A 72,089-nucleotide genomic window follows, 5' to 3' on the forward strand; every position below is an offset into this window, starting at 1 on the left:
TTTCAATTTGTCAGGAATCTTTTTTATTCTAATCACATCCACCGATGCACTTCATGCCTCAGCTGATCTATAGTTTCCTTAAACATCCTCTCAAGACCATTGCCCAATTCTCTAGTGACAATCTCAAACCAGGACAGATCTCTGTCAGGTCTCATTCACCGCACATTCCATTTTGAGAATTCACCACTAATAGCTATAAACTGGGTATGGTTTCCCATCAGTTTCTGTGCTAGTAACAATTTAACATAAACCACATTTATCAAGCTTTCTTAAAAGACCACAGTGCAAAATGCCTTATCAAATGACGTATACTGTCAATTATTTCACCTATCATGCAACTGTTTTTGATATGATTTGCCCCTCACAACTCCCCATTGGGTGTTTATTTCTCTCTGTTACCACTCAGGTGTTTACAAATTCTTTCATTATTAGGTGCAATTTTTTTCTAGGAATGGAAGTTTCTGTAACTACCTTATATTTCCTACTTCTTCCTCCTTTTCTTGTTCATATCTAAAGACCTTCTTTGCCATTTTCTCATTTGTGGAACATCCACAAAGTCTCAGAGAAAATGGCTTCTGGTCTACAACTGCTTCAGCCAGATCTGTATCACAGAGTGAATTTCACCTGGCTCAAATGATTTACATCACCTACAGCACAGATTTCTCACTTTTTCCCTACTGTAGACTGCTTTTTTTTTTTTTTTTTTTTTTTCAGTCTGACACTGGTCAGTGTTAACTGTGTGATCACAGTCAATCCTTTTAGCAAAGGTTGTAACACACTGCCTTGTGGTATGTTGCCATACTTTCCAGTAGCCTTCATGTTACAGCATATCTGTAAATAATGAAAACATAGAAGAGCAGAAGAGTGAGCTGTTACCAAACTAGTGGAATATGTTTATCTTCTCTAATTGACAAGTATATTGGTTTACGTTATTGTTTCCTAGCTTTAACCTGATATATTTCTTACTGATAAAGGAAAGCTCTTTCCTTCTCTATCTCTTTCCATATGTCTGCCTTCTTCCTTTATTTCTTGTTCTCTGTCTATTATTGGAAGTTACAGATCTTGCATGATCTAATGAGATGAATGTTATAAAGTGAGAATGGGAAGCTCTGTGCTTTCACTGAACTAATCTCTACTCTGGTCTAAGGGTCCTATTTGAGGCTGAAAGTCCTGGCAGTCTAGAAATAAATGCCTCATAAAGAATTACTTAATTTAGTTAATAATGTTTGAATCAAGTCATTCTTCATTTTCCATAAAACTAGAATAGGCTAGAAGTAATTCAATTATTTTTTACAAGTACTAATGAATAAAGTAAATGTGTAATTTCCAATAAATTACATAGTTACTTGTGGTGTGAAAAATTGTGCACTCAAAACAAGTAAAAAATGTGTCACTTTTATTTTTATAGTATGTCCTTTAGAAGAGATATTAAAGCACTGTTTACTTTATCCCATGGTACTCTATAGAAAACTGTAGATTAATTTTCCCTCAGAGAAGCCATATAGTATTTCAAACCTGGAAGAAAAAAGTGCCTTAGAGAGAATCATTCAGGTACCTTGTATAAATTCTTCAGTAATAAGAAATAGGTATTTATGCACTTCACACATAGCCTGTATCTGTTGAGGAAATATATTCTTGCCCTGTTAAAGGAAAGATTTGGGTTTTTTCTTCCTGAGTCTTTTTGCCCCTCTTTTAATTAAAATGCAAACTTGGGCACAATCCTGCCCTCTCAAACAGTGTTTTTCTGTTCTGAAGCATGTGGTTAGACTTTATTTTCTCTGGGCAATGGGTAGAACAGAAAAGTCATGAATGGAAAACAGGATTAAATACCCCTCATGCCATGCACTTCCTTTCCCTCCTGTTTTACTTCCAAAGATCAAGAAAACTTCTGTGTGTTCATGGAAATGACAAAGGAATTTATTTCATATTTCTGAATATAAAAAGAGGCAACTTATAAGAGCACGGCATTTATAAAAATGTACTTACTGCAAGCTGGGATCCCTCTTGGCATACCTTCATGCAAGCACCATCCGTGAGTAACACATCCACCGATTGTGCTCGTGCACTGTGGGGGGAAGGGGAAAATACAGAGATTTGCAAAATACATATCTCAGTAACCATAAATGAAGCAAATCCACTTTAGCTTTGCTGTGACCTCCAGGAAGCAGAGCATGAACTGCTTTGATTTATCACAAAATTGGAGCTTGCGTCTAGAAATGTAAGTGTGAGATCATTTACTTAAAAGCTGTAGTCATCACCATAATCTTTAAGGAGCCAGATCCTGAAGCAAATTGCTGATGTGCTGATGTGCTAAGGCCTAGAAAGCAAGTCAGACTTCCAGGATACTTTACAAATATGGCAATACTGACAGGCTGTAAATTGCTTTCTTTGTGCATGCTGCCTAGCCAAATAACCCTTAAGGAAAGCATGATAATAGCATAAGTCACCAAATACATTTCACCAGGCCTCTGTGCAAATGTAACGCTTCATAATAAAATAAACCAGCTATGCTAGTTTTGAAGACAAGGTACTCTTACTTAGTTGTGAAATAAACCATCACCCAGCACAGTACAATCTCCTCCTCCGTGGTAGGCTTTGTCTATAAGACATGAAACCAGTACCTTTACAGATGGCACTGGCTCCAGAGCAGGAGTGGGACAGACATGGATTTAGTGAAGAAACATACTGGCCACTAAGACAATCCAGGTAAAGCAGTGGCATGCATTCAGAAATGCATAGAGGAACAATGATTTGTGAGACCTCCATGATTTATACGTTTCTGGGCCACGGAGGTGAACACAGTCTTTGCCAGAATTTCTTTAGATGGTGATGTCCCTTTGGTTCGAGCATTTGCACTCCTGGTAGACAGAAGTTAGAGAGTGACCCTTGTTTCAGCTCTGCAGATCAATGACCCATCACCTTGTTCCAAGTATATCTCATTATTATATTCTGTGCTTTACAGCAAATCTACCCAAATAAATAACTGTTACTAAAACATTAAATAAATGTTGAATAAGTGTTGACTTCTTACAATGACTGCCTAGTATTATCTTTTCAGTAATCTGAAGACCAACAAACAAAGCATGCAGTGAACCATATTTTACAAAGGAAGCAGAATAACAGAATGATAAAATATATTTTTTAATTTTTTTTTTTCCTTTGGTAAGCTGATTCAGAACAGAATCGTCAGAACTAAACAACGTATGACCAGTGTGTACAGTTATGTACTAAGAGTCCATTTAAGTGTTAGAAATGCCTGGAGTACTTTATCTTCTGTAATATGTTAATGACATATGCTGATTTCCAAAACAGTATCCAGTGTAGGCTAACTACTGGCAGATATAAAATTATTTGCATAGATTAACAAAACTGTGTGTGGTAATATAGTTGCAAAGTTATTTTATAGATGTCATTTCCAGACATGAAGTCATGATAATAGTTTTCTACCTAGCTCTAATTAATTAGCACCCTAAAAAGCTATAACAAATTACCGTCAACATATTTGAAAGCATTTTTTAGAAAGATATTCCTGTATTTTTCAATCAATGTAGAAATGTGGTGATAATTCTACTATTCATATTCCTTCTGAGATTTGTTTCCTCAGCATAAACTAAGAAATTATTTTTTTCTTCTTAGAAATATCAGTTCTTTCCAAGTTTCCAGTAAATATTTTCTTTAGAATTTATTTTCCTATGGGGAGAGAAAGGGAACTTCACAGACATTTTAAAATTATTTTTTTTGCAAAAACATACAGCAGAGTAAATCAAAATTGAACCACACCACTCCCCAGAATTAAGAGCGGCTTGTATATCCTCTGTATATAGCAAAATATTATAACAAACACTTTAAAAAAATTCACAAATTCCAGAAACTGGACAAGAAAGAATCTGAACTAGCCAGTAAGAAACAGTGAGAACTGTGATGCACCCAGTCCTGGGCAGAGGCAGATGAGCCCTGAGTACCCAACAAGAGGATCCCAGAAATTCCTCTCTGCCCATACAGCTCTCTGGTCCCACACTAGCAAGTCATACACCCTCTTGTGTTCACTTTCCCCGACCCCAAGGATTTTGCATTCATGACAGCTCTGTTGCCCAGCTTCAACAAGAAAATGGAGAGTCAGTCCTTTCCAGCCAGTGTCATGAAGCCTGGTGGTTATGCTGTATCTCTACGTGACATGAAAGCTGTGAACTTGAACCCATTCAGGCTGAGCCACTTTGTGATCCAGCTCAGACACTTTTTGTTAAAGCTCAATCAAGACAATTAAAACAGCCCTTGTCAATGTAGAAGAAACTCAGGCACATAAATCAACATACTGAAATCTATTCCTGAGAGGTATTACTTAATTTCTAAGTGTTGTAGTGTTAAGTAATCTTTTAGGTTTTTTTTTTTTTTTCATAATGACTGTATCCATGCAAAACATCTGCTTTCCAGTGGCTACATTTTCAGAAAATGTCCCATAAATGTTGTTCCTCACATTATGTTCATAGAGCATAATATTTTTAGTATGTTATTATTTTCATTGACCTTAAGTTACAAAGACATAAGTAGCATTTACATTAAGTTTTGGGCAGATAAAAAATTCGGTAGGGGAAAGCATGGCCAATATCAATGGAACTGTTTTAAACATTAGTCTGAATTCTTAACACACAGTTAAGCTTAATTTATGAGGGCTTATGAAATCTGACAGCTCTGAATTGGGAAACTGAGCAAAATTTCTTTTAGAAAAGGGCCATTTTCTTGTGGAAATTGGCTTTTTATATTCCTGAGTTATTTCTTTTTAACTTGGCTTTCTTTTTCTTTATGTGAAAGTTTTTGAAAAAAAGTCTTTTTTTATTATTATGGAGTTTAAGGACTTTTCAAATATTCCAATTTAAAAACTATAATGAATAATGCCAGGAAAAATGACATGACCACAATATCAATACACTTCTCTCTTCAAAAGAAGCACATACGACTTTGGCTACTCAGGAACATAGGCTGGGGATATTTTATCCAATGCAGTGGTACCATACTTTCTCAGAATATTTGGAAGACAACATTATGCAAGAAGTCAGAAAACTATGATGCCCTATTAAAAACTAACTCAGGATTCCAGCCCATATATGTGCTGTATGGAAATGGTGTGTGGAAGCAGTTTTCGTGTTGAAACCCTCTGTCTAGGATTCACCCTCCTGTCGTCTGTATGGGCTCTGAGCACCTCTGAATATGAGAAAGTTACATTTATGGCCCTTGTAGTGCTCAGAGCCATTAGCTGCACAAGAGTAGGAAAAAGATGCTTCTGAATGCCTCGCCTGAACAAGGAACCATAGCTCACTCACACTGCTCAGTGCCCACCTCTGTCAATTTGGTGATGCAAATTGTCTGGTGATGGTGATCAAGGAGTGGTACCAGCACTTCTGAAGAAGCCACATCTAAAGTGGTGTGTCCAGGTCTGTCCCAAATACAAGAGAGATGGAGCCAATGGAAAGAGTCCAGCAAAGGTCCAAGAAAATGATGGGGTGACCTCCTGTAAAGAGGGGCTGAAAGAGCTGGAACTGTTCAGCCTGGAGAAGAGAAGCTCAGAGGGGATCTCACCAGTGTATATAAATACCTGAGGGAAGTGTACAAAAAGAGAGATCCAGTGGTGTTTGGTGACAGGACCAGAGGCAATGGATACAAACTAAAACACAGGAGGCTCTGTCTCTGAGGGTGATCAAGCACTGGTACAGGTTGCCAAGAGAGGTTAGAGTCTCCACCCTTCGAGATATTCAAAAGCTTTCTGGACATGTTTCTGGGAAACCTGGTCTAGGTGGCCCTACTTGAGCCAAGGGGTTGGACTGAATGACCTCCAGAGGTCCCATCCAACCTCAACTAAATACTGTGAAATATGTCCCAAGTCAGAAGTATGGATATGTAACAAAAGCCAAACACTGTATGCACCTCTTCTGGACTCACCCAGACAGCTCTCAAGGCCATGACGGGAGGCAGAGGCAGCATGTCCTTGCTTCCCCCTTCCCTGAAGATTTTTCCTCACAAGGTTATGTTCTCACTCAGTGTTCCATGAAGTTTATATTTTTAATCCTTTAAAAAATGACTATGCTCCCCGAGGATTTCTCTCCATTTCAGAAGGAAGTTCCTTGTGAGTTCTCCATCTCATGAATGTCCCCCATGAATAATTTCTCTTCCTGAAGCCAGCATTCTCCCTGAAGGCTGATTCATGGTGAGAGAGTCTTCCTCAAGTTCTGCTCTTTAGTGATTGAGGTCCCCTGTTTATGGAAAGAAAAAAAAATATATATCTTTTGAGAGTCTCAGGGCATTGATATCTTGCATCTCAGCAAATTGCCATGGGATAGAGCATTCTGGTGTTATCTGTTAATACCAGAAGGTGCAGTCTTATAGATTTTTATGTTAAGATGCAAAACAGTGGCACCTGGTGACTCCAGCTCCTTGAAGAGAAACAGTATTTTTGTATTGAGTCTGTTCCATTGCTGTATTCATCAAGTCACTTTGCTGAGCAAGAACAGATCAGTTAATTTTTTGGCCCAGCTTGCTGCATAGCCATATTAATTGGAATTTTCCATGAAGGATTTATAGGGCACAGTTAAAATGAAATATACTTGCTAACACCTCTGCAGAGGAGTTTATATTAGAAAATAGATGAGGACTAACTGGGTTCCCTTTAGAAAACAAATGTACATGTATACACTGCACATTGCAAACCAGATAACATGCATTGTTCAGGGTATAAATTAGACACAGGGGAAAAAAAAAAAAAAAAGGAGAAGAGAAGATCAAGAACTTAAATCTGAAAAGCTTCCAGAAAAATAATAATGCAAAATATTTTCTACTAGTTTTTTTTTTTTTTTCCCCCACAAACCAGCTACCTCTCAGCCACCGGGTGGTAAAGTTTCACTCTAAATAAAGCATTGATGGTATGAAAAAACAGCTGCAGAAAAACAAATGACAGTCAGTTCTGACTGTCAATCTACACATTTAATGAGAAACTCTGCTCAATTTAATGAATCCTGGTGCTTCAGTCTACCATCACTTTAAGTAGAACCTGCATACACAACTATGTAGTGTCAATTTGGGGCGTATATTACAGCAGTACAGTACACCTCTGAAGGGAGAACTTCATTTTCTGAACTATTAGCCATGTAAGCAATTGTTACTAATTTACTGTGAGAAATGAGTGTGAAAATGTATGTGCACATGATTGGCTTGGTGAGACAGCTTGAAAATATTTAATCAAGGCTGAATAATTCTCTGTCTACAGTGGCAGTTAGAATAAAAGCAATCAAAAGAGAAAAATAATACTATCACTTCACCAGCGTGTCAGGGGTGAAAGTCTAATTGGTTTGTAGTTGAAGATAAACTAACTTCACTGTGAACTGACTAGTTGAAATTTGGGGGAGGATTAGTTATGTGGGGCTTGACCTTTGATTCCTGAGTCTGATAAAACCTGGAGTACCCTTCTTCGGAAAGTGTGTTTCATATAGAGGGAAAAAAAAAAAAAAAAAAAAAAAAAACATCAGAACCAGGTGGCTGATTACAATGCCTAGGTCAGGACCGTTCAACTCATTATAAGCATACGTATATAATGTTACCTCTGACAAATGCTTACATCTATGCATGTGTTCATCAGCCAGAAGTGCCAGCACAAACAAAACACTTTGATTATATTAGGAATCCCTCTAAAAGACTGCCCTTGAAATTCTGCACAGAGTTACTGATTTTCACAACGATACTTGAATGCTGGCTCTGAACATCAAACTCACGCTCATTGCAGACAGCCATGAACAAGCCCAAACCTCATCCCCTCCACCCCATGCTCCCTCGCATAAACCCATCCTCGCACAGCTCTAATGGACTGCAGCCCAGCTCCTCTCTGCGTGAGGCTGAGAACGGGCTCATGTAAATACAAGCTGGAGAATTTAGGTTGTGTCACGTAGCAAAAACAATGAGTGGAACAAATGAGTCGAGCAGCTCGGAGAGTTGGAAATCTCTAATTGCCAGACCCAGTCACAGACAAACACTGAAGGAGGGGCGGACTGTTTGCACCTAGTGCCACTCAGCTGGGGTGACAATAAATTCATGAAAGGTCAAAGAACTTTCCATATGCAAAACTTGCAGTGGGAACGAGGCGGGGCTGCCCCCGGCCAGGGCTGCCAGGCCTGGGGCGATGCTGCCACCTGCCGATGTCTCACCCTGCTCCGAGCTCCATCGCCAGGCTGTGCTCCCCTTTCTCCAGCCCTGCGGCTCCTGCTGGGTTTGTTCTCATCACCTGACAGAATTTCCATCTCACTGACATTAGGACCTCGCTTGCTTAGGAGCTACTTAGGTCAATTTGGCGTTTTCTTCTCTGCTGGGAACCCACTATCTTGTGTGCAACTACAATTATCACTTGCTAAAAAGGCAAACATAAATATTAGACAGCTACTACTTGCTTTTGTTAAATACAGCCTCCTTTTCTAAACAGAGCTTTCACTCCTAACAGTTATATTGCTGTGGACTACACTATACTCCTTGCCTGCATGCCCCTTATTGATTAGTTATCAGACTGTGAAAAACAGTTTTCTCATAAAAATGTCTCTCCGATAAATGTACAAAAACTTCCACATCAAGGTGTCTTAATGAAAACCCCTGTAACAGTAGTAAGTCTTATTTATAAAATTTACACAGATTCATATAAATGCACACATAAACATACACACAGAGGGAAATAGGATTAAAAAAAAGAGAAATATAATCTAACCATATTCAAGAAATATTGTGTCTGTGAATTCCTTCTGCTGGGTTTTTTATTTTTGGACAATTCATCTAGCCCAAGCTAAAAGGTGAAGGAAAAAAACACTGCAACAGCATTCTCATTGAAGACTATGGATTTTTCTATATGTCTGTGTATCAGACAGGACTTAAACATCAAGAAGAGCTGAATTACAGGATGAGCACTTTGGCAACTACTCCTGCTGCCCAACTGTACAGCAGTGCAAAAAGCAGCCTGGCATGTGCTACTGCACCATCCACCTCTCAGATTCATTCAGGAGCTGTGCCTGGGCAGCAAGAGGGGCTGCAAGAGCCACACAATCAGCAAGAAGCAGGAGCACACCACAAGGACAGACCTCGATGATATAGAAGCAAGGGGACACATCTCAATGTCTCTGGGGCTTTTGGGATGGTCTGTGCCCTGCCAAGCTCCCCCTCCCCTACTTTGTGCAGGGAATTCTGCAATGTCTCGCTCATGCCATTTCTGTGCTTGTACTGTCCCATTGCACAGGTTTCTCCACCTCACCTGGGAGACTTTGTGAAGAAGGATCTGAAGCTCCTTCCAAAGAACTGTTTGAGTAGGACAATCTCTAGCTGAACTCTCAAAATTAACTCACCAGCTAAGTGTGTCCTGCGTGTGCTGCTGCTCCCCAGGGCATGCGCGCGCGCACACACACACACACACACTTGAAAAATGTCATAAAGTGCTTTGGAAGGACTACCATGACCCTTCTCCCTTACAGTCTTGATTTTGTGTAATTATGTGTGCAAGACTGCTTAGGGCAATAGCATCCCACCTTTTCATCTAGGTCTGTTCTCTGCACTTTGCTGCAAATGTATCTAAATTTTCATGTTCCAAGGCTGCACGTACCATCATCACATTTACTTGTGCTGCAATTACAACTAGGCCAACACTAAGCAACAGCTTACATGACCAAGCCCCTTCTAGCTATGCAAATACTTGCATTGACCGATAGTGACCACTGTGGTCAAACCCTAGAGGAAGCATGTGGTAGTGGCAACAGTACCTGTCCTCAGAGCAAAACCATCAGCTCTCCCACGCAGTCAGTCCAGCATGAGCGTCATTCTTGTTTCTGTGTGCCTGATTAAGGACTCTGCACCTGAATTTTAATCATGAGAAAATCGTGTCAAATGCAGAGCAAGAGACAGAGAGAGGGTGCCCTTGGAGGACCTTCTGTAGCAATTATTTAGCCTAAACCCCTAAATTTCTTACATTATGTTTAATCATTATAAGACAGATAGACTAAGGGTAACAATTTCAGCAGTGCACAAGCCCTGATGGTTAGCTAAGGTACCTAAGGGCGTGCATTTAAAAAGAAAAAAACATTTGCCTAATGATGTGGCTGTTTAAAAATTACATAACAGTACAATTAAAATGCCAGAGAATGGCACAGTTAAGCTGTTGCTTAGGTTAGCTGATGTGATCCCGAATCTCTCTGCCAGCTGCTTTCTGCTCTGAAACTGCTTGCCCACTTCAAATGTAAAGACATGTTTTTCTAGTGCCTCTCAGAGTTTTCACTTAAAGTCTGGTGGGATGCATGGCACTTCCTCAAATAAATAGCTCATACCTATAACATAAAATAGCATTTGAATATTTGCTGCCAAAATAATACCAACATTCAAAGGTCACCTTTATCTGCTGTTATGAAGTTGTGGACTAAATATTATTTACAAATGTATATGATGATAATAGATGTATACATAGACCAGCTTTCTTTTTTTTTTTAAAAAAAAAGGAAAACACCAATACTCCCAACCCTCTGCTAAGCTTCCAATATATCCTAATAGCTTAATTGAACTATCGATCTGACTATTAAAAATCTGTTAACACTAATGTAGGTTTCTGCACTTCAGCACCACTATATATCTTTAAAATCTGCATTTAAATGGCATTTAACTTTGACATCCACAAGTGTTGAAGAGAATATTCATATTTTTTTCTTGCTGAGAAATTTCTTCTTGGCAAATGTATTCAAGCCACTAACAGCTGCCATGAGTCGTATCTGCTTTGACAATCGCGATACCAAATGGAAAGTCACGACTTCCCTTGCCTCTGAGTTTCAAGATCACAAAGGACTCAGACCAAAAGCCCAGAACTGAATATTTCCTTGTTCAGATAAGACTGATTTGTGAGATCAACTGAGTTTAAGTTTTGTGTCTGGTTCTCATCCCAGTTCAAGACATGAAGTGGTGCTGGGAGGAACATGACAGGCTGAATTTTAATGCCATTTCCCATTTCTAAAAATGAAAATGTAAGACTGAAACTTGCAATTCTTAACTGCAAATGACTGCAAGGCGCTTATTTTTGATCACTGATATTTGCTAGAAATAAATTAAAAATTAGAGGAAGGTCAAATATAATCTCCTGTCTGTGCTTCAGAGAATTAAAGATAATGACCGCTGAGAAGCCTGCCTAACTTTAAACACTAGTCTTCCTGCTGTCTATTAAAAGTTATGCAAGACCAATAACAAATGGTAGTGAACAATAATCTTCCACGACACTGCCAACCAATGGAATATTTAACAAAAACCTGCAACAACTTAACCAATTTTATGTAAATAAACAATTGTTTTCCGATGTGCTTGATTTCATCCCAATTTTGTTTTGCCAAGAACTTTGCTACCATGAATTCTGAGCTGCTGTCAGGATTATTGTTATGTGAAAGACCTCAGTTAGTATTGAAATTCATGTTTTTTCTAAAGAAGTTGCAAATTGAATCAGAAACATGATTTTACTTCACCTATCAAACAAATGCAGCTTCTATGATGTGCAAGAAACATCTTACAATGAGCACATGACTGTCTCCAAGGGGACTTTCTTCAAGGTAAAAACACAAAGTGGTTTTCACTTGCCAAAAATGTATTGTTGTTTTAAAGAAGCAAATTAATTAAATATATATGTATGATTTACATTTACGAACCATTTAGGAAAGGGCAATTCTTCCTGATTGACAAGAAAATAAATTAAAAGTTCAAAAGCAACCTTACCACTCCAAAACAAACCCCAGTATGTGTTGACTGACATGCCTTTAGCTTATTACTGGTGTTACAATATTTATTTGCTACTTGCAAAAGTTACAAAGGGAAGAAGGTATATGGAAGTAATCCTCTTTCGCAGTACAATGGATTTGAACTGTCCAAAGAACATCATTTTCAGTAGAACAAATATGAAATAAATAGGCCCAAGGACTCCATTAGCAGGAAAGTAGACATTTCACAAGGAATACATGGCTGCAGAAACACGGGGGGAAAAAAAAAAAAAAAAAAAAAGCAAGCATTTTTTTTAAATCCTGAAAAATATAAATATTTTATAGCTATGTCATCACCACCATAATATCACTTTCACACAATAGTTTATAAAAACAGGCTGTTATTCAGTGAGTTGTGTACTTCTTTCACAAGGTCAATATGACTCTTTCTTGAAGAAATGTACACTGGTACATCCATCAGGAATGGTTGACAACTTCAGAGTCAGGTACAGTGCCTCTTCTTCAGAAACAATGTTACTCTGAAGCCACACCTGCAGCAGAAGTCAGTGAGAGGTGTATATTGACCAATTGTAGCATCTATTGTACATAAATGCCACACATTTGTCAGCTGTTTGAGGTTTGTAATTGCTTGGCTACAGCATTACATAGGTAAAGAGGAAGACCAGCTCAACAAGTGGTTTTAACATAAAAGCGTTTCATACTACAGTTTAATTTGCTTGAGCTGAAAGCCAAGAGAATGGTCTCTTTTTCTTAAAACCAAATCAAAATTCCTTTAATTTTATCCCAAACATTAATACATGAGATTGAAAGCCAAAGTAGCAGGACAGTTACAGGGAAGAGCAGCATGTCATTGTGCCATAGCTCTATTGATGATAAACACAAGAAAACTATTCTGTTTTCTGGAAATTCACCTTACAGGACATGGACATAAAATGCACAAGATATAGTCCTCTAACACACATGTATACTACATGTACACAAGAAAAAGTTTGCATGCACATTTATCACTCTGAACAAGAGGAAACATTTTATGAACTGTGTTTGAATGCTATTAATTCAAACAACCTTTCCATTCCTATTCAGAAGACAGACTGGAGATACATCTATTAAAAAAACCATATTTGAACCAGTTGAAAGTGCAGTGCTTAATTGCTCATCTCCAATACATGTAAGATAATACCTTATGGGTAATCTATGTACTGATCAAAATGGGGTTTATATACTTATTACTGGAAACCAGATACAAATACGTCAAGTAACTGGATTAATTTCATTGTTTTGCAGGAACTGAATGAGGGGAGAATCAGCTATGATCAAAAATGCTCTTGTTCTGCAAAATAAACTATGATTCTATACAGTGTTTTAAAGTTTGTTCATTACTATGTAATATAATGAAATGTTATGTTGCTATACATATCTTGCTTCTACTCAAGGTATTATAAATCACTATTGATTTCAGTGGAGGCAGGATCAGGTTCTCAGCAATGATAAGTCAGTTCTAAATTCTCTTATACTTTACAAAAATAGTCATCATCTTTGACAGAGATGAAGAAATGGCAAGAAAATCTATTTGTGTGCTTTGGACACTGGCTTTCAGCAGGAGAAAAAGGATACAAAAGAGCACAGCTTTACAAGCATAGGCAAAGAGTGGCATTATGGATGACTTTCCTGAACAAAGGCTCGCGTGATCAGGCCAAATTGCTTGTGAGGTTTTCACCAAGCTTTCAAATTTTATGGAAAAAAAGGAGGGGAAATGGTGTTAAAAAAGTATTTTTATTTTTAAACCTGTTGCAGTATACTGCCTGGGTTTGAATTAAATAGCAGTCGTTCAATGTCCCTGAATTAGTACTTTTTATTAACAGACAAAGAGCACTGCATTAAACTTCATTTTCAAGTCAGACTACTTGTCATTAAACAATCAGAGCATGTTTTCTCTTTCTTTTGACCTTGGCAATTAACATATAAACTTTCAAAGCACTACACTCAGACCTCTGAAAAGAAATATGATATAGAACACAATTAGTGACATCGAGATGAAGGAGACAAATAAAGGGTATCTAAATATAAAGAAATTTCCTAAAAACTCTTCCTGAAAATGAGACACTGTTATTAGAGATTAGACAGTTTAAAGTGAAAAGACATCTGACATTTGCATTGGTGCTGTAGTAGTGTAGCTCTGACTTACAGTAGGTGTAATTAGAGCATTCGCTCTATGGAGGAAGAAAGACCTGTCACTCTGCAGCAAAGCCCCAAGCAAAGCAGAATAGCTAACAATGTCTTATCCTTAAATTACACTTCTGATTTGAAAAAATATTTAAAAAAACTAAGGTTTGAGGTGGATTGTGTAGTGTTAGTAACTGAACCTTTCCCTGCTTCTCTGTTAATATTATTACAGCAAGTTATTACATATTTTTTGAAGCCCAGAGGACAGCTCAAGATTCATCTGCTTGAGTAAATGCACTGATAGGATTATTTTGGAAAAGCATGATGTAAGCAGGCTCTTTCTAATAGAATGAAACCCCTCAAGATACTCATAATTAAATCGATTAATTTGGCTTGTGAAGGTGCACTGTGTCATCTGATTTTGGAGGTAGACAAATATCCAAGAGATAGAATATCAGTGTCTTCTTGTCCCTTCTGTATTTAAGGTTAACGTACTATCAGCTGACATGAGAAGCATCTCAGACAAAAGCTTCAGCTGAACAGAGTTGGAAATTTCAATTTTCCTCAGTCCTGGACAAGAAAGAATTTCCATGCATTGGAAATAGCTTTGAATGTTCTGAAATACATGAAATATAAACAGTTCAATCCCCGCTCAACCTTGAGGACATTCCCTGCAAACCCCACTGTTCTTAAGAAATCCCTTCTTCTACTAACAGGTGTTTAGACAAAATAGATGAGGTTCTCAGTCCTACATGACCAGGGATAGAGTGGATGATATTCTCTTTGATTTGATGATTTTCTCTTTTCTTGAAACACTATTGATCTTTTTGTCACCTGCCCCCAGAGATCCACTGGCACATTTTTGTCATTACAGTGCCTGCCATAAGACACAGAAGGGACAACTTAATGCTGCTTTCTGAAATACTGGTCGTTTTACAGACTTCAAAATGAAGATTGAGACCGAATGCTGGAAAGTTTTGTGAGGGGTAGCTGACTTCCACATAATGGCCTCACACCAGCTCCTAAAGCAAGCCATGAAGATTTTGTCTTGTAGGGATCTCTAAATCTACTCTGTTTTGAAGGAGCAATAGCTTTTCAGGGAAGTGGAAAATGGTACTAAAAATTATTGACAGTTTCAATTTGTAAGGATCCCCTTGGCTACAGCCACAATGGAAGAGAAATATTTGGGCTTCCCTTGCCAAATTAATGAAAATCCATAACTGAAATCTATTCCAGCAAACAAAATATAAGGCACATAAGTAAAAGCAATGAAATATAATAGAAAATCAGAGCAATTTGGCCAGAAATCAGTTTAGGATTACTATGAAAAAAAGCAAGCTGGCTCCTCAAAGAAGGCTTTCTCTATAGCTCTCCTACTTCTGTTGAGTAGGCATTGCATTAAACTTGATCATAATTTAAACTACTTATGAATAATTGATTTAGGAATAATTTCACTGAAAAAAAAATCTCAAAGTTCAATTTGCTACAGTTTGTGGAACATATTTATATCAATTTATAACAATGCTAATCGACAGCAATCCAGACTTTGGAACCTTAAAAAAAATAATTGAACATAACAAACTCAAATACTGTTGATCAACATAATTTAATAGAGTGTCTTCCATAGATTACCTAACAAAGATCAATCATAATCACGGGACCCTCAACCATTTCTATTCTCCTGTGGTTATTAAAATAGATGGGATTTTCCGGTATGTCTAGAAGATTAATGAATCAGATTTCTGGCAGATCAGAGTAAATTAGGAAGTAGTTCTCCAGAAGAACCCTCACCAGTAGCCTGTCCCTATATACAGTTTTTGTCAATGGATTTCCATTCGGAATATCTTTGTTGATCACAATAACAGAAGTCTGTCCCCAGGTTGCAGAATATTTAACACTTCCAAGATTCCCAGATGAAAACTGGACCTACAGGTGCACTATAAGATGAAAAAAATATCCAGTGACAATCCTGAGATGCTATATGTTGTCTTAATGAAATGTATTTTATTATTTTTCATTTTGTTGTTGGAATTGATGACTGAATGTAATAGAGTGAGACTTTTAATGTGGTATCAGTTATGGACGTGAAGATAGCTGAACAGAAAATGCATGTGCCCTGTAGTCCTAGACCGAACATCTACTTATGTCACCAGGAGAGATGAATTACATTTAACTCACTGCAATAGCAAGAGAATGATGAGCAATTATGACATCTCTGGGTTTCATACATCTCTACATGAGAGCACACTAAAACCTAAAAGATAACAGTGAATATTGTTTATCTTTTTGTTGGCTTGACTTGTGTGTCTGTCCCAAACAAATTACAGTGTTTTCATAACAAATACATTTTCTGTGTAAGAGTGCATATGCTTTGTTCAGTTGGACAGTAGCACACTGAAAATAACAGCTCAAATGCAAATCCAGAATAAGAAGACAAGTAGGAGAAGGGTCATCAGTACAAGAACTGGTAACAGCACAGTACATCCTGCACAACCAAGAGACATAGGGTACCTGAGGTGACTCAATGTAGAGTACTGAGTCTTCTTTTACCTCCTGAGTACAAGAGATGTAATGTTCAGTGATAGCAATACACTTTCCCCTCATAGACCTTCACATGATGATGAAAGTGGCAGCTGGCACAGAGGACCTCTGGCACTGATCTTAAATTTTGGCTACATAAATATGAATTTTTGCAAAATTTCTTCAATTCAAAAAGTAAATCCCCCAAAGGGACATTAATAGAAAAATCTATTTTGTTTCCACTTCTCTATTTCTAACCAGTTTGCCTTTCTAGTCAATTTTCAGGTTTCCTACATGGCTTTATCACAAAACCTGCAGTTACAAAGCATTAGAGAAACTGATCTGTGTACAAAACAGTTGTATTTATTACATGTGTTTATTCAGAAACAAGCCTGACACCACCATATTGCCAAATATGTGGAAAATTGCAATGCTCCAAAAGCCCTTATGCCCCTGTAAGACAAGGAAAATTAGAATCTTCTTGGAACAGTCCAATGAGTCCTAAAACAACAGAACCTTGGTCCTGCCTTCCCTCCACCTGTGCTCATAAAAGGGGGCTACAGAGCATGAGGGAACAGCTGCAATGAGTATGTAAATTTTGCTTTTCAGATTAGTTTGGTAACCCTTTCTCTGCCAGGAGAGAAACCTTCTGTTTCAGGAGAACTGTGGCAGCAGCTAGCAAGAGAGATAGATCTTGATGGGTCACCTTCCCCAAAGCCACACTACCACAGGTTCAGAGTGTCAAGGACACAGGGGGGGTAAAGAGGAAACCTCTGCACAGAGTGTGACTGCATCTAGTGTCTCATCCTAGAAGCAGATTTTCCTGTTCAATAGATGATTACCAGAAAAGAAGCAAATTCCAAGTGAGTCACATGGTAAGAATGTCGCCAGATTTCCTGGCTTCACTATCTCTTAAAATGACCTGAATAAAGGTGTCCTGTTATATATGAAAATTAAAGCAAGCATTTAGAGATTATGTAGAAGACATAATCTCCAGAAGGCTGGATGAGCACCTTGTAAACCACCCAAACAAAGGTCCATAACTCTTTGCCACCAATGCAAAGAGAGGACTCAAATGCAACTCAGACCATTGTGCTTCACAACAGAATTGTAATGGTCACAGTAAGTTGGCTGATCTGCACCTAAGCGATGAGGAAAGTTAAGTGCTGGTGTGGTAGCAGCTTCTCCTCTGCAATGCCAAGTGCATCAGAGGAGTGTCCTGTTCTCCACTTCCTTATGTGAGCATGCAGCAGTTGTCATCAGCTGGCAGAAGACAAGTAACCAGCCACACACTCCAAGGACTACCAAGGTTAAACCACAGTGTCAGAGCAGGGTGAGCCTTCATTTGTGATACAAAGATACCAAAGAATAACTGGAATTGTGTTCTTCAGGTCCCTTTTAAGATATTGCAAATCTTCTTGAACTGAGGCAATTAATGCTGTTTGGGCCTAGTACTGCAGCAGTCATAAGACTTAAGAGGATCATTTTGAAGATAGTAGATTCATACTGATGGCACACACCCTTCCAGTAAGGAGCTTCACCATTCCCTTTGGTGATGCTCAAAATGAACCAGAATCTAGAACCTCAACCTCCAGTAAAGAAGTGGCATGCAGCTGTGCAAGTATTTATAAGATATTTTTGTCGCATTTTCTACATACACAAAGAATGGGCACCTTGGCACTTATATATTCCCTTTTCTACTGCATCCTATCTCCATTGTCATGGTCTGGCACAAGGGTCCAGCTGGGTAGCACACACAGGAACATTGTCCCAGATGACCTTTCAGCTGTGCATGGGTGGTTATAGGGACAGCACAACAGTGGGGTTCTTGAGACCCTCCCGAGAAGAATCCTGTTGTGGGAACAAAAATCACAGCAGGTGCATGAATGTGGTCCAAATAGAGGGGAGGACAATCTCGCTGGCAGGCAACCATGTCCTTAAGCAGGCCTACAGGTACCACACAGGGGACACAAGCTCAAATTTTGCAGCCCCTCTCAACAGGTCCGTATGAGACTGAAGAAGCAAAACATAGTTGATACACACTGCTGATGACAGGAAATAAATTTTCTTCATCCATTTGCAGCTGTTCTTCAAAATACATAGAAGTATATTTTGTTTCACAGTCACTCAGAGTTTTAATGCTATGACATGATGTTCAAAGTGGTAGAAGTTTCATATTCTCTCTTGAGAATGGGGGGAAAAGTAGAAGTGAACAATTCAAGAAGTTGCAAGACTTTTGTTCAGAGAGTAATATGCGCTGGCATGGAACACCAGGAGAAGACTTAGATTATAGGTTTATCTGTCGCTTTTTATGGGTGACCTTGAAAATGCTTAGAGAAAGCTAGAGAGAAAAGCAATTAAATTTTTGAAATTACACACCACTGTTCTCATTCATCTTGATAAGCACTTTTAAGGAATCCAAAAAAGGCTAGAATATTGCTTTTATAAGAGTTATAGAGACCTTGGTTCTGCAGAGTCAGTTTTAAAATAAATTTAGATGTACAAAGATGAATTTTTATTTCCTTTGTGTTGCTAAATTGGCCACTTGAAAAAAAACCTGCAGTTCTACACTGAGGCCTTTGGCAAAAAAAGAGTATACAGGATTTTTTTTTTCCTTGTTCTGAAAAGATATACAGCAGCTCAGCTTATGTTGTGCAGTCATCCCTACTGTGTCACAAGCATCTGCATTCATCCTTTTCTGTGTGTTTATAAGTGTGATTGAAGTGTTGATAGGAAGCTACATTTATAAAAACAGGATGTTATGCAAACAATAGGCAGTAGATCTTCGTTATTCTTATTCCTGCTGGTTAAGCTCCCCTGTGTTCATTTAAGCATGATCTGTCTTCGTGTCTCTTTTACTCTCATTATTATCTTGCCTTACCAATTAGGTAAGGCACTGAACGGCCTGTTATTCCAGCCTGGGAGGGCTGAGGGTCAGGAGTCATGCTTAATGTTAAGTAGCTGTGAAACGTTAAAGCCTGTAAATTCATCAGGACAGTTGGCCTAGCCCACTGCAGGGCAAGGGGTGTAAGTACTTTTCTGCTTGAATTACGGATGGAGCAGCACTGGCTTTGAAACGCCAGGATCCATGCTGAGCCCAGCGAGTGCTCCCCAAGCGCGTAGCTCCAGCCTCAGCATTAATAGCAGGAGCAATAGGGGTTATTTTTGGAAGCTCTTGGCAGTCAGATAGAAAAAGAAACTTCAAAAATCATTCTGCCTTTTTACAGAGGACCCCCTTAGGAGTACTACTGGGAAGAAGTCTGTCGACCTGCCACAGTTAATAGTCACTCAGCAACCCTGCGTAACCACCGCTCCAGAATAAATGCGTTGCAGCTATTCAGTAGTACCACATCTGATGCTTGAAAGGATGGAAAATATGATATGTGACAGCTGCTTATGAGTGATAGTGATAGTGAACAAAAAGCCTAATGGGTACTGGAATCTCCCCACCCTGCTTACAGAAAAGATGAGGAAAGGAATGATGACTTTTCCTAGCCCTGCTGCACTCTTGAGCAGGCACCGTCCTGTGTGCCAGATTGGCATCTCCAACAGCTGAGCAGCAATTATTCACATGCCACCTCTGAAGCTGTAGTTTGTTACTCACATAATCTCTGCTGTATCACATACCAGACTGCTGACTGCACATCAAGAGGTTTTTCACTTGTTGGACAAGAGAATAAGAGACCAACAGACAGGAAACAGAAAAGGGTCAAATCTGTTAGTCTAGGTTGTACAAGGAAAGCAAGAGCTTTTGTAACCAACATCCACAAGGTTAAAATCTAAGCAAGGCTAGTTTAGCTTTGGAAAGAATGATTTTCTGATGCACCAAAAAAGATGGCCAGGCTTTGTGGTATGCTGTTTTTACCACTGGCTTTGTTGGGAACTCAGTTGTATACCCTCTTGACTGTCTTGAAATTTAGCACCCAACAATATTTAAATAACTTCTAGAATTTCAGATTATTTCCTGAAATCCCATAATCTCCATTTTGATGTACAGTAAGACATTTCTTTGGGAAAGGCAACTTTACTTCTGTCTACTATGCGGCTTAGTACCTCAAACTTTGACTCCAAATTTGAATAGATACTTATACTTCACACCCATGAGCTTCATTCTTCATGGTGTGAGCATAACTTTGATTGTTATTTAGACAAAAATATTCACTTGTTCTGAGAGAGAAGCACATCTGTTAATATGGCTGAAACTTTTAAAAATGTGTCTCAAAACAAATGTCACGAGCTATTCATTCTGGCAAGCTTCCACAGAAAAAATCTTCAGTATAAAACAATAATGTGTTTCTAGCATGCAGAATGACAGAACACTTGCCCAAATGGAAGAAAGAAGACAAGAAGAAATATCATCAGGAGACAATCTAATTATTAAAGACATTGTAAAAGCAGAGGTGACTGAATTTGAGGTAGAAAGATGAGTTTGATCAAAGAGCTAGTTCAATCATTTGTCTATACAAGAAAGTGCTTCCTAGAGTTGTCAGTAGCTCTTCTCGACATATTAAAAGTCCTGAGTAATATTTTGTAGATCTCAATTGGAAAGACTCCATTAATATTCCCATGTATGATAATAATTAATATCTATTTTTACTAGTTATTTTTCACTCAAATATTTTCTGTTATTATGTTCAATTTTTTATACTATAAGACCTTTTTTAAATCTTGATTTAAGATATATAAACATCCTTTCAAATGTTTATATACTATCAAGAATATTTTCAAGGCTACCTCTGTTTGTGATTTTATCTTCATGCTAAGGGACACAAAAGGTTAAGATTTTAATCCACTGCAATGGATTTGCTGAATAAGTATGTAAGAGTTGGATTAAGACAACACACTAAAACTACTCCATCTAACTACAACTCAGTGAATCTTGTCAAGCAAATATCCTTAGTTATGCACAGATCTATGAATAACTCTTGTAACTAGCTAGTGATCCTGCCTACATTATCTCGTATGAAAACGCGTTCTGCATGCTGAAACAGCTGAAAGGAACATACAGGATTAGGAAAAATCACAGAAGCTGAAAACATGTTTTAACACAACTATGGGAGAAAAAAAAAAGAATCCTCTGCTCCAGGTAAAAAGCTTTACAGTCTTTCTCATCTCCCCTTATCCTCCCACATTGCCCAGAATTGCCCTACTTTGTCATAGAGAAGCTGTGATGAAAAGCTCCTTAGAATGATCCAACTTGAAGGGATACCTCCCACATTAATTTCTCTAAGAACAGATAAACATGTAAAGGTATTAAAAAAAAAAAAAAAAAAAGTTACATCTGAGCAAATAAAACACAGACCCCAAATGGATCCTGAATTTGTAAACAACTGCTTAAACTCTGAGTTTCAACATTTGCTTTGTAGCCCAGGAAGTCCCAAGCATGTTACAAACTTTATCAGCTACCCTGTTCCCATTAATTCTACCAGAATTTTTGTTGCCAGCATCAGTTGGAGAAGTAGTGAGCTGCTTGTTTAAGGTGACATACTCTCCCAATGACCCAAAATAGACCTAAGACAGAATTCTACATTTTCTGTAATCTGCAACATCTCAAAACTGCAATCAGCCATCAATTCTCCTCAAAAAGATTCCATATTGGGATCTGGTGAGGCCCCATGTCACAAGACATGTCACTTCAATCCGACTTCACAAACTCTACAGGCCCCTCTGTTTATCAGATAGAATAAGCACAAAGCCCTTGATACTTACTAGGATAAGATTTGACTTACAAAATTAACAACACTTCTGGTTTTGTAGCTGAGCAAGAAGACTGTAGCTGCGGCACAAAACTGTTACAACCTGGGTTTGTTACTAAATGTGTCTGATAGAAGAAGGTAAATGCACTTCACTGAGTATTCAGTGCAGTTTGAAGCACCTCAGTCTCACCCAAGGGATGAGAGAAGGTTTGGCATAGTCATAAAACCTCACCTCAGTGATATGGTCTGCTGATGTGACATATTTAGAGACTGCAGGACCTTGAAAAATCTTATCAGAAAAAAAAAAATAGTATAAAGATTCATTTATCCTACTTATGAGTACATCATAAAAATTTCTTGAAGACCTTTATCTTTCTGGAAACTAGCTCCCCACCCCCAGTGGGCTGGGGAAGTAACAGAAAGAAGATGTTGACCTTCCTTTAGAGCTCTAACAGGGTGAAAGCAGCTAGAAAATTGCATTTCTAGGTGTTGCTGACCGCTGTCTTTGAGCAGAGAAGTCTAATAACCTGTGCTGATGTTACAGATATACAGCAGGCTCCAGGGAAGCCTTTCCCTCAGCACTGGATGCAACCATGGCCTGCAATCCTACATTTCATGTAAGAACTTATTGCCACATGCAAAGGAAGAGGTGCATCAGCTAAGGCTTAGATTCAGCAAAACCTTCTCATCAAAGATGGAGTGATTCTGTACTTTGCTATCTTGAGACTGTACTTTTGTCCCACTCAACATCTGCTGACAGAAGGGATTGTAAGATGATTCCCTGCTTCCTCAAGGGTAACAAGAACTTGCGAGCAAGATGAAAAATGCTTACTTGCAGCTCACCCAAAATTATCTGACTTGTTTGTCATTTGGTAGGGGAGGGGAGTGGTGCCAGAAAGGAAAATTTTGCTCAACAGCAGCATGTTCAGGAGATGTAGGTCAGTTTCAATACACCTCATGATCCCCATAGAAAGGTCTCTGATTTTCTGCCCGCTGGTTTCCAAGCTTCAAGCTCTTAGACATCAGGCTTTTAACTTTTCTAGGAAAAACAGCACCTACTCTTGACATTACCCTGGGAATCAATCAGTAAATCCTAACTCGTCATCGAGGGAAAAGAAGATGAGGTGTTGCCTTCATAGAAACAGGCATCAATGACAGCTCATAGGCAAGAGTGGCTATTGCCTTAGGTACATTTATGTTTCTATGAACAATATGTTTTGTTCTGGAGTACTCTACATGCAAAAAGTCAGAAAACCAGATGCATTCAGTCTGATGTCACATGTGGTTAGGTTGTTTAAGATCAGAAATATAGGCCAAGGTCTTTCACTCATATTTTGAATGCTGCTACTGGCATTTCTGATGAAAACAGTCAGCCCTACATCAAGGCTGTACCACAGGGAAGAAAGTCTGGCATAGTCTATACTTAAACACCAGTGCTACTATTTCCACTTTATGATGCAACGCAGTTAATGTAGCGTGGGACATACCACAGATCAGACTCCTGTATGTATGGGGGTTTTTTTCCCTTTGGCAATTGGCAAAGTATTGATGTTGCTGTACCACTATGTCTTCCAAAATACTATTTTTACCAAAAAGGAATACAGTGATGAAATACATCAGATTAAAATCAATGTTTGAAACCTGCACAGAACTAACAGTGAAAAGAAGTACAAATTAATATCTTAACGGCACTGTTAAACTACACGATTTAAAATCCAGTCTTCTTGCTTAACTTTCTACTATAGAAAAAGTGACAAAGGGGCAAAAAATGCCATGGTCTTGAATTTCTGAACACTAAGAAAATGATTCCTGTTTCCACCTTCATTGGAGAAACCTTTGTGTTCATGTATGCAACCTCAGAAACCAGATGCATATGCAGTGTCGGTTTAATAACTGTTACAGCTTTTGCCAACAATTAAATGCTTTTCTAATTAGAGTATTTCCCATTTAACTTCTTTAGCTAAAGTTATTGCACAGGAAATTCTCTCAGTTGTTTTCCTATTATTTCCTCCCCAAATCTTCTGCTATACACCAATACATACTGTGTGCATACACACACACATTTATATATGCTTCGTTTCAATAGTGGTTTTTGTCTCTAGTACTTGGCAGAATGTGGTCTGACTCCCCTCTTGTTATTTAGTTTTATAGTGGAGTAGTTGTACTCAGTAATTTACTGAAAATAAATTACATTTTTGTACAAACAACAGTGAGATAAGATCATAATTTAACATCAAATGAATGACTAATACCTCTAATTCCAGAAATGGTCATGAGAAAGAAAATGTATTCCATACCCAAGGTGTGTGAAATAATAGATCTAAACTGAAATTCAACCACAGAATTTGGATAGCAAGCGTACTAGTCTGGACAAAGGGAGTATGAGCCCTCCTGTGATGGCTCACTAATTTTGACCTGGAGAGTAATTTTTAGGAAGAAAAGGAAAGCCTATTATGTAGACTCACTCAGCCTGCAGTCTATCCTCTGAACCTCTGAGATTCCATAGTAAGATCTAAAATATACATTTATTTTATGTTTCTCTTCCCTAAGAGGTGAACTGAGAACATCTGATTAACAACAGAAGTGCTAAATCTCATCTTTCCTGAGTTCATTTTCTAACACATATAAGATTAAATATTTACGTTCCTAAATACAACTTTGATAGTGCACAGGAATGGTTTGCTGCTACAAATTGAACATTAATGAGACCCAGAAGAACAGTTACATGTAAAATGATTAAAAACAAGGACAGTAAGGCAAAGATCAATCACATGATCTTCAAAAACAGACAAAAGATGACAGGAGCTAGAGAGAGAGTTTAATGTTGCTATTACTCTCTGATAATTTGGTCAGGTTTTTCTTCATATACAAAGAAATATTAGGGGACCAAGAAAGTAATCCGAAAACATCATATATTTTATTTACCACACTTCTTTTGACAAAAAAAACTTCAGGCCATAGTTGAAGCACAAACTGACAGAAGTTTGGCTCTAATGAAAAAGAAAGGTTTGGAAACAGATACTTAACTGTTACACATTGCGCATAAGCACTGCACAATACCAGATGCACATGGTAAGTTTTTTGCCTCAGGCAGACCACTGCATTTTACATATTGCCAAATTTTGAATATTTAATTACTAAATCAACTACAAAACAAGATCCACAGATGTTCTTTTTTTTTTCTCATTCAATTTCATAAACAGTTCCAGTGGATATAATTTTGTAAAATTAAGCTATGTAAGATGCTGATTTGGAAAGATATAGGTTATAGAAGACATTCTTAATAGAAAAACATATAAGTTGCTGCCTGTAGAGCATGGACTTTAGAAATCTGAAAGATGAGTCTAGGGTTTTCTTCATGTTTTCTCTTCAAATTAAAAAAAGAAAAAAAAAAAGCTGAGAAGTCCATGGGAAGTTGGAATTACACCAGTGAGAAAATATTTCAGATGTGGTTCTGCACACCTTAATAATATACATGGCCAGGAGGTTCCTACCTTCCTAAATGAGTAGAGAACTATTTTCTCCGATAGCTATAGAAATGAAAAAAAAAAAAAAGTTATTTTTTTCTAATTTCACATTTGCACTTAAATTTTAAGTTTTTTGCTATGAAGAACAGAGATTACATCTCTCATCAGTTCTCCTCCATAACCAAACATATTTTGCCACTAGATTTCTTAGAACCCCATTCAAGAAAAAGTGTTTTTACAATTTTTTTTACAATTCGTAAGCAAATCAAAACAAAGCCTCACAGTTCTTCTTGCCAATAAGAGCAGTAGCCTCATCTGCCTTAAATGTTCCATAAGGCACGGCATGATACTAAATTTTTTTTAAGGGTTGCTCTTGCAGATTTGTCTGGTAAACAAGCATATTTTATTATTTACTTTATTTCTATTACACAATCAAAAATAATGTGTGACCAGCAAAATGAGCAAAAAGGACAGTAAAATGATCATCTGGTGTACAAGTTGAGACATTCCAGTCAGTTAATTTACTTTCCTACAGGAAGTGTAGCTATCTGAATTTCCATAATGTAAAACCATTTACTCTTTCACTGAGTAGGAATTTCTGAACAAAATATCTCTGTGGCATGGTTTAAGGACAATTACTGCAGTAAAACATTCATATTCATGATATATATGAAATAAAGATATAAATATAAACCACCACCATTTCTCTCATCAGCAGTAGTAAAAGCAGCAAATAGTGAGCTCAGCAAGTGGACCTCAAGGAAGTTTTTACAATTCTTCGTCAGGATTTTTCATTGTCTGGTCAGAAACATCAGTCACTTCTCTAATTATTTATGAGTAAAGATGTAAAGAAGTGAACACTGCTTAGTATTCATTGATGCTTCTATAAGTGAAATTATAGCCTAGATTTATTCATAAAATAAAGAACACATTCACTCAGGATATGTGTTCATTTTATTCCCTCAAATAGTTTCACAGGATCAGCAGTCTCTTCTCATAAAAACCTTACCACTCTTAATAAAATGGGGAAAAAAATTATACTGTGATGAAACACACACAGAATTCATAAAGATGAATCACTACGTATGCTGGTTAATAATATCTCAATTCAAAACAATGTAATTCCTGAAAGTTGTGTATCAGAAATCATTTGAGCAGTATTTATATGGAATTGTTAGTGGTACCAGAAGAAAACAAACACATTTTAATATGGTTTCCTAAAACTTACATATAAGCATACACTAGCCAAAAACTAGACTTATAGCTAACAGAGATATAAATGTTATTTTATTTCTAATCCTGTAGAGGTCTATTTTCTCTAACAGTTCCAGAAATGGAAATGAAATGATGTCTAAAATAAACATACTGTATTTTTTCTTCTTCAAAGACCAAGAATTTCAGCTGAATAGTTTTGGATAAGTTGTCCAACATATTTTAGGAAATATATATTTCAGACATAAAAAAAATAAGCATCTTAAATAGAATATAGTGATGCATTGGAGAAGACCTTATAAATGAAAATATTAGAGAGTTTTTGAGGAGTAGGATTCATTCCCTTGGACCATAAATTTGGGAATACATATGTTCTGGGCTTTCATATGTGTATATGTATGTGTTATTCTCTGGTATTCAGCATGTCTGCATTGGCAAGTAATTCATCTGGCACTGACAAAAGAGCTATGGAGAAGTCTTTTAGAGTTATATCCTGCAACCTCTGGCTTCAGGAGAAATAGGATTTTCCCTCATCTTTCCCAAGTATTGTGAAATTTATGTTTCTGTGGACAGAGATGCTACAAATGCAACTGTTGTGGTTTACACTCCCGCCTGAGACTAAGCACCACTTAGCAGCTTACTCCTTCCTTCCCCCACCCCCTGGCGGGATGGGAGAATTGGAAAAAAAAAAAGTGAAACTCATGAGTTAAGATAAGAACAGTTTAATAATTGAAATAAAGTAAAATATGATGATGATGATGATGATGATAATAGTCATGAAAAGGAAGATAACAAAAAGAGATAGAAATAAACCCCAAGAAGAACAAGTGATGCACAACATAATTGCTCACCACCTGCTGACTGATGTCCCTGAGCAGTGAGTGATCTGCCCCTCCTGGCCATCTTCCCCCAGTTTATATACTGAGCATGACATTCCAAGTTATGGAATATCCCTTTGGCTCCTTGGAGTCCGCTGTCATGGCCATGCTCTCTCCCAGATTCTTGTGCAGCTCCTGAATGGCAGAGCATGGGAAACTGAAAAATTCTTAACTTAGAATAAGCACTTAAGCCAGACCCAGTACAGCACTACTTAGCAACAACTAAAACATCAGTGCGTTATCAATATTATTCTCATACTAAATCAAAAATATAACACTGTACCAGCCAAAGCCAAGACAACAACTCAATGTATTTCACATATTAATATCTGTCTACATATGCCCATGCCTTAAATTTGGGGACTCTTTTTTCTTAAATGTATAACTGTTTCCTCAATTCTATTGCTTTTGTCTGTGTGAGTGGACCCAAGACATATTTGGTACCTAAATTGAAGGAGGTAAACTTCAGTCTAAATACTGGAGAAACGAGAATGAAATCATAGAATTAGAAACAAAACTATTAAACGAATTATAAGAATAACATTTTCTGCCTAAAGATTTATTGAAAAGATTGCTGAATGATTTATGCTCTTCTATAGGTACATATATATACTTTAAATAGTGTTCCTCATGACTATATTGAGTTATAAAATTTTCATTGTTCCAAAATTTCTATCTACCTGAAAAAAAAAAAAAACAAACAAACAAAAAAACCCCCAACATTTTACTCTTGGAACATCTTTTCTGGTATCATTGATTAAAAATATTACACAAAGGATATGTGACATTGTTAAACCACAGTAAAAAGTTTCATGTTACCATTGAGAGAAAATGGGATAAGAAACTTAGAGCAACATCTGGATCCCAGTATAATTCTTCTGTATCCTTTCACCTCATCTATCTTTGATGTTCCCCAAGAAATTAAATGCATGTAACTGAACAGCCTCCTAATTCTTGGACCAGTCAGAGGCGTCACATAGTACCATCCTCTCCCTCTGTCCTCCTGACACTTGATTCTAGTCTGTTGTTTGAAATAGTCCTGGACCAGTCTTCCACAAAGTCTGAAGATGTAATCCAGCTCCAGAGAAGCCTGAAGACCTTCCCTTGAAGATCATTCTTATCATTGGGAATGAGAGTCTTTGTCCAAAGGAAAGCTCTGGGTTAGGAAAAGAAGTCATGTATGAATAAAAAAAAAAAAAAAAAAAAATCAATCTAATTTGTGAAAAGTCCTATTATCTGAACGGGACATTTTACCTGTGACCTTCACTCAGAACATCTCCAGTGTACCTTCCATCTATGGCAGTGCTTCAACAGAGTTTTGAGTTGTCCTAATCCAGCAACTTGCACTTTCCCACGCCAGCAGTGCTGGATGGAGTCTAATATCTGTGTTCCATTTGTGTGCAAATACTTCAAAGACACAAATAAATTCCACTGCTTTTTTTATGAAACACTTTGGATCTGTGCCAATGGACAGGTATTAATGCACAACCAGCGGCTTACTAGTTTGGACTGAAGTTCCAGTGCCAACTGTAAGCCACTATTTGTAGCAAAACTGAGTTGCTCACTGAAGGCAATGACTTGAGAGCTGTCATCTCACTTTGAACTTTAAAACATACCACAATACTGTTGTTTCTGGCAATCTAAAATGCGTCTCTTACGGTTGTTTTCCTGAGCTCTCCATTTGCTTCCTAGTGTTGGAAAGTAGTGGGATGGGTAGGAGAACCAAAAATCAGGCAAGGGGGCTTTGTTAAAATATGAATATTCCCTACGTATTCCCATGCTGTTCTGTTTCAGATTTTGAAGGTATAACATGCTTCAGTAATCTGGGACAATTGCCTGCCTCAAGCCCAACTAGTTGCTTCAAAATGTGAGAACCTTTTCTGAATTTTCTCACAACTTTCACCCTTGCCTACAACCATTCTGTAACCCTCAATAACCCGCTTTCTTTGTCAAGGCAACTGCTCCTGAAAGACAACCTGAACCACCTTATGCCAGTGGATGGAGGTACATTAGTACTTCCAGGCCAGTTCAATCAATTAATTAGCAATAACTATTAGATTTAATCATCCTTGCCCATCTGGCTTCATTACGCAGGAAGAAAGCATTAACATTTTCCTGCTGTCAATCCTATTCATTTTTTCTATATATTTTGCTTAAATCTCGGATGTCATTACATCTGATTTTATTTAAAAGTAAGGTCTCAAATTACTTTTCAGTATCTGTGCTTTGCCCTATACCAGCACAGCATAAGGAAATAAGGTGGTCTACTTGATGGGCTGCATTTTTGTGAGTGGAAAGCGAGAGTGTGTATTAGGAACAGTGGAAACCTATGCAGGTTCAGTGACTCTATGGCTGCTACCCTTGCATTTGCCAGTACACTGAAAGTGTGACCATGGACTCTAACAGGTAGTTGAAGTAGGAATAAAACAAAATGGCAAAGGCCACCGTTCCTTGCCAGCCGTGTCATATTCACCACCTCAACGGCAAAGACTTTTTTTGCATAGGCCATCAGCAGCAACAGTCATGGGCATGGTAATGTTAATATAAATGCTGAGGTGAAACCTGTTTAGGAGAAGTTTAGGAGAAAATAAGATTTCTCTGCCTTATGAACAGAGACATCTGTCAGACAGTTGAAGAAGATACTGGGCCCGTATAGATTCAACTTTCCTGTTGTTGTCTACTCCTGGCTGTTTATGTAGTTCCTGTGCTGCAAGTTTTATCCCAGAATGGAAATGCAAGTACACTGTATCCACAAAAATGGACCAGTTGTTGCCATTTCAAAAATATTCTTATCCAAGAGTGTTCTCATATAAGTAAACTCTAGACATCTATGCTGAACGTAAACCTAGTATGCTCAAACTCAACCATCCAATCCTGACCTCTTCTTCATGAGTTTTAGTTATTCTTCTAGATATTACTATTTAAAGCCTTTCCATGATGCATAACATGTTACTCCACACTTTCTTTAGTTTCCAAAGTCAGGTCCTAAATAAAGACCAAAAAACACTTCAAACAATTTAATCCTTCCTAGAAAAGGCTGTTAGCATTCAAAGATGACATTACATCAAAAGCAAAGGTTAAACTCCAGAATGCATTCTTTGAATGAAGTAACAAAAGCTCCTTTGATCATTTGAGCTCACCTGTAGGAAATGTTACACCTTTTTATTAAACTGTTGAATTGTCTTTGCTGTACAAGCTGGAGACATTCTTGACAGGCTTAAAGTCGTTAACACCTCTGAGGAATGCTCAGCTGAGCCTGTAATACTCTCTCGTGTCTATGCATGTTAGCCCAGCCACTCTATAGTTTCCTAACATCCCAGGCACTCTTTCCTCTTGATATTTGTATAATAAATTTATTGAAATGAATGAAATAATAGCATATTGGCAAAATTCTCCATTACACAGATGTGCACAGTAAAATATTTGACGGTTACAAATAAAACCCCCTAGCAATAATTTAGCAAATTTATTGAATTATTATACCATGACACATTTGAAAAATAAATCACCAGTTAATTACCATAAAAAGCCCCAAACAAACAACTTTGCATTTTTTATCGGTGTCTGGCCAGTACATTTACCACTGCCCATTACCAACTACTGTATACACAGCCAAGCTGTCTTCCATTCACATAATAGACATTCATATTCTCACACAAATAGACACACACACATCATGCACTTTCACTTTCTCTCTCTCAAAATATCTACTTATATATATATGCATGCAAGTATGGCCTATTAAATAAGAATAAAGATCAACATTGTATCTTTGGTATCTCTTTTTTTTTTAAAGATTTTGTTATGCATTTGTTTTGTTTTAGAAGTATAGCCAACTATAAACATGCTTTCTCTTTAAAATAAATAAATAAATAAATAAATAAAGTTTATAAGGATTTTCTGGCAATCCAAACTGCTATTTAGTTCTAATATCTTCAGTAATGAACAGCTGAAAGCTATTTCCCCCCAGTCACTGTGGATCCTGTTTCCTTTTATTCTTTCCGTTCTTTTGCAGAGCTCATGTCTTCATGCTTAAACAATATTTTTATGAAGACTAGCACTCTTACATGGATGCACTCTCTCAGACACACAGAGAACTAGGAGCTCATTCTCCTTCTGTTCTCAAGTTGTGCTCTATGTATATTATTTTTTACATCTCATGAAGTTTTTGAATATTTCTAATCCACTTTACACTTCAGGTTCTGAGATATCTTCTGCTGCTCATATACATGAAAGCTTACTGCCAGACTGTCACTACATACTCAAAAAAATTCTTACATAGCAATGAATACTATGAGACTGCTAAAAAACACAGCACAAAAACCTGCTGAATATAAACGATAGTGGATTTTTAAAAGAACATGTACCCTTTAAAAAAGAAAATACACATGACCTTGTATTGTAGCCAAAGCCCCATACACAAGGTAATGCAATCACCAAAACCTAGGTTTACATCCTTCTTTCATACTTGACTTATGATTTTCTTTAAAGAACTTTTGACTTACTCATAGTTCTATTCTTGGCCTATTTAGAGATAACTATTCAGTGGAGACTTACAGTGAGCTTCTGGATCTTAATCCTGTTGTCTCGATTAGTCTCTCTAATGATTACACAGTCTGATTGCCTCAGAGGGAGGTGGAGAAGAATGGGGTAGAGGGAAGGGAGCAGTTTGTATAGTCCCCATTAGCTTCTGATTACAGGAAAAACAAGATAGTGTCATGTTGGCTGAGTTCAGTGGGGAGGAAGGCAACAGCCTTAGAATAATTCTGTACAATCAAGAGATTAGAAGGATTAAATGTAACCAAACCTTTCCTAAAACAGAAGGATGAGCAATATGTTTTAAAATGGTAAACACTGGCTAATTTGTTGACTCATTTGTGAGATAGTCTACTAACACAGTGAGAACACTAGTGAGAATAAAGCAGCGGCATATACCCGTTTCCCTGCTAAATGACATGGAATGGATTTGAGATTGCTGTGCCTATCTGACTTTGTTCACTAAAGATTTATCTCCCTCTCCCACCCCTGACTCAATTGGGCAGTAAAAGCTGAGTAGTTTCTAAAACTATGATTGTTTCTGTACTTGTGTGTAACCAGAATGAATGAGTAAAAGCTACCTTACTTGGAAGAATTTTTCATTGGCAGTTTCTTCTTAGGTTTTGAGTGATTTAGAATTTGTATTTTTCATAAAATTTGAAAATCATTTTCATAACAATTCATCCAGAAAAAAAACAAACCAACAAACAACCAAAACATATATTAAATTTATTTGCCAATTTCCTGTAAAAAAATTATACAATGCAAAAACGAGCCTGATAGATTTTTCATTTTTCCATTTTTCATCCCTTCCTAAAGTAACAATTAATGTTTTCCCTATTTCATTTTATGAAAATAGCTCATTATTTGCAGTGTCATCTGGAAATTCTTCTACTTCAAATGTCTTCAGTTGCTGGAGAATAATTTCATCTTTTCTGTAATCATGCTGCTGTCTGATGAAGAAAGCAAGCTTCACTCTGCCCAGAAAAGCCCTTTTCAGGCCCTACAAGGACTCTACTAATGGAAAATATATTCACACCAGTGAAAAACCAAAAACATATCCAGTACTATCCTCCCCTAAAAGCTCATAGAAGGTGATGGCTTAAACTGAGAACAGCTCCTCTGACTGAAAAAAAACATGTCCCTTCCTTATCAAACACTTTAGTCTGTGCTGCTTGCTCACTTTTTAAAGTAATTTATCCCCAGTAATGTCAGCCTGCCCCTCCATTCCAGTTGCAACCTTCAGAAGAGAGGGTTAACTGCAGTGAAGTCTGCAAAAGGATATGGAAGGCAGTAGTAAATACCTCCTATATGTGCAGTAACACTAGAAGAGGAGGCCTGTCAGTTGCTATTCTCAAAACATTAAAATAAAAATGTTAAATGAGAGTTTACATAAGTAGCTTATGCATCACCTCAACAGAAATGAAGGTAACTATAGGTAAACTGAAAGTTTACAGCTCATGTAGATACATGCTTGCAACAAACTCAGACACAGCCTGGAAAAAAATTTGGAATCGCTCTTGGCTTCAGATACCTGGCCTTCAGGCATCAGGATGAGTCTCAGATTAGCATTTCCAGATTAGTTTACTTCATAAGCACTGTGTTTATCATAGAATCATGGAATAGTTTGGGTTGGAAAGGACCTTTAAAGGTCATCTAGTCCACCTCCCCCGAAATGAACAGGGACATCTTCAACTAGATCAGGTTGCTCAAAGCCCTGTCCAACCCTGAATGTTTCCAGGGATGGTGCATCTACCAACCTGTTCCAGTGTTTCACCACCCTCATTATAAAGAATTTCATTGTTACATACGACCTAAATTTATCCTCTCTCAGTTTAAAATCATTACCCCTTGTCCTATCACAACTGATCCTTCTAAAAAGTCTGTCCCCATCTCTTTTTTAAGCTCCCTTTAGGTACTGGAAGGCTGCAATAAGGTCTCCTCGGAGCCTTCTCTTCTCCAGGCAGAAAAACTACAACTCTCTTGGCCTTTCCTTATGAAGTAAGTACAGCTTTTTATACCGGCTTTCTACCACTGCCTAAACTGGAGAGCAGTCAGTGTCACTCTTTTCCAATTAGGAGTCAGAATCTGAGGTTTACTCAACTTGTGGTAGAGCATAAAATTAGTAAGAAGAGAAACAGGGTTTGTTGACATTCATAGGACTGAGGTTTGCCTTCTTGCTGGGAGCTCAGCCTCATTTGGAAAAGTGCGTGCATAGGCACTAGCTCAATTAAGGATCTGAATGATCAGGTTAACATGGATATTTTAACAAAAGAAAAATGGTGATTTCCAAACACTCACCCCAAAGTTGGATTGTTTTCCAGATCATTTGTTCAGCATCCTTAGTAATCAGTAAAGGAGTTTAGGGATTCTTCTGACACATTATTCATCACAAGCAGAAACTAGAAAGTCATAACACTAAAAAGTTTGTTGCCCTAGGCATGTTTTAGCTTACTGTCAGCTCAGTCTGTTCTAGTGTTTCACTTGTAATAGCTCCCTTGCTGTATTTATAATAACAATAAAATATTAACAAAATAGTATTGCTTGGTGGCGACTCTAGAGATAAGGATGAAAACTCTTGTTCTGTCCTTTGTTTTGTTTCAAGTCTGACAACTATTTTTGCTCCCATTACCACTGTATCATTTTCGTGCTGAAAGCATCAGTGACAGCAGTAGCACCATAATCTTCACTGGTGTAACAATAAACAGGCCAGTATGCTCTCCTCATCTTAGAGGGAATTTCTTTTCCTTTAGTGTCTCTTGCTCCTCAACTTGAACTCCTCAACACCATCCAGCTTCCTCCAGTTTTTCCAGCTTCCTCCCTGATGTTTGCTAGAAGACACAGTGATAATTTTCCTCCTTGAGCTGCCTTGACGCCTGTGTTGAGCTTCCTTTTATCTCTTCCAGCTCCTTCTGCACTTATTCTTCCTCCAGCCACAGCCCTTACAGCTGCTATGATTCACAGAGCCTCCAGAGTGATGCCTTCTTCAAAAACTGAACCTCTCCCCCTCTGTACTGCAGCAATGGATGTGAAAGGTTTGCCAGTTCTTAAAATTGCCCCAAAATATCTGACAGATTACATAGAAAATTTTTTAAAATATGTTTTTATTTGATTGTAATTACTGCTTGCTTATAATCATGCCTACAGGTCCCATGTGATATTGGACGCCTTCTCTACCCATAGTAATAAACAGTCTTTAGTGCAGAGTTTGCAGTATAGTCTTAATCAGACCAAAGATGAATAAAATAGGTACAAGAATTCCTATTATCTCATTTCACTCCAAGGTACAGCTGAGTTTGTTCAAAATCTTTGGCAACTGCAGCAAAAGCATTCAGGCAGTGCTATGAGCTTAATGCTGTGTATAGTGAAATGAGTTTGCATCATTTGCAGAGTTTTTTGCAAAAGCTTCATGTGGTTCTAGTACTTATAGAACTACAGTCTTTGTTTCAGCACGAGTGCCTTATGAACTAATGGCATCTGTGAAGAGGTTCTCAAGCATTTCATTCAAAACAAATTCTGTGGTAAAGTTAATTTTTTTAAAATAAACTAAACTCTTATGTTTTTAATCCCTTGAGTGATGTCACAGGGATGTAAAATTTTATGGGCAAGTGAGGATGGATTCTTAGAATGAGAAAAAAGGAAGTTTAAAAGAAAAATAAAGTTTGAAAAAGTCAGGCACTAATGATTGGCTAATATTGAGGTTCACTTTTACATTTTCTGTGTAATCTGTAGCCTGTCATTCCAACTGACACCTTTAAAATCTGCTTTGCAAACAATATGATGAAATTAGACAAGATTTGTATGCTCATGCAGAGATCCCTGTTTGTCCTAATGCTGTGGCGCTCACCTCTTCGAGGTATTTCGTTTTCCATAGTTTGTCCTCTCAGACTTTTGTATTCTGTTGCTTTTTTAATGCTAACACTGGTTGACTCCAGATTGCAATATCCCTTGGCATTGTAGTGGTGATATGATTCACACTACCACTGGCAGGTTATCTCCTGATAATTGCATAATTAACTTACTGTGTAATTGCCATTGTTTCCAGCAACTTGTAATATGATTCCCACCTTGTTACCACAAAGTAGCACATGTTGGTTTTGACACAGTCAAACTGTGTGGTGTTTGAAGGCTTGTGAACTTTATGATGTCTGGAGGGCTTGCAGGCTAATTTGTCATAGCTGGGAGACTGAAGTGAGAACTGAGCCAACTTGAGGAGGACCACCATACTTAAATGGATAACAGCAATCTCTCTAACCTCCCAAACAGAATATTTCTGTGAACAAATTATAAATTCTCAAAAAATAACAGATTCTAGATACATGGAAACTCCTATCAGTTAGGAAAATTTCGCCTCATCTAGGGATGCTCAGCACTGTATATGTCACAGTATACTGTTGTTCAAATTCTTATATGTGTCTCTTTTATATACTAGTCTCCATACTTTTCCACACTGTCTGTTCTTTCCTACTGTTTTTAATCCACTATTTTTTCTTAAGCTTTCTACACCATTTCTGTAGACATGTTGTTACATTCATTCATTGAAAATAATTTTCAAACACAGGATTTTCAAGCCAATTCAAGAAGAGGCAAATGTGGTTTTCTCATCTCACACTCTTCTACAAAAAAAACAGAAGAAAAATAATGTCCCAGTGCTTCTCTAGAAACACAGCAAACCTTTTAAACATCAGTTGTTATCAGCGAGATCAATGCTTTGATTTTTCTTACACAGAGTCATGACTCAGTTTTGTTCAGTTTTGTTCAGTTTTTCTAAATACTGAAAGGAAATAGGAATTCCTTTCAGTTCAAACTGACAAATTTTCCCAACATCCCTGAATCCTACAAGCATTCAGTTGCCTATAACCAGAACAAACATTGACATAACTGTGGATTATGTCTGCAGATCAGTAGCAGAAGCAGAAGTAGGACAGATCTATTGGGTGATTTGGGAGTTAGTCAACTTTGGCTTTTATGCTGGCATGTGACACACTCTTTTCTTCAGTTTCTTAGGCTGAAGACCAGGGATACCTGTTCTAAACCAGCCTTTTGGACTTCCATGTGAATGCTGAGCAAATTACACTGGATATGACCACATTATTGTTACATATAAATAGTCAGAACCAAGTATGGATTCAGATGAGACCAAAACCACTTTTTCTATTGAAGACTTCTCCAGCAAGACAGGCCAGAAGGGTGATGTTCGTTATTGTTTAAATATCTGCCAAACTGCAGCTTTAATATTAATGGCTTATTCAGGTCATGCCATTTCTTAACTTTTTTTTGTATCATCCTCTATGATATTTATGCTAATGGCCAAATGCTTTCAGTGAACCTAATTTCCAGCTTCAGTGAAATAACTTCTACACATCTAATTTAAAAAGTAGAACACTTAATTTAAACAGAATATACATAAAAGGTTTTGTGGGTTTTTTTTTTCTCTTTTGCCTTATACTGCTATTGTTAAGCCTGAATCAGATATGAAATCTAAGCTTGTTACTGGGAAAAAAATCCATTCACATTCAAAGTTTAATGTTACTCAGCTTTCCATACAATCACTGCAATAGCACTTTATCTGCCTATTATGAGTGTCCTTGACAGAATGTTCATGGAGCTAATCATTTACAGAAAAAAATCAGAAATATGGGTAAAATGATATGTATATATTTATACACACACACACACACACACACACGTGTGCGTGTGTGTACATCCAAGAATATATACACTTAGAGTTGATTTTTTTTTTCTGCTCTGGACATTTGGAACTTCTCACTGAAGTCATAAGAAGTTAACTATAACCTAAGAAGGAAATCGGGGCTTCTGTATTCAGTTATGTTTTTAAATTCTTACAGTTACAGAAATTGTTTTGAAATTCTTAAAATAACAGCCACTCTTCCATACTGATTTGCTACCTGTACTAAAGAAAATATTGCTGTCAAATATAATCCTACTCAGTGTCTGTGGTGAAATCATATACCCAAGCAACAAAAACTTTCAGAAAGTTATGACTGCATTCAAGTATTTACAGCTGCTGGCCTAATATACATTCTGGTACAGCTTCTTTTTTAACCTCTTAATGAAACCTAATACTGCAGATCAGAGCGTAGCTCCTTAAAACTGCAGCTTACAGGATACCTTTGTGGTGCATTAATCTTTTAACCCCTTAAGGCATACTGAACATCAATTACACAGTGCTGTTGCCCAGAGGTGAGATATGTGAGCTGGAGCTGAAGACAGACTACAGCAGCGGCATCTCACACACAGATCATGAACAATCCATCTTCTTCAGGGTGTGGGGGCAGAACAACTTCAGAATGCCATCAGTGCGTAATACGGTATTTGAGTGCCTTTGCAGCTAAAACTAACTTGTCGCACAAGGAAGAGCTCGCAAATCATCCTGACCTTCCTGACCCCACACAATATGCTGCTGAGGAGCACAGACTATTCAAGAGCCTTGCAAGATCCACACAAAAGGAGCAAAAAGGGACTCTTATAACTGCCCTAGATTTCTCAGAGCATCCAGGTTAGCAAAAGGATGGAAGGTAAATAACACCACCAAAATTGAGAGATATCTTTGGTATTGCTTGAAGACAAGTTCACCCTCAGAAAAAAAAAAAAAAAGGGGGGGGGGTGTGGAATAGCTCAAAAACCCCATGGTATGAACTCCCTGATTTTGAGATTTCCCAGCAGTTGCAAATATTTAAAAGTGAGCTTTTCCTATGTAACAAGGCTCCTGTGAAAACTGCAATAAGTGTATGCCTCCTCTATATGTTCTGCTAGATGCTGTTTGTTCTTAAGGTGTTTACAGATTAAGATAGTAAGAATCTTATTGTTCTAGGAAGTAGAAATTTAATACATACAGAGAGGTTCTTATGAACTTCAGCTTGCTTAAGGGTAGATAGAACTTGCACCATCACCTTTATGGTCATCCAGTATTTCCTGTTATAGGACTAGCTGCTTATGCAGGAATATATGTATAGCTTTCATGAGCAGCTACCTGCAATTTCATCAAGGCTTGCCTTGATGCTGTGACATATTCTCTCTTCAAAAAATCACCACAGCAGCGAGTTCAAGAAACCTCTAAAACACCGAATAAAGGATGCATTGACTGAATAAGAATAACAACATATCGAATAAGGGGTGTGTTAGAGCATGATAGATGCATTTCTCAAAGGTTTTCACTGAGGCATCCTGGGGCTGAAGAAAGGGAATGAGTAGCCAGGAACCAACACTGGTGTCAGGCTCCAGAACTAAGAATTTATTATGTGCTTGTTATAGGTCCTCTATTTCTATTGGACAGAATAACATGGAAGTAAAGGAAGTCTGCATCCATCTGTGTTCAATATTGTACGTATCTTGATACCTATTGCACAGCTAATGCACTATCAGTCAGTGCACATTACTGCATGATTTCTTCAGAAAATACTGGGTACACCTTTTCTTGTTGCAATTTTTTGTTGAGGTTGGAATTTACTACCTGCTCAATTCCTTCTGTGAACAGGCTTACTCTAAACTCCTTCTTAGTAATTCTTGTTTCATCTGACATTGCTATCTTCTGTGTTTCAAGAACGTTTCCCATTTTAGAGATATCCTTTGATATAGGTAATGCTTTATGCTAGCTGAATGTGTAAAGGCATAAATATTTCTCTAGTAATCAGATAGAAAAGACACTACAGTAAAAGTCCATTATCTCCTTCTGTTTGCCACAAGTCTGACTATTGTCTGTGACAGTCTTAAGTCAGACAAGGTGTCTGCTCCTGCTTAGTCATCAACACCCTTCACAGGAGGCAGAAGTTTTTAGAAAGCAAACCAAGGCTTGTGGGTCTGCCCAAAGTTTCCAGTAGCATAGGCAAAATTAAATTTGTCATCTTTAAGATAAGGAAGAAGTAACTTACTTTGCTTTCATACACAGGTTGATAAAATTAATTTTTTATTGCAGCAAAGCATGTGCCATCTTCTACTCATGCTCAGTCTCTGCTTAAAGCTGGCCACAGTTATGTCTATTTGCCTACCATTTCTACTCTTCCCTTCCTTTGCAGATTATCAGTATTTTAAGTACCTAAACAAAGGCATGAAAACAAAGGCATTTGCATGAACTGTATAACCACAGAATTAAATGCAGTAAATAAACACTCACTTTAGTAAAGCACAAACATTACATAGATGATAGTTCTTCCTAGATTCAGTATGCTGCAGCTGCAGAAGCTTGCTGTGCTTGTAAAATAGTTTTACACAATCACAAACTTATTCAAGGAGGAGAAAAACTAGACTGAGGTTGAATATTTTGCACACATGTAAACAGACTTGAACCTGGCAACAGCAGTGCTGGTCTTGCTGAAGTTTATAGGGTCACTGATTTTAGTAGATCCAGGGTCTCATTCCCTCTATTTTAGAAAATAATTGGAGGGGTTGGCAGCATCTTTCACTAATGGAGCATAAGGGAGATTCTTGGCTCCATTAGATCTTTAACTTCTAGATAGATAAAGTTAATCTAAAATAGGCTCCCTCTATAGTTAATGGATGCAGATAGACATCTCCAGAGGGTGTTTCATCCCACCTAGTTTTGATGTATACCAAGGAAGAACTGCCCTCAGGAGATGCATGTTTTCTGTGCTGATTGTAGAGAGAATCCAAAGGACTAGTGCATTTACATGTCTAGCTTTCAGATAACTAACTTTATATTAAACAAATACCACTCTGAGTAGATATTTAGAAGTAGATATTTTATAAAGTCTTGTGATCTCACTCCCAAAATGAAAATAAAAATGCAGAATAAACAAGTTACGTATTAAAACTGGTATATAGATGCATGCAAAGAAGGTAATGGGACTCTCACAACACCATTAACTTTTACTTAACTTGCTAGATAACCCTTATTTATTTGGTCAGTCTGAGTAAAGAATTTCTATGTTATATTATCCATAAAGCCACACAGCTAGAGTGATATTCATTGCCTTCATACACAGGCACTTACACAGTAACTTCTGCGTGTGGCTCTCTGAATCTCTTACAAACATTAATGAATTTAACTTCTCTATGAGCAAAATAGTATTATTATATTTCCTATACAGCTGTTGAAATTACAGCAGCAAACATAGGATAGATTCTAGTGCTTCAGAAATACAAAGTTTCATTTAATGTTCATCCTATGAATGTAAATATGAAACAAAGACTTTTGAAAGCTGCTTTCTGGAAGAAATGGTTCTTGGCAGTAGTGTCAAAATTACAACTGTCTCTCATTTTTGTGCAACTTATGAGTGACAATCATCATAGAACAGAAGATTAAAAATCAGACATGCCGAGATGCTTCAAAATCTGGCCAAATGAAGAAATATATTTCTAAGGCAGTTCGGAGGAAAGTTTGCAACTTAATACATGACATTGTCTTTTCCATCATAATACACTATACATATTATGGTGAGTGTATATTATAAGACTAGCTGGGAAACATGTATCATCACTATTTTAAAAATGTTTAGTTTTTCAACACAGTGTTTATTCTGAATTAGAATAAAAATAATCTTTGATTTTTTAAAAAATATTGTACCTGTGCTCATGAAAAAAATATTATTTAATTTCAAGTGCCAAAAACCCCCTGTCATAGCCATATACTATTAGATAAGCCGGTACTCTATACATTGTATAATGTGCATGTCTACAAGCATATATTTATATCCAGAAAGGTTCAGAGGAAAACGCCAATAACATTAAAGACTGTGTTAAAATTTTCAGGAGATTGTCTTTTATTATTTTGATCATCTAAAATGTGTCTAATAACTCTACAGACATATAACTCACTGGGGGAAGAACATTTCAAAGACCATTTCAAAAACTTATGCCTTGAAGTATCACATATGTTTTGTATTTTTGAAAATAAATAGATTCACAATAATATTGACTAGCCTGGAATGCCTGATTTATTGGATGAAAACATCAGATTATTCAGTCATTTTTATGTTTTGATCATTAAAAGGATCATTCTTTAATTTATGGAAGTAGACAACTAGACATTTTTCATGTGTATACACATGCATGAACACAGAAATTAGTGTCTCTGCAGTATCTTTTATTATTCTAATCACTGGTAAAGAGTAGACAGTTAATATTATATCTCCATCATTATGTATTTCAGCTGTCAGAACATTTCCACCAAGAACACATCAACTATCCTTTCTCCATAAAAAAGCATTACAGGATTTACTTCTAAAAGACCCTTGTGGTCCAGACAGAAATACAGGGACCTCCAGAGATCACTGTCAACTGTTTGGAGCCATCCATTTCAGTAGTAAATTCCCTGGTAGGCCAACTTCTACCCAAGAAATATTGTTGGCTCTGTTTGTAGCATAGTATATTCAGTCCACATTTCCAAGAAGAAATGTGGACTAGAAGTTATTTCTGGATAATTTTGTTCAGTGTGTCTGCTCCCTCACCTTATTCTGACCAAAATACTTGTCTCAGGTTCTTCAAGTGGGGTTTCTCCCCTGCAAGAAGCAGATAGTTCAGAGGAGGCCGCTCTTTCTCTGAATGCGACATTTCTTGCCTTTCAGCTTATGGGAGAATAGATAACACTGACTGAAGACTCAAGACAAAGAACACTGAATGTCTAAAGCTTGCAAGGAGTTACAGTACAGGGCATTTCTCCCTCTCAGGTTAGCAGCCTGTTTCAGCCACAGGGCTTTTCTCATCAGATGAGTTTACCTGCCTTAGCACTACTTTTGGATCTCAGTGCCAGAAATACCTAGAAAAGTATCTACTAATTATCTGATAAATGTGTTTGTTCATGTCTGAAGTGCAGCTTATCTAATTGCCTGTGCCCTTCCTATTTTCCTCTAAGGGGTGGGTTTAGTTGAGAGTTCTCCCAAAGAGCTTGCTTTTCATGTGAGTAATTATGTGCTTTGATTGCTTCGAAGGGATATTAGCTCATCTGCCAATGGCAGCAAACGAGAAAAAAAAAATATTCTCAAGGAGATTCAGATCTAAAATAAAACAGCGCAAAGAATTTTGGATTTGTGGCTTCAGACTTTATTAAAATCAACATAAAGCTAACAGTGAGGCTTGTTAGAAAGTACTAGCAGATCTGTGTTACTGGAAGTGCTGTCTTAAGGGCATAAACTTGTAAGGCCAAGTCACTAATCAGCTTTGTACTTGGAAGCCAGGAGACTGAAAAGTTAGTAAAAACAATCAAACACACAAGAAAAAAAATTAGGTGTTATTAAGAGGATAAACTCTTGCAAAATCTTGCAAACTCTGCAAATCCATTCGCAACTGTTCCTACATCTGAAATTCCCACTACTCACTATGTCTTGCCAACCCATCTTCGAGGCCTAGATGTCCCTTTCTTTATGTTTTGCAAATCTTGAGGAACTACTATGAATCTGATGGCAGCAGAATATAGTTCAGCTTCTGTCATAGTTTGAGCCCAGGGGGCAGCTGAGCACCACACAGCCATTCACTCTCCCCTTCCCCCATCACTGAGAAGGAGGAAATGAAGCAAAAGTCTCAGGAATCAAGATAAGGACAGAGAGGGGTGTCTCACCAAAAAAAAAAAAAAAAAAAAAAAAAAGAAGAAGAACCTCACTTTAATTCAAACACTAACAAAACCAACACTTAACACAAAGTGAGACAGTGAGAAGCATTACCATATCTTAAAAACACCTTCCCCCCACCCTTGCTTTCCCCTCTGGCTCAGTTTTTTTCCTGATATCTCTACCTTCGCTCCCCAGTGGCACAGGGGCAAGGAATGAGGTGATGCAGTCAGTCCCAACGCTTCTTCCTTCTCAGGGCAGTGGGTGGGGCTCTCCTCTGACTTTCTCTGTCGTAAGTTCTGACCACGGGCTGCAGCCATTCAGGGGCTGCTCTGGCATCAGTCACACCTACATGTTGCAGTCCTCCCAGCATCGAACTACAACTCCTTCCCACAGAGCCATGGCCTTCTTTGTACACAGCTGCCCGCTCCAGTGTGGCATCCTCCACGGGCCACAGGCGAATCTCTTCACCTTTGGTGACCTCCATGGTGTCGGAGGGGCATCCCTGCCTTCTCACCGTGGGACACAGGGAGGGTCTCTGCTCTGGTGCGCCTCCTCTCCTTCCTCTTCCTCCCACTGACTTTGGTGTCTGCATAGGTATCCTTCTTGTAACTCCTCCTCATAAGTCCCAATCCCCTCTCAGGTTGCCCTTCTTAATTATGTTATCGCAGACTAATTGGCTCAACCTTGGCCACAGGTGGATCCAACTTGGTGCTGGTGGAGATTCTGAGAAGCTTTTCACAGGGGACCACCACTGTAGCCCACTCCCCTGCTACCAAAAACCTCACCACACAAACCCTGCACAGCTTCTTACTAGATCTACTGGACTTTGAATGAGAGGACAAGAACTCAATCCTTTTCATAGGACATATAAGCATTAACTTGGGGAGAATATGGTTCAGCTTCATTCAGTAAAGTAGAAAGCATTAATCTGGATAATACTAAAAAATACAAGATAAATTGTAACAGATATATATATATATATTGCATACAAAATAAAATAATGTTTGCATTTATCAACAAGCATATGAATGAAGGAGAATGTTAACACAGAAGGTTATATAGGATCATTTGATGAATGAAGCCTTCACTAAAGGCTCTTAAAGAACCTAAAAATCAGTAGGACAATATGTATCTGCACACAAAACTAAGGAAACAATTAAAAGGCAGGAAACAACGAGCAGTTTTTACTTTCTCAAGTGGTTGCAGCTAAAGTCTGACAAAGAGCTATGCCATGGATGGTGTTAAGCAATATAAAAATTCTTGAAAGGGTATGAGCTGGAAAAAATTATTGTTGCTCATCAGGGCTGACTGCTAAGAACTACAGACTAACTCATTATACTTAGTGATAGAATGAGTGATGAACTTCAAGATAGATTAACATTTAAAAAAGGGGGTTGGGGGGGAAGAACTTTCCTTATTCACAGATACAGGGATGGTCTCTTGACTTACTGTTACTCCAAGATAAAAAAATCTTATTAATATATTGGGAACTTTATGAAAATGTCAACTCAGGATAATTTTGTGAACAAAACCAAATATACAGACTAGGACTCTTCAGCTTGAAAAAGCGATGACTGAAAGGGATATAACAGAGGTCTACAAAATCAAAAGTGACAGAAGACTATGAACTGAGAACTGTTGTTCATCATTTTCCATCAATACAAGAGCTAGGGGCAAGAACTGAGATTAGTAGATTTCATATTCAATACAGCAACAACAATAAAAGAGATTTCTTCGTACAACCAATGTTGTGTGCCAGAAGATCGTGTAGCTGCTAAAATTCACATGGTTGCAAGAAATGACCAAACCTATCCACTGAAGAAAAAAGCCACCACACACCATTACAGAGCTCATCAGTGATGTAATTAGGAAGGCCCTGTGAAATAATTTGTTGGATGGTGGAAGAATATACCTAATAAATAATATCACATGTGGTCATCTTATATTGTTTCTTATGCTCTGTCGTGAGTTTACATTCTCAAGTTAGAACAAAATTATTAAAACCGTAGAGCTAAAGCAAAATACAAGACAAAAGAACCAGGTCTGGTATCAAAGCTTATCAAATCTACTTAAATAATTTCATGCAGTTTCTTGCAAAAGCTGAACAAGTTCTACTTTGAAATGCGTCTGATGGCTAGTCTCCAATAACCCAAAAAAATCTTACTCATCCAAAGGTGGATTTTCAATCTTAAATTGTTCCAAGCAAATTTGTAAGCAGTTTTTTTAGTGACCACTGTACCCTAAAAGGTCTTTGTTCCCTCAGTGTCAATTGTTGCTCCCTTGTCTTCCCTTCATCCCTAATTAGCAACAGAAGCAGATCAATTATACCTTCTTCCAAATTTCATCTTGCTGGTTTAAAGAAATTGAGCTTTTTATGAAATTAAACCTTTGGACCTGATGAAATTGTATTATTTTATACACTTTTTAAAAGCAAGAAGTATTTCATTTTGATGACAGCACCTTTTCTAACAATGAGGTGCTTCAGCCCTTAATGAACTCTGCAGTATGCAAGTACGCAGTCCGACTGAACTAACACTGCTTAGGTACCTCTAAATATGGACCACCCACACTAAAATATCAGTAAAGCTGATTTCATCAGGGAAAAACAGAACTCATTTTTCTTTTGTGTTTGTTTGCTTGTCTTGGGAGTTAATTTCTGGCACCCTAAATGGAACCAAAAAAAATTAAAGAGAAAATGGAAATACGACAATGAGAGAAATAAAATAATAAAAATAATATCACAAAAATATTCCATGAAGTTAAAATGGATTAGTAGCTAGTTAGATAACACAGTGACGAAAAGCAATTGTAAAGCTAGAACTATATAAAATGGAATGTACAAGTAGTGTGAGAGGGTCATTGAAGACTAACATGTTCCTGCAGACTGAAGATCATAATGGGAACATATGCATAATGAAAAAGATATAAAATATGTTTCTGCATGCAATACTGGATATAACTTAGCTTTTAATTTTTTTTTTCAATGTCTTTATGTCCTGTTCAGTATGTGTGCAATAACTTTTTCAATGCATACAGAAATGCTTAGGTATCAGTAAGTACTGGTGGTAGGATCGATATTCTGCATATATCCATATATTTATGGTTTAATACTATTTAGCAATGATAGTCTTCCATCTTGAATATTCTTTTGATCCAGTTAGATATGACCCCTTCTGTCAGTACACATGATAGAGCCTCATCTCAGCCAAACACATAATAATTCTTCATTTCACTGAAGAAAAAAAAATCACAAGATTTGTAAAATTCACAGAAGACAAGCAATGATAGGAAATTGTGTGTATTTTTTTTTTTTTTAATCATCTCACTTGAAGGATCCTCACACATCCAGAAGGAAAAATAGATTAAATAGAAGTGAAACAGAAGTATGGCAGTGTCCAACACATCTTAATATTAAAGAAGTAAAGCTTTGATCCTCCATTGACTAGACTTGTGCAAACTCTCAGATACCCTAATCTGACTATAAATTTACATTTCTTTTATCTTATAACCCTTTATATTCTTTTTTTTTTTTCCTGAACAGACTGCTGCTAACATTGTTGACTGCAAACCCCACCAATGTATGAAATTCAGTTAAATAATTGTCTATTGCTAAGAGTATTGCAAAGAGCTGCCATTCCTATAAGAATAAATTTTCAGCAAGATAGTGGAATGTGATGTGGCTGTCTTATTTAGAAGATGTGCAATTTAACCATGGAAGTAAAGTACTCCTGGATGATTGGAAATATCTACATCTGTGTTATTTCTGTAAGTTATCTGTAGCACAGCAGATGTCTCACAGCAAGTGTTGTCTTGTGAGAAGGGAAGCCAATACTGAGACACAGAGAGGTGCCAGCTCACAGGGTTACAGATCTTCAGTGATAAACCTCCACACTCTAGGAGTCCAGACATGGTGGTAACTTAGCAGGGTCTTTAAGCTTTTGAAAAAACAGGGGACAAAACATACCCTAAGCAATATAGACCACTACACTGTTACTACTAACAACCTTTGTCTCAGTCCCACGCTCCTTTCCAAACTGATAGGGAGAAAGCCAGGTGACTTCTGTCTGAAGCACTATAGAGAAAAGTATAAGCAATACCACAACCACTTCTTTCATGCTCAGGCAAACAGCTACAGGGAAGTATAAGGAGCCAATGGCAAGCTGAAGGAGAGAGATGTTCACAGTTCCCCGATACTGTTATGAAACACGCACACTCCTGCAAAGTACTTTTTGCTTCAGTATCAAATCTGAAAAAAACCCCAAAGACTGCCAAGTAGCCTGAAGGGAACTGTGATGAAACATCCCTACCCTCTTCTCTTCCAACCTACTCTCTTCCCTGCCTCTTTTCTTAGTCTACTGCTTTCCCTTCAACTAATCATCCCTGAAAAAATAAACAAAAGAAAATATTTTTTTCTTATTGTGGAGCTGGAATGATCCTCACATACCACCAGAGAGTGGGTGCCCTATCCTTCTTGCTATTATTTCTCTTATCTTCTATCCTAAGATCATGCCTTCTTTAGTAGGGAATGATATTCATTCCATGGTGTCTAGAACAACCTCAAGTTTGACTGGCTCCTCTTACCACATCAAACAACAATCTGACAACTAGAAATGACACCTTATTATATGCTAAATAAAATTGTGAAGTCTCAAAAGTCTGCAAGTGAGACGGGCATCTGAGCTTCTGTCAGTGGAGACATGTGTCTCAATTCAGTTATCTAAACATAGACATCTAGAGCTGTTTGGGTTATCTGAGATATTCATAAGGCAGGTACAACACAGATTCTATAGAACAGTTGAATCTTTCTGGGGTGGCAGCAAAAACCAGGTTGGGATACTATAGCTTGTCCACAATGACAACAGAGGCCTGGGTTTAGGCAGCCAAATTAAACCCCGAATCAGTGAAACCAGTGCACTGAAGATCTTCTCAGTAGTCATCTACTTTTGGTCAACTGATTTAACTCCACTGATTGCATCAAGAACTCTCTTGTCCTCAGCCCACCCTTGGTGGTGAAGAACCTACCAAATCAGAGGGAATTTATAGCAAGTTTGTATCACTGATCCAGTAGAAAACACTTAAATTTTGTGACAGAGACCCAGTGGATGCAAAATACAAGATCCCAGGAGAGAATGTTCAGAACAAATTCCTCACTTTCTGAAATTACCATAATTTTGAGAGCAAAGCAGGATGTCATAGGTTATTCAATTATTACAGAATTTGGAGTAATTCTTGTAGCAACATGGTGCAGGCAGAAAAAAAATATGAACATTTTTCCTGCTTCTTTCTGAGAAGCTGGAACATAAATTCTTCATGCATTGAGACTGGCGTCCAGTCAGACTGATGTCCTGACTGACTCTTATTCATATTTTCAAACTGCCACAACCAACCATCATCATGGAAAAGATACTGATACTTTGGCTGACCAACAGTGGTCACCTAAGATGCAACTAGATACCCTAGTTGCAGGTATGGGGGAAAAAAAAAATAAAAAAAATTAAAAAGCCCTGAGCAGAGAAGCATCTAAAATATTTTGATTTCTCATAATACTTGGGTGTTTACATATCTTAAGCTATTTTAAAACTCAGTGTATAAGAATGTATCTCCCCTGCAGTTGCATTTACTGAAAAGACATGTAAATAAATGTTGCACCAGCTAGAACCAACACCAGAATCAGCCTAGACACAGCATCATGATGTTGTTTGCAACTGTTTTCCTGAGTTTCTCAGTCAGGTTTTGAGCCTGCAGTGCTCAAGGCAACTGAATTTATGTTACCTAGACTGATTTACTGAGCTGATGGCACACTTAGTTTAACTTATGTATAGTACACTCTTAAATTTCTGTAACAAGTTTCAACTCATAGACCTAAACATTTTTAAAACAGTAAGTACCAGAGTTGAAAGTACAGCCAGTTAACTTATTTCACTGTAGCAATACAAAAAAGATAACTTAGAGCATCCATGCTTAAAAGTAGTTTAAAGCCAGGGGCTTTTCCCATGGCAGCAATTTATTATGTCACATGAATCTGTCAGCTTCTCTAGATTTAAGTTTACATTTGTGAGTTTTAACCTAAGAATTCACTGATTTAACATAGAGTTAACAACAGCTAGCATGTTTTGTATGTATCCTCAAAAATGTAAGCTATTAATTTTGTGCTGATTTTAAAGTGCTTAACTTCTCAGAGTTATAAACTGCTTTAAACATTAAAGGTACATAAGTTTCTTCTCACTGAATTAAATAAAAACTTTGTTATCAACATGAAGGAAACCGGAATCAGGCTCTTGGTGAATATTTAATGGATATTTTCAGGCCATGTTGGATGGGGCTTTGAGCAACCTGGTCTAGTGGAAGGTGTCCCTGCCCACGGCAGTGGGGTTGGAACTAGATGGTCTTTAAGGTCCTTTTCAACCCAAACCAGTCTATGATTCTATGATGGCATTAATAGGGTTAGCTGTGAACAAACACTACTTGGGAAAACAGTTTTCAACTAAATCGAATTGGTTTCAGTTAAGTGAGTATTCAGTTAAATCATAGTTTCAAACTTGTGAATTACTTATGGTGATTACTTTCATTCAGGCAGTAGCAGACACAGTTTCCATTAGACCTTCCAGCTTGACTGTCAAAGTAATAAAGAGATCAATAAAGCAACCATGGTTCATTTTGATATGGATTTTAATATATTTGACTTTTTAAAATAGTTTTGAGTCTATTACTTTGATTTATTATTTCTTGAAATGAAATCATTTGTTTAGCCATTGTAAACATTAGTATTTAACCACTTTACCAGTATTTTCTTTCTGATTAACAATCATCAAGCCCATATTTCATTGCAAACAATCCGCATTTGTGAGAAACATGCTAAAGGACAAACAATCCTTAACTATAGTTATTTTACTAACAAATGTTTTAGCATAATTACTTTGTTGTTTTCAATGCAAGAAAGAAAATCAAGTTACCACTTCATAATTATTATCTCTCAGAGCAGAGTTTGAAGTCCGGTCCCAATATTTTGTACTATACATGGACTGATTTTCAAACACTTTTATAAACTTACCAAGTATACTTATGTGCTGAAACACAAGTTCAGCTCCTTTGAAAGGCTGGACCTAAGGGCTTGATCCTGTGAAATGCTGGACTATACATGCAATATTTCCATGATCTTTCTGCTGCCTTCAGAGTAAATCTTCCCTACCACTACAAAATACACTTCCACATTCACACACATGGACAAACACACACACACAGAGACATGCACAGTTACCCCTTCTCTTTTTTATGTACTTTCTCTTTCCTTGAGCACCTCTATGTACACTCCTTCCCATCCCTTTAACTTTCTTCTAGTGCTCCCTTCTAAGAAAAAGTTCAAAGACTGAGAGGTTTAGCACTATTTGGATAAGCATGAAATTCTAGTTGCTTATCCCAATTACACAAAACCTCTAAGTCTTTTGAACTTTCCCTTAGAAGGGAGATCGCAAAATTTTATGCTTATCCAGGACACCTGGATTTTCAAACCTGAGCTGGAATTTTATGAGGATTGCCTCTCTTTCATGGGGTAGTACATGTACTAGGGTGAACACAGAAATAAGAAAAGCAGTGATTTATAATCCTGGATTTACTACTGTTTTTTGAAAACTTTGGTGGCCATCCTCCTGTCTCATCTGCTCTTTCTGTAAGATGAAACAAATGAAATTACCTACCCATCACAAGAAAGCTGTCAGGGCTTTTAATTCATAACCCATTGCACACGCATTACTCTACAGAATGAACATGATAATGCTGTTACCTCTTAATGCTCTCCAGAACTAGAAGTTCAGACTGGTCAGTGCAGAAAAACAATGTAAGGAGCCAAATAAATTTTATTTGCTTGTGGTACCAGTACAAAAACCTGTAATTAAGCTTGTCCATATTTAGGTTTGCATGTATTTCATATATTCCATTTGGCTCATGATTTAAGATCTGGCATCATAAAATGTCATTCAAATTTCCCTTTATGACTTTGCAGGTTGAACAAAATCCTCAAGATTATGATTTTGCCTTAAAGTCTTGAAGCTGTCCTCCTATTCCTCAGCAATAGCATCTATAGACTGGCTGAGAACTTCAGTTTAAGCTTTTTCTTCTATAGTTATCACTGTTGTCAAAAGTATGGTTCTGAGAATGGCACTAGAGAATATTATTGCAATGCAAGGACAAATGGTCTGAGTATTGTTCCCCAAGCATGGAGGATGGAGATAGCAAGGCATCTGCCTTTCTTGTGGTCCTGTAACAGCTGAGTTTCTTTCAGTGTGCCTGGTTATGACAGTACCATCAGAAATATTTATGTTTCATACCTGTGGTTCTTATAAGAGTGCAGCAGACACACAGTAAAATAATGAAAGTGGCATTATTAGCATTAAATGTGATAACACTTGACAGCTTCATGTAAATGAGGACCTTACTAGGCAAAAACTGAAAAGGATGCTGCTTTTTCTTTAAAGTGAATTCAGGACTAAAATAACAACTGATCCAGGCTGGAACCCAGGAACACAGTGCCTGTGACACACAGAGGCACAAATTATCTTCTCTTACTCTCACTGCTTTTTTGGTCAGAAAAGGGTAATTTGCCTATTTTGAAATGAGTTGCATAATTCTTTCTTCAGCTGTTAGGAAGGGACGTGGGGGGAGAGAGAGACTGGGAGGTGGGGAAGGAGGGAGAGGATGCAGGCTGGACTGAGTGGCAGCACAGAACAGGACCAGCATTTTGAGTCCCCACCGGCTCTCCCTCTCTGTCAGAAACAGCCCAGGTGTTTTCAGACCTAAATGGATCAAATCAGAGCATTCCTCCATTGTTGTCACAACAGATGTAGCAGGTCCTCCTGATGTGGCTTCCAGCTTTCTCATCTTCTTGTCTTGTCAGAAAGTTGCCATCATTTAGAAAGGTACACAGTGTTTTGAAAGGATTAGGGTATAAAACACAACTCAGTCCTTTACCAAAGAGAGAGACAGAGAAAGGGAAAGGGAAAAGCAAAGTGTCAGGTGCTATAGAGCAGCTGGACAAGAACAACGTGCACAAATAAAAGTAGCAAATTGATTGAACTCCTCCTGCTGTGAAACCGGGGCAGAAAGAAATGATACATGACAAATACTGCTTGAGCAAAACAGGAGGTGCAAAATGTAGATTATTACAAGGTATAAAGGCAAAGGATTAAGTGACACCAACAAGGGAGAAGTCACTCCCCAAAAAAAGCACTAGTTCTACAATTCTTTAATGCTGACATGGGAAGCTTCTGCTTTATTATTAACTGTATATTAATTACTGAAATTTACAGGAATGGCAATAAATGCTGGTTATTATTGTACTAGCAAAGCCTGACAAGTTTCTTTTTCCCTTTCTTGGGCTTTTCCCTTAAACTACATCTCAGGAATTCCCCTTAAATATTGAGGTTGTCCACACTTCTTTCCTCCAAAAAAATGCCCTTGTGTGGGGGGTTTGCAGACTTTCTTCTACTCTATTTCACAAATTGTTAGTCTGCTCATGAGCTTGACACATTCAAAATATTTGTGGTGAAGAATGAATGAATATTCACTCCCATTAATAGGTCAAACATCTGTTATTTTACTGGGTATTTTAAAAATACTAACATGATGTATGATACATAGTCTCATGCAAGTCAGAAGTTGGTTATGATTTGGCACCAATAGTTTCTAACTTTAAACACTGAAACACACCATTCATTTAGAGAAAGATAAAAATATCCCATTTTTCATCACTTTATTATATTTTAATTATTTTCCTGTCAAATTCTGCAGCAAATAAAAAAAAAAAAACAAACAAACAAACAAACAAAAAAAAAACAAACCCAAACCACAAGAGACAAAGATTTGTAATACTCTTTTTACCAAGGACAATATTTTATTTGTTTCCCCTTAAATGAATATAAGGACTGTTTATAGCAGCTTTTACAGTCACAAAACCCCCATGATTAATCACAGGTAACTAATTCACAGGAGCTTTCATTTTCAGGAAGCTGATATAAAGAGATTTCATTAGTATCTTCTGCCAAGATGTAGCTAATTTACTTCTAATTTATGTTTTCTCCATTTTCTTTTCTTTTTATGTTACGGTACTTTTGTTTAGATGTTAGTGGTTACCCAAGTAAGCCACTATGCCAGTAATCACTTGCATACACAGATTCTGGAGTGTGATACACAATGAAACTTTTTCTACTGTAATACTGCCAAACAGCCTTTGCTAAAATGTGCATACTAACCAGACAACTTATTGACTGACTGTTCATGGGAATGTGAGGTGTCTGCAAGTGTGGTTTCCATGTGGCTTTCAGGAAGAAGTTCAAGTCTTTTGAATTGCCTAAGTCACCTTAACAACTTCAGAGACCTGACAACTCCTCCATTACTTTATCCAGTTTTTTTAAAAAAAAAAAAAAAAAAAAAAAAAAAAAAAAAAAGGTAATTTCCATGGAACTAATAGAATTTGTAATAAAAAGGCCGAAAGCAAAGAAACAACTTTGCATTCACATGTTCTGAATTTTTAGTGCATCTGTGAAGAGCTTACTGTGCTTCAGATCTTAAAAAGATTTCTCAATTTTAAAACTAACATACTTATTACAATAACAAATTATTAGTATACTTATACCTCATAGCTATTTTACAAGGTATTTTAATGCTTTTTTTACTAGACTTGATAACATTCAGAATCTTACTAAAATTGTGTCATACTGGATGTCAGTACAAATTTAACCCTTTTATTACATAAAACCTCTTGCATGCTGCAAGAGGTGCTGTGCTCTTACATTTTTCCTCTAGTTCTTAAAATGTTTGGTGACGTCACTAACATGACATCTCTCTAGATTGTCTTTCAACGTTCTTGCTGATCTGAGCAAGGAGCAAATATAAGTAGGTAAGCTCATTTATGCCCTGGATTAGCTAATCACTAAGCAAATGTCTCTGTTCATTCCCAGACACTACTAGCTTTCTCCTATCCATTTGTTGACAGGACAAAGCAGACTCACACCTACCCTGTCAATTAAACTATTCCTGAAAAAGAAGTAGCAATTATGCAAAACAAACCTGTAAAGAAAAGAGATGGCAATGTAGACCTCATCCTGAGTCTTGTTGGTTGTCCTGGTTCAGCTAGGATAGGGTTAAGTGGATAGGGTTAAGTTTCTCGCCAGCAGGGTGAAGGGATCTCCGGCTGGGTTATTCATACCATGCTGATGTCGGTGCGCAGCGTGTGAAGCTTTCATTTGTGGCTTTGGTCCTGGGAAGCAGCGCAGCGGGCTGTCTGTGTTCACTGCGATATTTCTCTGTATATCTTTTGTCTTGTTTACTGCTGTTAGTGTTTGTTGTTGTTATCATTGCTACTGTTGTTGTTCAGATTGTTTGTCACACTGTTGTATTAAATTTCTCCTTCTTTTAACCCAGGGTTTGTGCCTTACTTGTGTCCGAGGGTGGGGGAGGGACAACGGCAAAGCGGCCTCTGGTCCTGGCAGGGCCTAAACCACCACACTGGCATAAAGATTTCTTCAGGCACGGAATTATTAAACTTGTAGAAAAATGGCATATATATAAAATAGAAGCATTGTTCTTGTCCACTAGGATGTGCAATAAGGAAGAGATTAGTTATGTTGGTGGGTTTTTTGGGTGGAGTTTAGTGGTTACATTGCTCCAGTTTATGTCTAACCATATATTTAGCAAAACTGACAAACCAGATCAGCAACTAGATGGCTAAACAAAATATGTGCATCAGTCCGGCTGTGCAGTAGAGTTTATAAGAGAAGTTTCTTTTATGACCTGTTGAGTAGCCTAACCTGCAGTAGGAAGATCCTGCAAGAAAATAGCTTTGCGAGTGCCAGTTATGCAAAACCAGTAAGAATGCCCAAGGGCATTTCTGACTGATAGAGTACCCACTTAGATTATTATGGTGCTGGGTGCTCACACTTCATTCTTATTTGTAAGTAAATCCTGACTGCACATTTGGTCTGCTGTCTGGTCTCTCCTGAAGATGAGAGATTCATTCCTAAACTCCTGGCTGAGGAATAACTGTCTTATACCACTTCCTTTTATTTTCCCTGTTACAAACTATAGGCCAAGAGAATTATTCAGTGAATGCCAATGAGTAGTGGGAAATACTTTGCTATGGGATGCAGCTTGAAGAAGAAGCTTCTACTAAGGGAAAGATGAGGCAATAAGATCCTGAAGCACAACCCCCAGAGATACAAGGAAGGCACAGGAGAGCACAAATTCCAGTTAAGGTGTCAGACAAAACAAATCCATTAGTTTGAAGAATACCGGTATCTTTCATTTCAGATGCCACACTGGGCAGTCTCCCCATAGTCACTGGTCTTCAATTAAAAAAAAACAAACAAACAAAAAAAACCACAACAAAAAACAAAACAAAACAAAACAAAAACAAAAACACACACACAAAAAAAAAACACAACAAAAAAACCCCCAAACAACTAATATTCCAAGGCAAGTAATTCAGGTCTTATCTTTGTTTTGTTTTACTTTTTATGGGTTTTTTGGGGTTTTGCTTTTTTAAACCTCTTCATTTTTGTTTAATCACTCATATAATTCACAAAACAAAGATAAAGCAATTTTTCTTAACACTTTCTAATTTTTGCTCCTCTACCCATAGCTGAAGAATCCGAGCTGACAGCAAACACCACCTCTAATCCCTAAAATGAGGACTGTAAAGTCAAGGATGAGCTCTACTGAAACCAGTCAATTTGTTAACTGCTGAGAGGAACTTGATTTAATGTGACAATAGCTACCCTCATTCAAGAGATTCAAAAGAGTTTGTGTTCCTAAATTACTGTTTTGGAAAGGATATTACCTGATTCGGAAATTACAGCAGGATGTTGGCAAGCTTTAAGTTCTCTGGGCAGGACTTCAGCAGTCCAGAGTCTTTTCTACACTCTCAGCATCGACTTGGCCACAATACAATCCTATTTATCCTGAAACATCAGAACCAGCCCAAGTCAGGACCAGTCCTGACAAAAGGGGAGAAAGTAGTGAGCTAACTACCCGAAGCACATGTATCTCCTTAAATTGCTGTAGTCTATTCAGAACATGATTTGAATTAAATATGTGAAGCATACAGACAGGAAGTTCATGGTAAACTGCAACTGTACAACACACCACAGATCTGAGAATTAAAGGGGAAAGTCCTGTATATGCACACAAAATATATTCATGACTATTTAACTGGTTTATTCTATTTTCAACCTAAAGTTGAAATAACTTGTACATTTAAAAGATGCTATCAGATCACTGCATTAATTAAAAAAAAATACATGTTACAATATAAAGTTTAAAATGAAAAATACATAATATAATGAAAAAAAAAAGTGGAAGAACATGAATGCAACCCAGCATATATGGACATCTAATCAAATTTTTTAAAGACTGGGAAATAATGTATACAAATAAACCCCTAATTTTGACCTTCCCTGATCTCTAAGTTGGTCATCACACTTCTTTATCATCTTCAGAATGTGCATTTTTTTCATTATATTAATAAGGCTAGTGACTTTCCAGATATAAGTTTTAATAGCAAAATTTATTCAAATAACAATTGTACATTATCTGTATTAGTAATTTTGTTATCCAAGTTAAGTATGCCCCATATTTCTTTTTTGCAGTTTTGCAGTAAGAGGTTTCAACACCAACTGACTTTGGGGGATTGGTTGCTCTTACTTTCTGATGGCTCTTCATTCTTATCCATGATGGAAAGGCCATTAATATACAAACAGGCACTACAGAAATGGTTCATTCTCTGTTCAGTAGCTGCAGAAATTTTTAGAGATAATTTTTTGCCATAAGCTTCCCACATAGAAACTCCAAGCTAATGGATAAATTAACCCTTATGTTTTCGATCATTTTATATCACATTTTTCATCATTACTGATATGCCACCCCTTACCACTCCCTACCAAAACCATTATGGTGTACTTTAAACAAATTCAGCTCCTTCAAGCTGAGACTGACAGCCAGTCAGTGCATAGTACATTTCATTATAAGACAAGAAACCTTGGTCAAAGACACCCAGATTCTACTTTTTACAAAATGAGGTTTATAATGAGGTTGTAATCTTCTGGCAGAGCTGTGCAGGATCTCAGTCTATGAGGCTTTATCCTAAAACTCGCACTGAGAATTTCAAAACAAATTTGAAAAGTCTGCAGAATTAAAGGTCTATAAACTGACATGCAATGGATAGTGCTTAGCATACATCAAATGTATATCAGCAATAAGGACTGCCACTCAGGAGAGAAATTTTGCTGGACGTTGCAGGTTGTCATCTTTAAGACTGCAGTTCTGATGCAGACAGCTCATCTATTATGCTCCACAAGTCTTCAGTTTGGGGATATCTTAGTACAGAACTATCCAATTAATTGCTTAAAGCTGTAGTAATGTTATGCATGACAAGCAGGAAAATTGCTCTGATTAGGCAAAAGTGCAGAGTCAGACCTCAGAACAATGCAGTTGTGTTTCCTTGTGAATACACAGGATAGGAAAACCAAGACAGCTCTTCTCTTTGAGTGGATGTGAAATATGTACTTGATGCTTTCATTAAAAATCAAGTAAATGGCATTTTTATATCATCACTGTCACGGAGGGCCGCCAGTCCCCTTTTACTGAAAGAGAAACGTCTGTCTTTGAATGGCGTTCTTGGAACAACATCTCTTACTCTTTCCACTGGAACATAAACAAAAATTCTCCTTACCAGAAATACACGAACAGAAGCAAGTGTAAGTCAGCTAGGATCACTGCAAATATATTGCCATTTCTTTCTCTTTACCACTGAGAACACTTATCCTTTTCCTAGGAACCCTTCTGGATATGCTAGTAGTGGAGACACTGCACTCTGACCACTTCAGGAGAGCACAAATTCCAGTTCAGCTGCAAAAGGGGCATTAAAACTGAAACAAGTGAATAATTAAATATGATAGATAAAAATTAAATTAAAACAGAAAAATGTCCTACATTAAGACAAAAACTCAGAGGAAGATCAGATGTTCCATAAGCCAAAAATAACAGGCACAGATAAGATGGCTCCTGCTCTAGTTTCACAAGTGACAGGTATATGTTCCAGCATCAAGGCAGAGGTCAACCTGGAACTGAAAGAAAAGTTAAAATAAGAAATTATTAACAGAATATAAGAGAAATATCATTAATAACTGATGCACTTTAGGAAGCATCAGGAAAAAATAACATGTAAGTAATGAGATGCAGTTCCCTCCATTCTGGAAATCCTTTTAGGTGAAGGTCATTGACCTTAGCCATTAAGGTAATGAAATTAGAAAGGAAATTACCTAAATAAGCTGAAAGGTCTCAGTTAAAGCAGTAACATCCAAGATTATTGTAATCATTTTTCACAGTTCTAGTAAACCATTTATTTATATTATGCTTTACAGTTGTATAAGTATACACCACAGTTTTAAAGGTGTGTCAATGTATGAATGTACACTAACAGTGTACAGTGACATTCTCACATTTTTCTGGACCAAGGACCTATGTAATAAACATTATATATGTAAAACAATGTACACATAAACAGTATATAAACAAGAAGTGTGAAGAACAAGAGAAAAGCATGACCTAACTCTGAGGTTAAATCTGCTCTGAACAGGAGGCTAGACCAGACAATTTCCAAAGTTCCCTTCCAGCCTCAACTATTCTCTGATTCTACAGCAGGTTCTTTTTCTATAAACTACAAGCAAACATCTCACCTTATGAACCTCCTTGTGGTTGACCACTGGAGAGTAGCTTTGGGAACCAGTAGCAGAGCGAAGCTGATGTAACAAGGTCCCACATGATCTTACAGTTGTAGGGCTACTGGAAGTAACGATATTCCCAACACCCGGCAGGTGAAGCTTGAATGCGTACGTCTTCCGCCCTACCACAATTTTCTTAGATACAATGTTTTACATAATTGTTAGCTCTTGCAATTACTATGGAACCAAAACGGTCAGAACGGATAAAATGAGGGTGGAACTATAAATTGCAAACATGATGTTAAGCTCTTGAGAAATATAGTGAAAATGTGACAGATACATAAAAGTTTGTGTGTGCAGTATTGGGGCTACAAAACAGTTTACAGACACTCTGAAACAAGTCTTTTTGAAGAAAGGTTGGGGTTTTTTCTGACAAGTCTTGAAAAAAGCAGGAGAAATCAGAGTACAGGTAGAAATGATAATGGCCATAGTACTTGGACAGAGTTACAAAAATTAAGAAAGAACAGAAAACAGTTCTCAAAAAAATTCCCTTTAGTGTATTTATGTTTGAGCATCAAATCATATTTGTTCAGTGAATGGTTTATTACAGAGATAAAGTGCTCAAAATTACGGAGACTGTACACCAGAGTTTTCACAGAAGAAGAGAACTAAATGACACATTGATCCCCAGCTGTGCATAAACATAGCCCCACAACTCCGTTCGTACTAAGAGATACTCCAAGTGAAGTGCTAGGCTCACATCACATGTTTGGCCCATAACTATATCTGAACCCTGCATTGACCACTTACCTCTTTCCCTGTGCTAAGCAACCACTCACCCTCCAAGTGGACACAGAAGAGCTGTCAGAAATGGCATGTAGAGATTAGTGGAAATTAGGCACATCTCTTGCTAGAGCCCTGTGTTAGGACCAAAAGCAGCTCAGAAACTCAGAAGAGAGTAGAGAGCGGACCCAGAATAATCCTGACCGTCTGCTGAAGTCACATTAACTACTTTTGGGTTTGCAAGACAGAGGATGAGATAGCACCAAGACAGCTAGCCTGGGGACAGGCTTCAGGTTATTAAGACAGCTACGGGGTTAGCCAGGAGGGATACAAACTTCGGTGTATTTTCCTGAGGGGAAGGGGGAAAATGGGAGTTAAGACCGACCAAGTAACCTGCCTGGTAGCAAGAGTTAGACGATGGCAGCCTTCAGCTAGCCAGAGGCGTCCATGAAAACTGCACAGAATCAGTTCTGAAATCCAACTGTAATGTCCATTTGTTGTAGAAATTAATTCCCCAAAGAAGAGAGCAAAGGAAAAAAATCAAACATAGCAAATTTTTCTGACATTACAAAATGAAGTGCAAGCCTATACCCTTCTCAATATACTATCTGTTAAAATAAGTACTTCCTTGGCAGTTCATTTCTGATGACAGCCAATTCCCCAAATATTAGTACCATGAAGCATTATTAGATATTGAACCACTGAAGAAATACAGTAGCAGAATAAATAGCAATGCTGTTCTATTTTTTTGAACTAGATTTTTGAAACAAAGTGTGGGTCTCCTAGCTACACAGGTGTGACAGAGAAGCAGTATGACTGAATAATGAAATAAAATGTTTCTCTATTAAATACATTAAACCAGTTAATGCAGATGAATAGGTACAGCTCACTTGCTTTCCACTAGCATTGGCTTGCAAATTATTTGCAAGCGGATGCTAAATTCTGTCTTTGGTAGGGATCCAGCAAAATTACTGCCAGATCGCACCTCCTGGGAAATGTGGGACTTGGCATGCGATTTGGCACAAGACTTTACAAATGTCAGCTTTCCTGTAGAAACATCAGGTCTGTTGTCATGAAAACATCAGTTATGAGTAATTTCTTTTCTTAATATTACTAGCCAATACAAATAGAGAGGGGATGAGATGTCAGTCATGTGCAGCCATGCACTCAGGACTGGATTTTTGTAACACAATTGCCCAGAATAGAAATATGAACTTTGGATTTTGGAATGAATGTCCAAACTTTGGAACACTACATGTTGTTTTTAAAAGCATATCTGCCTTGTACTTCAAAATACCTGTCATTATGAAATAACTGACAATTAGGAGGAAAACAGCAAACAATATAATCTAGGTACCCATGCTCAATCCAGAGTTGCTGGGGTATCACCCCATTTCATTTTCTTTACAGATATTTGTCTCTGGCCAGTATGAATTTTTATTTTTATTTTTAAATTAATATTCCCTAAGAATATAAAGGACTAGAGAAAAAGTATTTGAACAAGATAGTCATGGCAATAAATTCAGTACTCTGTGATATTATTTTTACTAGTCTGGCAAGCAATGAGCTGCATGAGTGCTTTACTGAATGGGTACACATAAACTAAGCTCCTGGCAGATCCAAGCCTTTAAGTGGTTAATTAGTACCTCATTTCTAATATAGTGCCTAATCTGCGGGAAAGCAGAGAATACCTGCTCCAAGCAAATGGAAGTAAGTAATCTGTGGGAAGATGGCTATTAAATTTGAGAAGCCAAAGAAAACTTTTTGTCTCAATGGACATCTTACTCTGCAAAGCGATTCAATAGATCTTAGTCACTTCTGTACGCATCAACCTGCCAACACGAAAACATTCAGTCCTCTGAGTCACATGTATTTGCACTGGGATCTCCTCACAAATCTCATATTGATAACATCAGCAGTTGCATCTGAACCTTAAGAAAAAACACTGCTGCAGACCCCGAAATTAAACTTTGCCCATAACACGCTCTTTTCTCAAATTCCCCTTTTAATACAAAATTAATTTGAATGCATATTTTTTTTGTCTAGCCCTTGTGTAGAATAGTTATCCAGGAAGTACACAGAACAAATCTCAGAAGTAAAAGCTTCAGTATGGGACCAGTGTCAAAGTAGGTCAATTTTTAGGACTAACAGCCTTGACAGTGTCCCTTTAATATGTTGATCTGTTTCTGTAAAGCACATTAAGAAAAGTTTAGCGTGAAAGAGGATACAAATGTGTTTGATATGATATGGCAATAAGTGTACATTTTGAGCATGCTAAAGCTGCCAAAGTACATTTTAAACTGCTTTTCTTTACTAGCTAAGGGCCCCGTTCAATGAAAAAAAAATTCAGACTTCTGTACACTAGAAGCTCAAAAAATCTGGTCTTCTGTGCCATTTGTAACCCACTGTATATATTTTCAAGGTGGAATCTACATCTTTCTTTGAGAGATAATATTTGTCTGTTCAGGCCCCTGAGAAACCGAAGTTGAGATCAGGGCTGGGTGTTCTCCATTTAGAGATGGGCAAAATCACTGCATTTAAAAGTCCTGAATAATTTGTTTTCAAGAATACTGCTGATTCACCTTGCCTGCTGCATTGTATTACTACATTTGCTTCACATGTCCATTATACACATGCAAATCTATTTGATGACAGTTTGATGCTGCAAGAGATATGCAGTCTGCATCACATTTACAGGTATTGATAAGGAAAATACACTTGCCAAAGAAAGTTTTTTTTCAGTGAGATCTCATATCCGAAGAGATCTTACTAGTTTTTCTTGTTTTCGTCTTTGATTAAAACAGATGTTAATGCAATGGTTAATGCATAGAGAAAGGTCTAAATAGGACAGATAGATAGTTCAGGATGTGGTTCTCTGTTTTAATCTGTTTTATGACACTAGCTGATGAAATTGAAAAAAACAAACAGGTTTTCAAGTGCACAAGTCCTTCTCCAGGTCTGAAATGGAAACAGTCAACCTTTAAGCACATGAGTAATACACACATACAAGCCTGTTAAGTGAACACAACGAAATAAATTTATTTGGATAGCACTGAGTTCAAACCATTTCCTAGAAACATTTCTGGAGTTGCTTCCAAAATATTTTTAGAAGTGTAAACATTTAAGGAAAACCATTTAAATATATGTCAAAGTAATCTATTAGAAGATGCTTTAAAAAACAAAATCCCATCACAAAGCAACCACTAAGGCTTAATAAAATGAAGACTGATATTCTAAAAATGTCAAAGAATTAAAAGACATAAAATATACACTAACACAAATAAAATATTTTCAAGGAATATATTCAAAATGTTAATTAATAGGAAATGAGAATGAAATAATTTTTTTGTGCAATGCCACAATTAACAAAGTGTAAAACATGACTCGTGCAATATAAATATAAAAACAATCAGATCAACAGTAGGTACTTGGTGTCACCAAGCGAACAACTCCCAAGACCTCATCTTTAACCAAAATATCCTTATATCAGCTTTGATTTATGGCAATGTAGTGTTTCTTTTGAAAAGGGGTAGGGGGAAATGTTTCACAGTTTCTTAGTTTTAAAACAGAGCTTCATCTCCTTGTATTCACTCTCAGCATAACTGTCTAGAAAGAAGACAACAGTACTTTAGCTGTCAACATCTAGCAATTGAAGGCAATTTTTCCCTCTTAAAATTATAATAAATATATCCCTACACTGTTTATTCTTTCCAGAAACATGCCTCCTACATTTGTCACAACTTTTACATTGCTGCCATGATGGAATCTGAAAAAAATAATTTTTTGCAAGAAAAAATGGAAGAGGGCTGCTTCATATACTAGCTTCCAAATCTAACTACACATTGAACAATCCACACAATCCTTCTGAAATTCTTGTTATCAGTAGAAACTATGATGACAGGTCTAGTTGTTACAAATTGTCGTTTTACGATGCCTCTCTTCTCTTTAGGATTCTGTTCTGAAAAAGTAAGCATTACCTAGCCTATTTTTCTTTACATACTTTTCTATTTTTTTCCACATTTATTCGTTTTAGCTGACACTCTCCCTACTTCATTGCTTCTTAGTGCAGGTACAACATATCTAAAGAAACTTTTGGTTTAGAATAATCAAATTAGGAATATAATTTATTTAAAAGAGTTATTTTATAATTTCTTCAACAACATCTTAATTAGCAACAAGAGCATAAAACTGGTAAGGCAAGATTCATGTGTTGCAGGGCATATCAAAACAGCTGTCCTATTGCCTGATATTTCTTTCATATAAGAACAGTGCACAAAAACATTAACAGAAGAGAACTCTGCATTTAATGCAGGGCAGCAGAAAAATGGCTGCTTCATCTTTGCAACAAAAAATCCTTCTGCAGTGAACATCTTTGATAAAAAATATTCATAAGCAACAAGTCTTTAGATAGCAATTTTATCTTTTGACTAGATGCATCTCACTGGCTTTTCTACAGAACAAAAAGCTCTAAATCAAAATTAAGAAGCAGTGCTCAGCCGCTGCTGGCATGTAAGAGTTCTGAAGCTGAGCTTGCAGTGAAACTACAAGGTGAAGGCAACAGTCTGCCATACACACCTCTTCCCTACAGCCTTGCTAATGTGCAGCCAAGCCAAAGTCATAAATCAGCCCTACCTACCCAGAGAGCCTAGCTTTGCATATGGCTGTGTCCAAGGACTGGCAAGGTGCAATCACAACAGACTCAGAGGAGCAGGAGAAACAATTTGAATGGATGCTACATCCCAACACCACACCTGTCAAAGCACAAACACTGACAGGCAGCCTTGGACGGAGCAGGGAGGAGGAAGTCATAGCCAAACATTGTTTAATTAATAATGCCAATGAGATATCTGAGGTGTCTCTACTTTCCTTTTCTTTGCTAACAGTCACATATTGGCAGAGCTAAAGTTTTGAGGAGACATTAATTAATGAAGTACAGAGAGGCTGACTGCTGAGGGCTCTCGGTTCAGTATCAAGGCAGCCTTCCTCTAGGGACCACACACCTTGTCCCCCTACACAGGGCACTCTGCGTTCACAATCTGAAGATAGGAAAGTCAGATCTAGTGCAAGGCCTGAATGCAACAGGACTTGTTGAAAAAAAACCTTTTGTGCTGAAACCAGCTAGGTACATTTGGTAGCCAGGAGCCATAGGTGAGAATCATTAAGTGCATCTAACCAAATGCAACAAATTAAGTGACAATTACCAGATTATTAAAATTTTATTTTTCCTGTTTCTAAGAATCATCTTTTGAGTATTGTGTTAACTTCACCAATTATTAGTACAAAGATAAGCCATTCATATAATTTTCAGTAAACAGAGAATAAGCTTCTTACAAAGCAGATTGGAGAGATTATGCACACATTTGCTATCTGCTACTCCAATCCCATAAAAGATATGAGAAATAAATGTGTTTCTTATATAATATTGCACCTTCTCAGCAAAAAGCATATCACTGAGCCTGGGCAGACAGGGAAACAATCCCTCCTTGAGGGCGCCGCATTGCAGAATTTCGAGCATAGAAGAAATCGCATAATGTGAAAAGCAAGTTCCTAAGAGGTAGCGCTATCTCAGAACCCAATACTGAATATTTGTGCACACAGAAGTACAAATAGGAAAAAATGATCCATGACTGGATGGTCATGAAATAGCCTTCAATGAAATTTAAAAAAATCACAGTGAATGACAGCAGCAGCAAAGGAGTGGGATATTCAAGACTGAGGCACTGAACGAAATCCTTCCAGTTTATAGCTAAATTTCTATGAAGACCTAATATTTAGGATTAGAGAAGACAAAAGATCAAAAGGCTGAAATTATGTTTGTTTAACTGTGTTTATGAAAGGGTATATATATTAAGAGGAGAGCTGCACGAACAAATTAATTTTATGTAGTTTTGACATATCCAGCAAAGGATAATGAAAACCACAGCTACCACTGGGAAACAACAGCGGGTAACCAGCTCCTAAAAGGGAGTGGTTCAGAAGATGAGAAAATGATAAAGATCACTTGATAAAAAGATATTGGGAAGACCAAAGCCCTAACGTGCTGCATCTTCTGATACTTCAGTTTCAGTCTTGTATGGTTTAATATAGTCAAAATGCAGGTAACAACATGACACAGAAGTGGAAAGCCAGCCTGAGGTTATTTTCACTTGAGACACAGGAGTTACCATGTAAATTGCTGAGAACTATTTGGCCTCCAGAACTTATCTGGCCTCTTTTCACTCCAGGAGGTAAGAAGACAAATATAATAACTCAGGCTCCAGCCAGGTGTCTGAAAGGACCTGCTGGAGTCAAGTCTGCAAATACTTAGTAACTTCTTGTTTTCGTATCACTGCAATTACTTGAACTCCTCTCGCATCCCATCCTGGTGTTCACACACACACTATCCAGGTGATACCTCACTTGTCTGAAAAGAGTAAAAATGTTTTCTAAGATAAAACCCTTTCAGCTCACCTCCCCCATTACTGGTCAAGGGTATTGCTGAAGAGATCCCAATGTGTCCTAAATTCTACACATAATTCCACCATTTCATACACTATGGGTTTAAGAATACCACTGCATTGCTCAGTAAGAGTACAAAACATTATTGATAAAAGCTCACACACATTTCCAACTGCAGATTGATTCAGTTGTGCTGGCAATTCCTAGCATTTTTACTGATCTCAGACTAGATTAGTCTACCTTTTAAGTGATATATACCATTCAGTTGAAATAATACAATTTCATGAACAAAGAAAATACTGAATTTATTGAAAAATGGGTAACAAATATTGCTGCCACTTATACAGCTGATTTGGTACAAAACATTTTTAAATAATTTCATATCTTTAAAAGCATGCACTGCAATTTTCTTCCATCTTGAATATTCTGTAATTACAATCAAGGCTTAACAATGTAATCACTGTAGAAAAAATTATGTATGGCCTTACACCATTTTTACAGACTAACAATAATTTAAGGACTTGTAATTAGATGTTTATGGTCTTGCTTTAATTTATGCTTTTTAATGCGATCGGTACAATCTTGGTCTGAGGTGTAAGACCTAAACTAAGACTTTGGAAAAGCTTCAGATGGTAAGTACAGAAAAAAAAAAAAAATAGGGATTTTATCTGGTCCATATCCATTCTCCAGATGTGAATTCATCTATTTCAAAAGATATTTTTTCAATTTGTGTGTAACAAAACAAAAGCATTTGAGTTTTGTACTTTCTGGTGGTTTTGGCATTTTCATTTTAAGGAAATGCTGCAGGTGGTTTCACCTGGCACCTCTGTCTAAGTCAGGATTCTCCATCCCCCCAAAAAACCCCATGTTTTCTAGTGTGAATTTTTCTAATAAGAGATAGAAAAGGGCCAGTTTGGTCTGATAAAAATTAGAAGCACAAAGCACAAATAAAAACTAAAAAAAATATGGCTACAAAGCTATCATATAACATGTATGAGGGATAGCATTTGTAACCTACTAGTGCTTATGATATTTTGAGTACTTTAAAAGTATAGCATCTCTTGCTTTTTCTACTCTTGAACACAATGACATATAAATTGCAGGAATTATGACTGGGACCTGTTTATGCTGCCTTTACATTTTTCATTCATGTTTCTGTTTCTACATTTGGTATGTAATAAAAATTTCTACAATCATCCCAAGAGTTCAACATAACAGTGCTTCAGTATTGCTACAGAAAACACTTCTATAAGCAGAGATCAGGGAGATGTCTGCAACACTACAGTCTGTGTTATCACACAGCCATTAATTATTAAAAATGCCCTGAACACTGCAGCCCTACTTAGAGCTTCTGGATATTTCATTAATATTTTCAGTGACAATAAGAGCAATTATCTTTATTACTTTCATATCACCAATTGTGACTGATATTTTCCAATAAAAGATGCATCCTTTATGTTTGGAGAAAGGAGGCTAGAGAGAGTGGGGGGAAAAGAAGACACAATTATATCTATTTACTGTATTCACTAAAGAAGACAGGACAGCAAATTTCTGATAGGAAAAGCAGCACTTGATGTGAAAATAAAAGAGAAACCAAAAAGTAAAATCTGAGAATCAGGGAAAGTGTTTCTTTCTACTTCAAATACAATACAGGAGCTAGCCAGCAGTACGAAATATCTCATGTTTTAAGATCTCTGTTTCATATTTACGTTGCACAATATTATGAGATTTTAACTTTTCCCTTGGAAATAACTTTTTTAAAAACAAAATACAACTAAAAATATTTTTGTATCACAGTAGCTTCTAAGGACTAAAATTAATCCTGGAATTGTAGTAGAAGATGGAAACAGCCATGGAAGAACTATTAATTGTTGGTGGTATAGCTTTCCTGCTCAGGAGAACTGCAATAAATCACTCTAGGAGTTCTAGAGGAGAATTGTAGGATTCTTTTCTCTTGTTTTGTTTGACTCTTAAACAATTAGTTTGATTATTTTTTCCTTATCAGATTTCCTACAATTAGAAGAAGATCATTAAATAGGAAATTATATTTTCATCAGCCATATGGTGACCTCAAAGATTTAGGAATCTAGTCTAGTCCCCATCTGTGCCAGTAAGACTTTACTGGCAATGTCAAGAACTCCATGCTGTACACAAGTGGACATGTAGCAGAGGAAACCTAAATTTGAGGTGACATGGTGCCACAGACAGTTTGTGTATAGATCCAATCTCAGATATTCAAATTCTGCCCTGGGTCATACATATAAAATCTGACATATTACAGAAAAAACGGAAATTAATAATTTGGTTGATGTAAAGTAAGGAGGGAACTTCATATAATATTTACACCAATATAAAATGGTCAGCAGAAACAGACTGCCTTTTGGATATCTGTGGTTCCATGTCTTGGTATAAAAAAGTTAATTATATAGCACTATCTGCTGAAGAGGAGAATTGACTCTCTAATAGACTTTGAGGTGGCAAAGATGAAATCAAAACTCACTAATCTGCAGTATCTTGAGACTCTAATCATGAAAACTCTCTTCTAAAATCAGGGCCCAGCTGTATTGCAGGTAAGTTTCTAAACAAAGACAAAAGGTTGGGTGATTAGCTGAAATCACAAAACTAGAAATTAACTCTGAAAGGTTGGATTTCTGTCTGAATTTGATGGTAAAGGAAGTGGTGAGGAGTAATCTTGGGAAAAAAAGCTCATGGGCTCCTTCAATCTGCCTGATAAGATAGATTTTATATAAGCCTGTTCCATCTGGAAAATTCTCCACTTGTTCATGCTCTTCATTACAAGCTAGAAGAGAAAAAGGTTTTATGCTGTTCATGAATGAATGCTCTCACTGATTCTGGGCTGGGCTGAAAATGAGAAGTAAAACACTAGAAACTTTTGCCCTACTGGGGTCAATAGGAAAAGAGGCTTTAATTTATTCAAAGTACTTCATAAATGTGCAAAAAAAAAAAAAAAAAAAAAAAAAAAAGGAAAAACAAAATGTCTTAGTTTCTCCCTTATTTTCCCCACTGAAACACTGGGAAATGTGTATTTAAAAACAAATTAGAAATTTAGGAAATAATTGGTCAAATTACAAGTAACGAATTTTATATAATAATCAACTTCTCTCTTTATATAGCATTCTTAAGTTTACACTCACTGAGTAATATTCCATAACGAAACGTGTCAGGCAGAATAGTAAGAGCAAGATTTTTTAAGATGTGGCTGTAATTTCTAAGTGTACATTTTAGAGCACTGAATATGACAGAGACCTTTTTAATTTTTTTTTTTTTAAGAGAACACATGCTCTCAATGTCCATGCAATGGTTATCAAATGGATGACCAAATTTATGGAGTAGAGTCACTATATTCATATCACTGGTATAGTCACTAGTAGTATAGCAATAACAACAGTATAGTCACTACTAGTAGTACAAAGTTACTAATATTCCTGCACTAAAGAACAGACTTAAATGTTTTCCACTTCCCTGCAGGACATACGTTGGTTGAAACAAATTGTGACCCTACCAAAACCAGCTGGTTTCATCTGATATAAATTTGTACAAAACAATATCATAGTGTAGATTTAGTGAGAACTAGTTGTTTAGAATCAGGAGATATTTTTTTCGTCTCTCTTACAAAAAGATACTAAGGGGCAAAGGAAATATAAAGAAGTGTCATGCTGTCTTTTCAATCATAATGGCTCAGTTACATCCACTGATCCCCACTGGAGCAAAGGGGACAGTACTCTAGGCCAAGCCCCCTTCTCTAATTCCCTTTTAAGACTTCATACAGCAGTGGATCACAACTAGAATCACTGCTGTCCCTAAAGCACAAGGGCTGTACGTGCCTTGCAAAAGGATTAAGAGTGGGTAGCCCCAGTGCATATGTTTACATACAACAATTTTCTACCATTCTATGACCACATGCAAATGGAAAATATGCTGCAGTGCTACACTCACAGAAGAGAAGTCCTGAGAGTTCATAAACACACTATGCATTTAAAGATTATTTCAGGAGGTTTATCATGGTCTCCTGCAACGTGAAGCTGTAAGGTTTTGAGATTTAGATGTGGCTGACCACAGATTGACTTTTACATGATCTACTTGTCATCACATATCACACTTAAGGAAAAAAAAAAAAATAAAGTCAGAACTAGGCTTCTATCTCCTTTTCAAATTTTTAAAACCAAAAATATATATTCATGCTATGTGCATGCTGACAGCTGAAACATCAACAGTGAAGAAACAGTAAACTAAGAAAAAGCAGAATATCTGCAGATAAGTTTGGACCAGCTCTAGGGCTGATGTAATTTAAATGTACTGTCAAAATGGGTAGGGGAGCCCTGCTTCAAAAAGCAAACAAACAAAAAAAGCAACCCCAAATTGACAAGGACATTGGTAAAGCTCATGGTGCATTTTAAATGAAGGTTCAGAAGTGCTTCACTGAACTGGGCTGATCTGGGCGCTGACTTTATTGCTCATGTATATGAGCCATTGCCCTGGTGAACGGCTCTTACAGTTACATATTGTTAATTCAGTTAGTCAGACACAGTACTTCAGGATAAACAGTGATAAAGCTACACCTCAGGTTGGGAAGAGCAACCTACAAAACTTGCACCTTTTTCCATTCACGAAAGGAGCATCCCTGAAGAGGGAGAAGCCCCTTATCTCCATCTCCTTTGGGAACTACTTTAAGGACATCATCAGATTTTCTGACATCTAACAACCCTAGAAAGTGTTTTAACAGTGCAGCTTAGAACAGTCTGTTGCTTGACCCATACTAACCTTTCTGTGATCGCATCTCCCATGCCCTCTACTCCAACACATAGAAGCCCAAAAAATTATTGTGATTCCATGATCACAAACTATCTCATAATCTGGTCAGAACTTTCTTGTTACAGATTAGTACCAACTGTTTACATTGAAAATCAATATGTGCAAGAGAATTTGTGTGACCTAACATCCATCTGAATATTTGCATCTAGTCTGAGACAGTGGGCTACATTCCCTCACTAGGCAATGGCAGATTTATCTCAGGTATCTTTGACTCTTTCCTGAGATGAATTGTGCTCCATCTCCTGATTATAGAAGGAGCTTAATGAACTTAAATATTCCATGGGACTTTGAAATATGCTAGATAAGTCCCACCCATGAACAGTAGATTTCTTGCATTCTGGATCTTGTTTGGTTTCCCAAAGTTGTTGTACAGTAGAGTTGGTATCCTGAGCATGGTGCTCCAGGGCTTCTATGTCAAACACTTTGAGAAGAGAAGAAAGAGTAACAGAAGTACTTCTTTCATTCATACCATATATACAAATAAAGACAAAGTGGAGATGATCTTATCATTCTAACAAGTGAAAACAAACCTCAAATATGTTAAAGCAACTGAAAAAAAAATAAAATCTTTC

At 37.2% G+C, this 72,089-nt stretch overlaps 1 long non-coding RNA gene across 1 annotated transcript; it reads left to right on the top strand.

Annotated features, from left to right (window-relative positions):
• The first annotated feature begins 44,334 nt into the window (after positions 1–44,334).
• LOC113476438 lies at positions 44,335–56,456 on the top strand. Its single transcript, XR_003397730.1, has 3 exons — positions 44,335–44,411; positions 47,889–47,892; positions 56,445–56,456. It is a non-coding gene; the product is annotated as an uncharacterized LOC113476438 (long non-coding RNA).
• Positions 56,457–72,089: the final 15,633 nt, after the last annotated feature.

Source organism: Athene cunicularia (genome assembly GCF_003259725.1).
Source record: "Athene cunicularia isolate RWA chromosome 2 unlocalized genomic scaffold, athCun1 chr2_part1, whole genome shotgun sequence".
NCBI classification, from domain to species: domain Eukaryota; kingdom Metazoa; phylum Chordata; class Aves; order Strigiformes; family Strigidae; genus Athene; species Athene cunicularia.